We start from the raw sequence: 72,089 nt of genomic DNA on the forward strand, positions 1-72,089 counted from the left end.
CTAGATACCGCTCATTACTTATGCTTCTAAATGGGGTTAGGTGCATTGCCAATGTTATAAGAACCTATAGGGTCACACACAAAGGGCAATTAGATGGATATTAGGTTCATTTGATGAACCTAAAGGATTAGGTCCAAGTGATGAACCAAATTGGATTAAGAGTAATCCAAATTAGATTAATTGAGTTGGACTCAATTTGGTTCATGTGTTAGATGAGTCTAATTTGGACTTAGACTCATTGAGTCAATTTAATTCAATGAAAAGAAATTCATTAAATTAAAATTGACTTGAACTAATGATTAGATTTGATCAACCATGGGAGATAAGTGGTCAAGTTTGACTTGACTTGAGAGAAAGATGAAGGGTCAAGTTTGACTTGACCATTTGCCACCTCATTGGTGAGTTGGCAAAGTGTGGGACAATGATGATGCTCCACATCATCTTGATTGCTTAAGTGGGATGCCACCTCATGGGAGTTACCAAGAGTTGTGACTCTTGGCATTCCATGGAGGTTATTAACCTCATTCATATAGCCGGCCACTTATTTATGAGGTGAGTTTCATTTTTTTTGTGTAACTCTCATCTTCTTCCTCAAGCTCTCTCTTCTCTCCCTCTCCTCCACCTTGGTCGAACCTTTCAAAGGTGCTAGCACACCTTTTGTTTGGTTTCTCCATCTCTTGCTTGTGTGGATACACATAGAGGAGTATCTACTTTGATACTCTCAAGATCCGGCGAACCTTGGACGAGCGGAATTAGTGAAGGGCATCGCATCAAGGGTAAAGCTCCTCTCCTTTGTAGATCTTGTTTATATCTAGGCTAGAAACTTGTACTCGAAGTTTTACGTAAATTTTATTTCTTCGCACTGATCCGATGGCGGGGTTTCGGGGTTTCCGCAACGCAAAAAACGGTTTTTGCGGCCCGAAAAACCCAACACGGCTGTGTGAAGGAACCATTGCGAGAGCCTGCATGGGTCGTGCCATTTGACACGGCCGTGTGATTCAATCTGAGAAGGAGAGGGGAGGGGCCGTGTAGATCTACACGGCCCGTGTGGTGAAATTATGCCAGGCCGTGTCTCCTATACACGGCCAGATCCAGGCCGTGTCCCCCACACACCCTCTTCATCTTAACACCCTTTTCTCTCCAAAAACCCCTTTTTTTTCTTCAACCCTTCTCTCAAACCCTCTCAGATCTAGGTCTAAAATCTTTCCTTCTCCACTTACTTCACCTTGATCTAGATCCTTCTTTTCTCCTAGATCTAAGATCTCCATTTCCTTAACCAAAAATCTTGTTCTTTGAGACCTATTTCCCCAAGATCTAGTATCTCCAACCATAAATAGTACCCACCCCCACTCAAACTAGACATTATGTCCAATCTTTTCAAGAAACTATGCAGGGGAGGTGGTTCAAGTGGAGACAAAGGGAAAGAGCCAAGCAAGGATAAAGGGAAACAACCGGTCAAAGGCAAGGGGAAGAGGACATCACGCGACGAAGGTAATGATAATGAATTCAATATTGTATTTAAAAATGATGATCATATAACTAGATTTGCAATTCTTGTCAATAGAAAGATTGTGTGTACTAGATATATGGACCCCTACTGTTTTAGATATGATGGGAATTAGGGATGATGTAGATTGGATGATAGGGTTCCTAGATTGGAGTGATATGTTGTACTCACATCTACCAACTTATCCTCGCCTTGTTTTGGAGTTTCTGAGTTCGTTAGATGTCCACTTTACTAATGAGGACGATTATGTTGGTAAAATAACTTTTAGATTAATGAATCAAGAATTTCAATGGACATTTAGTGACTTTAACACTTGTTTTGGATTGTCTTCTGGTAGCTCTCGAAGGCTTGATTCTAGGTTTAATTGGAATCATTTTTGGAATTCAATCACCGGATTAGATCACCCTTATGAGCCCTCTAGAGCCAAGGCTTCTCACATGCAAAACCTCGTTTTTAGATATCTACATAGAATCATGAGCAAAACTATTTTTAGTACGGGTGAAAGTGACGGAGTCGTCAAAAAAGTGGAACTCTATTCTCTTTGGGCTATGCTACATAAGGTTGATTTTGATTCCAGTTTTCATTTCTTACAAACCTTAGTGAGAACTGCGAGGGCATCATCAGAATCAATAGTGCTTGGTGGTTTGATTATCCAAGTAGCCATTAACTTCGAACTTGATTTAGAAGGGTTGGAAGTTATTCATGGCAATGATATGATTGACATGGATTCATGTCTTGCCATGAAGATGATCGTTCAGGATGAGAATGGGTTTGCATTTCCTAGGAGGAATGGTTTTCCTCTACCTCTTCCTTGTCCTGAACTAGCGTCTATTCGCAACCCTGCTAATTGGGTAATCACCAATGTCAACCCCGAAAATGTTCCCTCTATATCCGGAGACACAGAGTCATATGTTGAGCCCTCGATGTTTGGACACCCGCAGCCTTCCGGACATCCGGATCCTGCTAGGCATTCTTTTGCCTATGGTACGAGTCCCTCCAGATTTGACTTTTCTGATTTTCGTACTTCTCTAGAATCGCTTCACGAGAAGCATGATGCCCAACGAAGAATGTTGGAAGGTCACTTCGCTTTATCAGATAATTAGTTTAGAGAAGTACAAGAGCACTTTCAGTTCACAAGGAACTTTCAGGGTCAAGTGGCCGAATTTGTCCAGGATTATGATATGAATCAAGCTAGAATGAGAGATTTTATGCAAAGCATGAGTGTCACTAGCCAACAAGTAGATGCTTTGTTTGAGTATCATATAATCCTAAGTGAAACTCCAGGCTTCCCTAGTTTTCCTTTGGTCAGTCACGTCATAGGCACCCTTTTCCTCATCCCCCTCCACCTCCACCTCCACCATATTGATTTTATCGAGACGATGAAAAGTTTGAGTCTAGGGGGGTGTCAAACCTGATTTCTTTTTGCATTCTAGTTTTCAGTTTTTACTTGTTTTCTTGTTTTCTGCATGTTTAGCTTTTGTTTTGCATTCTATTTTGATTGTCTTGCTTGAGTGTTTGTTTTGATAGTCATTTGACTACCTTTCGAAATCTTGTGGCATGCATCTTGAGAGCATCAAACTTCACTTATATGCTTTCTTATCTTCAAGATAAAATGTTAGCACGTTTATTATCTAGATTCATGATGTTGTAAATTATGCTAGTAGTATGCTTAATGTACCTCTTTTCTCTATCTTGGGTAGCATGATATAAGCTAAGTATCATTTGGAGATAAGTTTTAGTCTTGGCTTGACCTTAAGGATCTTATTTTCACTACACTTTGACTTGATGCTTGAATGGTTGATATCATTGAAATAGTCATAATTCTTCTCGTTTGTTTAGTACTTGGTTTTCATGGTGATTTCTCAAACTTCATTTTGGTTATTGGATGAGGCTCAACTCATGTAAGCTCATTTGGAAAAATCAAAATATCCCAACATTTGTGCTAAAAGTACACTTGTGAAATAAGATTTGCACAATGCAAATGCTTATGAAGAAAAATATGAAAAAGAAAAGCAATAAAAAAATGAATAAGGGATATAAAAAACAGTTGTCCTGAGTGGAATCTAGCAAGTCACCCCTTTGAGACCGAGTTGGGTTACTGGGGAAAGGACTGCTTAGCTTCTCTTGAGATTGAGCACGCCTTTGAGACCATGGGTTGATTGAGAAATATAAACCAAGTGTTTGGCAAGTAAGTGTCTATCACTGGTTGTATTAGATAGTAGAACCTATCTTGATCTCAACTTGGAAACCTTCCCAGTTTCTTCATTTGGATCAACGACCTTAAGTTGTTCCCTTCAGGAACTCGACCTCTATGTTGCTCCTCCAGTTGTTTACCTCAACCTACCTGCCAAACATTGATCCTCCAAATCTTGTTTGGACTTTTCATTTAGCCTTGATCGGCTCACCAGGACTTTTCTCTTGATCTTTGGTCCTCCAGACCACTCGATCGCACTACCAAGCGTCGGGTCCTCTCAACCCACTTGGACTTTCACCTAGGGTCCACGATCTGCTATGACTTCTCCTGCCTAGCCTCCAACTAGGTCTTCCCTGGTTGAGTAAACAACCTGTACACTTAGTCAACTTGTTAGATCACAACAAGACTTAACTTGAACCTTTGACAACATCATAACTAAAGTTTGATTCTTGTGCAACCTGCACCAACAATCTCCCCCTTTTTGATGTTTGGTAACCAAGGTTCAAAGTTAAGTTAAAAGTACAGAAATAAATAAGCAAGCATTTTCACTCTCCCCCTGAGTTGAATATCTTCCCTTGAATTTATTATCTCTCCCCCTTTGACAACATCAAAAATAGGGGAAACTCTAAAAAGAAAAGCAAAAGCTAAGTATCTTTAAAAATTTAGAGGAAAAGGTTTTTAAATTTTGAGAAATTATAGGTCAAAAAATATCTAAGAATAAAATGAGAATTTTGAACACTCTATAACGTTTGAAAAGTTGAAGACATTGCATTTGAAAAGTGAAGTCAAATTTTGAAAAAATCTTAAAGCGAAAGATTTGAAGAGTATAAATTTTCTTAAAATATAGCAAAGGTATAGAAAATAATATGAACATTTGAGTGCAAAGTTTAAATTATTAAAATTTTAACAAAATTAATATTTTGAAAATTTGGTAAAGTAAAGCTTTAGCTAGAAAAAAAAAATAGTAAATTCCTAATATGGGTGTGAGCTAATCTCCTATGCCACAACCATGATCTTCATGATGTGTTAAAAACACTTTGGTAATGTTTTAGGTAGATTAATTGAGTATATATTTCTATCTCTAAATCCTTTTAGAAATATTTTAGTTGAGTCATTATAACTTATTAAACATTCAGAAGAAAGAAATTTGACCATAAATCCTGAATCGCATAATTAATTTTATAAGTAATATATTATAATGTTTAAAATGTTCAATGATATATTAGATTGATATATTTAATTTTAATTTAATTTATGTACCAATTACCTTTAGTTTGTATTGTTTCGAAATTAGGCAATATGACTTAAGTATTGTTGTATCTGATTTGCCATTAATGGGTATTTCCTTATCATTAGATGATGATAATTTCTAGATTTATTCACTTTAATACATAAAACTCGGAATGCGGAGCTCTTAATTCTTTCTTTAAGCAACGAGGAGTCATTGACAGTCTACGGAATTCTTCCTCCAATATTGATTTTTCGTTCAAGGCAAGATGGCTGGAATGCTTCGATTTTTCCACATCGGATTCCTCGAAGGATGACTCATCCCATGTCGCATGGAGGGCTTTCTTTCTTCTTGTCGACTTGGGCCTTTCTTCCTTCCGATTTGGGCATTCATTTTTGAAATGCTCCTTCTTGTTACATCCGTAACAAATCATTTCTGATTTGTTTTGCATCTGGTTGAGTGGTGTCTTCTTGGCACTTCTTCTGAATTTCTTCTTCGTCAGCAATCTCCGGACCATGTTGACTAGGTCTTCTTCATTTGTTGAGTCAGAGTCTGACTCGATCTTTGTTCTTGATTTGATTTCATTGCTTGGACTTGCATACAAAGCAACTCCTTTCTCGGCATGGCTCACGTTAGATTGTTCGTGTAATTCCAATTCACAAAATAACTCATCTAACTTAAGAATTGAAAGATCCTTAGAAACTTTGTAAGCATCTACAATTGGTGCCCACAAAGCATTCCATGGAAAGGCATTTAGTGCATACCTTATTATGTCGCGGTTCTCCATATTGTGTCCGATCAAATGGAGGTCGTTAAGAATGTCTTTTATGTTGGTGCAGGAAGCATCCGAATATCGAACCCAAGTTTTGATAATAGTAAAGAGATTCAAAGTTAAGTTGTTTTGTTATCTAATATGTGTGAATGAGGTTTTCAAGAAAGTCCTAACTGTGGTTAGGCAGATGGAAAACCCTAGGGGGTGGTAACCCTAGGTCGTAGGGGGTGGTAACCCTAGGTGGAGGAAAACCCTAAGGGGCGACAACCCTAGGTCCTAGGGGGTTGTAACCCTAGGTGGTGGAAATCCTAAGGGGGTGTAACCTTAGGTCCTAGGGGGTGGTAACCCTTGGTGGTGAAAAATCCTAGGGGTGATAACCCTAGGTCCTAGGGGGTGGTAAGCCTGGGCAGAAAGTCCAGTCAGTTTGCAAGACCGGACTGGCATCAGGTATGTTCTCCTGAGTGGAGTAGGTGAGGATGCATTCCCCGCGGAGGGAACAGTAGGCGTCAATTCAACTTAGGGTTTCCGGTCGAAAATCCGAAGTCAAAACCGGACAGTCTGAAGACTATCAAACTTACTTTTTTAATATATTATCTGTTATGTTCTAACTCTGTTTTGCAAGAGAATAACATTTTGTGCAGGGGTAGAACTAACCGGGATCAGTCGACCGAATGTTTGGATTGGTCGACCGAACCCCCAAGCAGTAGGTCAGATTTCCAACGAGTGGACCGGGCTCGACCAGGGGATCGGTCGACCGGACCTGGTTATCGGTCGACTGAACCAGAGATAGGAGTTGACCAGATCAAAGTGGAGCGAGCGGATCGGGCGGATCGGATGAGGAGGAGATAATCTGATCGGTCGACCGAACGTGGGGATCGGTCAACCGATCCGCCTCGGGTCAAACCTGATCCCAAGCTTTAAGGATCTGGATCAGTCCTGCGGAGCCTATAAAAGGAGCATCGGGAAGCAGCTTCGATATCATCTCTCGAATAGAACATCCTGCGCACTTGTACGCTGCTTTCTTCATCTTGTGTGTTGTCATTATTGTAATTCTTCATTCAACACTTGTATTTTTAAGTTGTAAAAGAGTTACGCGATTATAGTTGTTGCCCAAAGTAAACGCTCAATGAGCATGGGCCTTGGAGTAGGAGTCGCCCTAGGCTCCAAACCAAGTAAATGTTCGTGTCTTTTGTTGTGTCTTGTTTAATTTCCGCTGCTCTTACTCTAATTTTCGAATACAAAACGTGTGAAAGCTACAAGCACTATTCACCCCTCCCCCCTCTAGCGCTTCTCGATCCAACAATTGGTATCAGAGCGGGGTCGCTTCGAACAGGGTAAACCACCTTTCAAGCAAGTTTTTCATAGTATTTTCAATTTTTCGGAGTCGATCGGAATTAGTATAATTGCTATATTCCGATCTATCTTTATCGAATCGATTTTTGCTCAAAGCTAGTGCAACACCACTCGAGTTAGTTTTTTTTATATACATCCCGCACTACTAATCCAAGACCAAGTCTTGGAACCGATTTTTCCTATTTTTGCGTGTGCAAGTTTTCAATGGCCCAACAAGAAGGCTACAGCATGGTCCGCCCACCGCTCTTCACCGGAGAACACTTCGACTACTGGAAGGGCCGAATGGAGTCATACCTGCAGACCTAGTTCGAGATGTGGATGATCGTCAAGACCGGACTCAAACTTCCAACTGACGGCGTCGGCAAACCGATACCTTGCGAGAACTGGGATGTAGCCCTAATCAAGAAGGTAGAAGCAAATGTTAAAGTGACCTGCACCCTCCAGTGTGGCCTGACAAAGGAGGAACTCAACAGAGTAGGACCTTTCTCAAGTGCAAAGGAGTTGTGGAAAAAGCTAATCGAACTATACAAGGGTACATCAGACACAAAGGTAAGCAAGAGAGACCTTATTTTAAATAAACTATATAACATTAAATTGCAGGAAAATGAAATGGCAAGTCAACTGCATGCCCACATACAAGACCTATTGAACGGACTTCACGCAATCGACCAAACGGTGGAGAATAGGGGCATTATAAGGTATGCACTTAACGTCTTTCCTAGGAATACCTTGTGGGCATCCATGGTAGATGCTTACAAGGTATCCAAGGATCTCTCGTCAATAAGGTTAGATGAACTTTTTTCTGCATTTGAACTGCATGAGCAGACTAATGCACGCCCAGCCGAGAATGGTATAGTTTTGGTTGCAAGTACAAGCAAAAGGCGCAGAACCGAATCAGAGTCGAAAGAAGAACCGGATTCTGATGACGACGACGACGAGCTCACAGTCGAACTTGTCAACCTAGTGAGGAAGCTCTAAAGAAAGAAGAAGGGCTTCAACATGAAGGATGTTAGAAAGGTGATCCAGTCCAAGGAGGCCCAACCAAAGGTGAAGTTCGAGGTGACATGCTACGGATGCAACCAAAAGGGGCACATCAAGGCCGACTGTCCGAACCAGAAAGATGCAAAGAAACCAAGAAGGAAGAAGACCCTGAAAGCGACTTGGGACTGATGGATCGAAAGCGCTAGAGGGGGGGTGAATAGCACTCGTGGCTATTTCATTTTTCGAAATCCGTAACTCGTACGTGAAACTAATAGAGTAATAAGCAGCGGAATAAAGACAGTCAAACACAGAGACACAGGGAATTACTTCGTTCGGAGCCTAAGGCGACTCCTACTCGAAGGCCCGCGATCCTTGATCGCTTCCGGTGGGCAACAACTATAATATCATGAATAAGTACAAGGAAATAAGTACAACTGGAATTGAAATAATACCGACAACAAAATAATAACTGAAGCTTTAGGTCGCTATGACACTTTAGAGTCGTTTCTTGCAGAAGGAAAGCTTGTTGAATCGTTGTATTGAAGCTGCACCTCAACCCTTCTTTTATATGACGTTCCGGGCGCCTAGTGGCCAACCAACCAGGATGCTCCACATGGCGAAGTCGCGAGGGATAAAGTTTGTCCCGGGTTCTTCACCTGCAAAATAAGGTTAGTCCGAGCAAGTACCTGCAAGACAGCGTTAGAATCGATAAAACATTGTAAAGAATAATCGACGGTCTTCGGACTGTCTGAGTCTGAAACCCTAGGTCGACCCGACGCCTACTGTTCCCTCTACGGGAAAGCGTCCTCACCTACTCCCTCGGGAGAGATTACGATGCCAGTCCGGTCCTCCAGATCGACTGGATTTACCGCCTAGGGTTACCGCCCCCTAGGACCTAAGGTTACCGCCCCTTAGGGTTTTCCTCCACCTAGGGTTACCGCCCCCTAGGACCTAAGGTTACCGCCCCTTAGGGTTTTCCTCCACCTAAGGTTACCGCCCCCTAGGACCTAAGGTTACCACCCCTTAGGGTTTTTCTCCACCTAGGGTTACCGCCCCCTAGGACCTAAGGTTGCCACCCCTTAGGATTTTCCCTCACCTAGGGTTACCGCCCCCTAGGACCTAAGGTTACCACCCCTTAGGATTTTCCCTTTGCCTAACCGTAGCTAGGACTTTCCTGAAACACTTATTCAACACGTTAGATCACCACAAACTTAACTTTGAATCCTTTGCCATTATCAAAACTAAGGTTCGATCGTCGGATGCTTCCCGCACCAACAGGGACGAGTCTTCTTCGGAAGACTCTGACGATGAAGAACTCGAACAGACGAGTTTCCTCACAATGATGGCCCGGGACCAAATCAACAAATCCAGAAGCAAGGATGAATCGGAAGTTGAGTCCGAGAAAAGCCACGGATCTGTATCCGTTTTTGAAGGGTCAAACCCCTCTGTAAGTACATTTCATTTGTATAATTTAATAAATTACTTAATGTGTAAACTAGCTAAGTCTAATGTTTGGATTAGGTTACTTCTAAAGGAGGTAACAATCCTTAAAGAAGTGACTAACTCCGAATCCTTGACTGACCCAGTTCAGACTGGAACCTCAACTCAAGTCCAAAAGCTTAAGGAAGAGAATTCCAGCCTGAAAAGTCAAGTCAAAGATTTGAAGTTTACATTGGAACGGTTGACACTGGGTTCCAAGAACCTTGACTTGATTCTTGGAAAACAGAAAGTCGTATACAATCGATCCGGACTAGGATTTAGAACTAAAAGAAAATATTGGTCTTATTTATCACTTGTTAACAGACCGAATAGAAAAATAGTCCAAGCATGGGTACCTAAGTCCAATTTGGTCAATCAAGTTGGACTTGGTCAATATTGGGTCCCCAAGGATCAAGTACATTACCTTGATAGACCATATCGAGGCCATGATCTAGGAGGAGCCAATAGGAAAATTATCTTAATAAATAGATAAAATTGCTTGATACCTATTTATTTTCTTTGTAATATGCATGTTTAGATTAGGTTAGATCAAGGACCTAGGCGTAATTTACATTTGTTTAGCTAACCTAGGGGTTTCAAAAGGGAAATTAAATATATATTTTCTTTGAAATGCGCTGTCTAGAAGTGGTGAATGATCTCATACCCAAGAAGACCTAGTGTCTCGTCACAGCCTGGGAGCCAATCTTCAAAATGTATATTTAATTAACCAATTGAAAAACCTAGGTTTAACTCAAATGTAAATTAATCTTTAGAAATAATCTAAATTAAGATAACTATCTCACAAAATGTAACGACCCGCCTCCTACTAGCTAGGCTGCGAGGCCGATCGCTACAGTTATGCTGTGCTGCACTATTAATGCGGAATGAAAACTGGCTAATTTAAAATTTTACTGAACTAAATGCTGTAAAGTTTAACTTAGTGTTCTGGGTGTACCTAGGAGTTATACACATGCTAGGGGAGGTGTTTACAACTGATAATAAACTTCAGATCGATCCACAGACCGATCCACTAATACTAGCACAGTAGGAAACTTCGGATCGTTCAACCGACCGATCCACAAACTACACTGCAATTCTGTACGCTGCTGGATCGGTCTGCCGACCGATCCAGATGGTCCCTGATCGGTCAATGAGACCGATCAGTGGCTTACTGATCGACCGACTGATCAGAGACTCCCTGATCGGTCTGCAGACCGATCAGGGGTTTCTGATTTCGTATCAGGCCCCTGATATCAGCATTGATGCGTGCCTAAGTCATTACACAACACTATAAAAGCTAAGAGAAACATTCTACTAGGTAATGGCTAACATACTAAACATGATTAAGGCATAGAATACTAATTCATGGCATGTAAGCATATGGAAACCAAAACTAACAAGGTTTTAAATTGTTCTCTTGCTAACTAACAGAAACGTAAGATAACGCTTGCTATAAGTACTAATGCATACTGAACACGTTCTAATGCATAATAAAATAAAACTAGATCCCTAGGATCTTTATTCCAGTTCCGTCCACACACATCTTGATCTGCATTGACCTCTATCTGCAGTATAAGGAAAATAGTATCTGTAAGCTAAAAAGCTTAGTAAGAAACCATCTACCTCACTAAAATATGCATACGATGCAAATATGATTTTAAATCATGCTGTTTGAAAGGATATGCTAAGTATATTGAATAAACTAAACATGGCATGGCATATAAGCATACAATCATGGCATATCTAAAGCTGAACATGATATCAATCACATGGTATCAATGAAGAACTAAACTGATACTAAAAACTGAGCTACTGCTAGGACTGTACTGAATTCACGAACTAATTTGTGAAAGGTTGAAAACCATATACATATAGTAAGTGAAAATACTAAACATGCTGCTGATGGGCCCTGGAAACTGTACTTGCTGTGCGCGCATCCCTAACTAGACCCGGGATTGCAAGTTCCGAATCTAGTAGGGTTTACTAGGTTAGCTAAACCTAGGGACGACTATGGGAGCCCAACCCAATGGATATCTAATCCAGTACAGTGCCACTGAAAAGTAAAATACTGAAATAGCTAATACTATTTTGCTGAATCTAGGTTATCTGAACCTAGAACTAGATTGTCTGAACCTAGAGGCGACATAAAAGATGAAATAAAAACTGATAATGCTAATAACATGTTCTATGGCATTTAACTAAATGCCCACTGTATCATAAGGCTGTGCTAAGCATTTTGTCGAGCATTTGGCGCTCTCTAACTCTCCTCTCGATCAGGGAGACCACCCTAGGCACCTTGCAGCGTCTAAACCCCTATCTACAGAGGATACATGTGCTCGGCCCATCTAGAGATGCTCACTAATCCCTACATCTGTGAGAAGAGTTAAAATACACACTATATGCTGACAAAATTCAATAAAACTAATCTAATGCATAAAAGAAAACACGCGAGAGCTACTTATACTACAGGTGAGGGGTTTCTTACCTTGTGTGCTAGATTTCTTACAAATCTAATCGCTAGAAATTCCGGTGAAGATGACTTCTCGATGATTCGCTCGCGTCCACGTGCTCTACTCGCGGAGGGGAACGTCCTTGTGCTGAAATCATCGCCGGAAAGTGACCTTGGGCCCTAGGGAGAGAACCCTAGGTCTCCTTGTGGTTGGCGCCGAGAGAGGGAGGAGAGGGAGAGGTGGCGTCGGTGAGTTAGGGTGAGGAGAAGAAAGTTGCCGAACCAAGTTCTAAAAATAAACCAAACCCAACCTAACTCTTCTATTTATATTAAGTGGATAATTGAACCCAACTCAATTATAAATATATTTGATTCTCCTTTCTCTCAGCACGGCCCTGCTGGGTTCACCGGTTACTAAGGCTAACTAAAGGTTTAAGCCATTTTACTTTTCTAATAATTTTTGCTACTTCCGCTACTCGAAAAATTCCGGAAAATATCTAATAATTCCAGAAAAATCATAGAATATTCCTAAAATAGTTTTGAGAATTTTGGGGCGTTACAAATCGTCAATACAAAAATAGCGTTTGTGTGATTCAAAACAAGGAATGACAAAAGGTACCCTTCAACTTACTGAACGAGAAGACGCTGGAGGTTTGAAGAGAATGAAGATGAAGAATCACAGATGCAGAAGTAGCGAGTTCAAGGTTAGAGACATGACAGCTGACATTTCCTGGGTAGCTCTAGCTCATATGCTACCTTGCCCACTCTTCTCCGATAAGGTATGGTCCTATATATCTGGGACTAAGTTTGCCTTCTTCCCAAAACGCATCACCCTTCATGGGAACTACTGCGAGGAACAACCATCCCAAACTCTAGTGTATCATAGCTTTTCAGCGACAGCTCTATCCTCCCGGATCTCTGTGTGGTATCTCGCCACTAGATCATCAAGTTCTAGCTCTTCATTCACCACTCTCATACTAGCAGTTGGAGATCTACACCTCCGCCCATAGAGAGCATCGTAAGGTGTCATGCCATGTTGTATGCAAATTGCGCTAAGCTCGGATATTTGCACCAACTTCTTGAAGTCTAGGGCACAGAGCATATCTTGATTTACTCGCTCCGTCGACCATCCGAGGATGGAATCTTCTTGAACTTCAACTTAAGGCTGTACACACTCAGTGTGATGTGAATCTGTCTCATAAATGATGGTTCGTGGGACTCCATGTAGTCGGCGATCTCTTGGAGATACAGTTGAGCTAGCTTCTCCATGGAGTAGGATATCTTGATAGCTAAGAAGTGGGCTGATTTAGTCAACTTGTCGACTATTACTCCTCCCACTTCCATTCTAGAATCTATATAGGCTGCAGAACTCCTCCTGGTCGCTGATGTTCCGCCTTGACCGTCTGGCAGGTGAGGCGGATGCTAACATATCTGGCGATGTCTCGCTTCATCCCGGCCACCAAAATGGTTCTTGGTCTTGATACATTTTGGTGGAACTGGATGCATCGCATAGAGAGTCTTGTCCAACTATGGGCTCGAGACCGAAATCTGAGATCTCCTTCTGTAGGGCTGGTGACATGGCTGCTAGAGATAATAAGGTAGCACTAGATTTTCTGCTAAGTGCGTCGGCTACCTTATTGGCTTTCCCTGGATGGTAGAGGATGTCCATATCGTAGTCTTTGACCAGCTCAAGCCATCTGCGCTGTCGCATGTTCAGATCCTTCGAGTGAAGAAGTACTTGACTCGATGATCTGTACACACTCATATAAGTAATGTCTCCAAATTTTGAGAGCGAACACTCTGCTGCAAGCTCAAGGTCATGAGTAGGGTAATTCTTCTCATAATCCTTTAGTTGTCTGGAGACATAGGCGATCACCTTGCCGTTTTGCATCATGCTCCTAGTCCCAACTTAGAGGCATCACTATAGATGTCAAGGCTGGTGTTGTCTGGTAGAGCCAAAATGGGAGCATGGTCAATCTCCTTTTAGCTCGCTGACCGAGTCCTCAACCAGAAATTTCTGTTCTTTAAGAGGCATGGGAGGCTATCTGGAGAAGTCCTCTACAAACTTTCAATATCCTCGCTAATCCCGCTCCCGGCGTTCTTAGGTCTCTTCGATTCTATCTTCGGATCTACCATAATACCATCCTTTTAGATGATGTGACCCGGAAGGACACTGATCTAGCCAAAATTCACATTTCGTGAACTTGGCGTATAGATTCTGATGAAGGGTCTACAATACTAGTTTCAGGTGCTCGAGTGTTCTTCCTGAGTTCTGAGTAGATAAGAATGTCATCGATAGCAATAACAAACTTATCTAAATACTCCCTGAATACTCTGTTCATGAGATCTATGAATGTTCACGCCGAAGGGCATGACTACGAACTCGTAGTGTCTGTTCTGAATGTTGTCTTGGGTATATCCTTCTTTAACCTTTACCGATGATAACTTGATCGAGATATATCTTAGAGAACACTGCTCCCTTCACCGGTCGAGCGGTCATCGATTCCGGAAGGGATACATTCTTGATCGTGACTTGGTTCGGTGATCTGTAGTCTATGCACAGTCGCAAGCTTCCATCCTTCTTCTTCACGAACAATCAGGCTCCCATGGTGAATGACTCGGATGAAACCCTTGTCCAACTGAAGTTGCTCACAAGTTCCTTGATTCTCACTGAGCCATGCGATAAGGCGCTTTGGAGATAGGGTTTGTACCGAATGAGCTCTATCTCAAAGTCAATCTCCCTCTGAGTGCTAAGCACGTAACTCTTGGGAAGGCGGGTAGACACATACGACTAGAACCCTGTTCTTGTCTGGTGTTGACTACGTGTGCTAGGAATCTTGTACATCCTAAATCCAAGCTTCCGTGCTTCAATGAGAGAAACTTCTTGGCCTTTCTCTTTGGTTCCCACTGTATTCAAATTGCACTGCCGCTTCTTTCAGCTCTATGGTAGCACTAAAGTCCATTCGAAGATAACATCATAGTCGGTCATCTCTAGCACTATCATATCACAAAAGAGCTCTCTGTCTGCTAGCTCTGAGCGAGTGCGTGGATGCCATGATCTCTCCTGAAGGTAGTGATCACTGAGTACCTCTGAGGGTATTCCTAATTTTTCGGAGAACATCCTGTCTATATATGAATGGGTTGCCCTGATCGAATAGCAGCACTATCTTTGTAAAATGCTAATCGACTGTGACAGTCGAGGCATTGGCTCGTCCTCTCGGTGAGTGAGTAAATTTCGCGTGGAGGGCTTCTAATGCCGTGATAAGTGGACCTTCTAGAGCCTGCATCTAATATAATGGCTGCATCTTGAATCTGGAAGACCGGTCTTGTTCTTGGCCATGCCCTTCTTGTCCACATTCAAAGCATCCTCGTGTGCCCTTGCGACAAACCCCTGGGTGGAATTTCCCACATGTAGCACACTTTGGATAACTGGGTCGCTTGCTAGATGGTCCTCCTTTTGGGTCACTCCCTGATTTGCGCTTGCTGTTAGAGTTCCCTTTCCAGTTAGAGCTGTGGCCTTGCTGTTTTTGAGTGTGAGAGTTTCCTTGGCCTTTGGACTCTGAGGAGACTTGCTTCTGGTAATGCTCTGTGGTCAAGGCACTACTCACTAACTCCTCTGTGATTTGTGGCCTATGTATGCCACCAACCACGTTCACTGCTATCTCTGGCCTCAGCATCTTGAGCATCAACCGGATTCGTTCCTTCTCTGTGCTGACTAGCTCTAGGCATAGACGAGCCAACCTGTTGAATTTCTTCACGGCTTCCTCAACTAAAAGGTTGCCCTGACGAAACTCAGTGAACTCGTCGTAGTGGCGGTTTGTAACCCGTATGTGAAAGAACTCCTCGAAGAATTCCTTCTCGAAGTCAGCCCATGACATCCGGTTCACTCGGCAGACGGAGGCACACTTCACCTTCTCGTGTTCGGGCCAGCTCCAGTCGTTCTCCAGTGTTTTGAACCAGACTTGTGCATCCCATGGTTCACTAGTGCCCGAGAAGCTCTCTGCCACTGGATCGGATAGGCTTCCTTTCTTGGCTCGAATCTTGGTCTTTGTAGGCTGGACTGGTGGAACCTCTAAGACTCGTCGGGTTGGTTCAAGGTGTTGTGGGGGTGATTAGCCTTTAAGGTGGCTATCTCTGTTCAGCTCGAGCCACTAATCTTGTAAGGTCGGGAGGAAAGCGCCTCTTCTGGGGCTCAGTAGCTAGTGCCCTTCTAGCTGGGCGTCCTCGTGCCATTGCTAAAGACATAGAGGACAGAACATGAATAACTATTACAATCATAATTGTATCACTATCGTTATCATGTTATATACTATCACATACTATCATGCAGCAGTTTATCTATAAACATGATCTATAACAAGGAAACAGAAAGCATAAGTAAAGTAGAGGTATTCTTACTTGGAAGCTGTAGGTTCAATGCTGATGTGTGTGTAGGAAGTATGGAACTTGGCTCTGATACTAAGCTGTAAGGCCGATCGCTACAGTTATGCTATGCTGGACTATTAATGCGGAATGAAAACTGGATAATTTAAAATTTTACTGAACTAAATGCTGTAAAGTTTAACTTAGTGTTCTGGGTGTACCTAGGAGTTGTATACATGCTAGGGGAGGTGTTTACAACTGATAATGAACTTCGGATCGATCCACAGACCGATCCACTAATACTGGCATGGTAGGAAACTTCGGATCGTTCAACCGACAGATCCACAAACTACACTGTAATTCTGTACGTTGCTGGATCGGTCTGCCGACCGATCCAGCTGGTCCCTGATCGGTCAATGAGACCTGATCGATCCACGGATCGATCAGGGAACGAACAGAAAGCTCAGTTCGCAGAAACCAGGTCCCTGATCGGTCTACCGACCGATCAGAGACTCCCTGATCGGTCTACAGACCGATCAGAGGTTTCTGATTTCGTATCAGGCCCCTGATATCAGCACTGCTGCGTGCCTAAGTCATTACACAACACTATAAAAGCTAAGAGAAACATTCTATTAGGTAATGGCTAACATACTAAACATGATTAAGGCATAGAATACTAATTCATGGCATGTAAGCATATGGAAACCAAAACTAACAAGGTTTTAAACTGTTCTCTTGCTAACTAATAGAAACGTAAGATAACGCTTGCTATAAGTACTAATGCATACTGAACACGTTCTAATGCATAATAAAATAAAACTAGATCCCTAGGATCTTTATTCCAGTTCTTTCCACACACATCTTGATCTGCATTGACCTCCAGCCTCCACCGCTAGTCCATTTTCCTTTTACATGTATCTGCAGTATAAGGAAAATAGTATCTGTAAGCTAAAAAGCTTAGTAAGAAACCATCTACCTCACTAAAACATGCATACGATGCAAATATGATTTTAAATCATGATGTTTGAAAGGATATGCTAAGTATACTGAATAAACTAAACATGGCATGGCATATAAGCATACAATCATGGCATATCTAAAGCTGAACATGATATCAATCACATGGTATCAATGAAGAACTAAACTGATACTAAAAACTGAGCTACTACTAGGACTGTACTGAATTCACGAACTAATTTGTGAAAGGTTGAAAACCATATACATATAGTAAGTGAAAATACTAAACATGCTGCTGATGGGCCCTGGCAATTGTACTTGTTGTGCGTGCATCCCTAACTAGACCCGGGATTGCAAGTTCCGAATCTAGTAGGGTTTACTAGGTTAGCTAAACCTAGGGACGACTATGGGAGCCCAACCCAATGGATATCTAATCCAGTACAGTGCCACTGAAAAGTAAAATATTGAAATAGCTATTACTATTTTGCTGAATCTAGGTTATCTGAACCTAGAACTAGGTTGTCTGAACCTAGAGGCGACTGTGGGAGCCCACCCATTTGGACATCTAGTCTCGTAAAAGCTGAAATAAAAACTGATCATGCTAATAACATGTTCTATGGCATTTAACTAAATGCCCACTGTATCATAAGGCTGTGTTAGGCATTTTGTCGAGCATTTGGCGTTCTCTAACTCTCCTCTCGATCAGGGAGACCACCTCTAGGCACCTTGCAGCGTCTATACCCCTATCTACAGAGGATACACGTGCTCGACCCATCTAGAGATGCTCACTAATCCCTACATCTGTGAGAAGAGTTAAAATACACACTATATGCTGACAAAATTCAATAAAACTAATCTAATGCATAAAAGAAAACACGCGAGAGCTACTTATACTGTAGGTGAGGGGTTTCATACCTTGTGTTCTAGATTTCTTACAAATCTAATCGCTAGAAATTCCGGTGATTCGCTCGCGTCCACGTGCTCTACTCGCGGAGGGGAACGTCCTTGTGCTGAAATCGTCACCGGAAAGTGACCTTGGGGCCCTAGAGAGAGAACCCTAGGTCTCCTTGTGGTTGGCGCCGAGAGAGGGAGGAGAGGGAGAGGTGGCGTCGGTGAGTTAGGGTGAGGAGAAGAAAGTTGCCGAACCAAGTTCTAAAAATAAACCAAACCCAACCTAACTCTTCTATTTATATTAAGTGGATAATTGAACCCAACTCAATTATAAATATATTTGATTCTCCTTTCTCTCAGCACGGCCCTGCTGGGTTCACCGGTTACTAAGGCTAACTAAAGGTTTAGCGGACCCGAGAGGTCCCGGGTTCGATTCCCGTCATTTTACTTTTCTAATAATTTTTGCTACTTCCGCTACTCGGAAAATTCCGGAAAAATATCTAATAATTCCAGAAAAATCATAGAATAATTCTAAAATAGTTTTGAGAATTTTCTGGGCATTACACAAAACTACTTAAGGTTCCTTGATTGATAACTTAGAATCGGGTGAGATGAATCTAGGTTGAACTTAGTCCAATTTAACTAAATCCAATTTAATCTAATTACTTTAACAAATTAACTTAATTAATTTAATTAAGTTAATAATTTCTAATTAATCAATTTAATAATTTAATTAACTTAAATCAAATTATTTAACTTAACTAACTAATCGACTTAACTAATAAATTAAAAAATAAACTTAATAAACTAAAAACAAATTAACTTAATAATTTCTAATTAATAAATTTAATAATTTAACAATTAACTAAAATCAAATTATTTAACTTAACTAACTAATCGACTTAACTTAATCAACTTAATAAACTAAAATAAATTAACATAAACCAATCAACTTAATAAACCATCTCACAAACACCCATAGGAATACCATAGTTGATCATCTAGACTGGGTGAGATGGAACATTAAATTAATTTCAGTCAAATTAAACTATCTTCTAAATCCATTAAATTGACCCAAATCAAATACTTTATGTAGGAACATAAAGATTTGGATCAATGGATGCTAGATAATAGATGCTCCAGGCACATGACAGGAGACAAACTGAAATTCACTAAACTGAAACTCAAGAACCTAGGATTTGTCACGTTCGGCAACGATGGAACCCTTAACGTAATCGGAATAGTTAATATCCAATTAAATTCCAATTTTTATATTCGGAAAGTATTATTGGTTGAACAATTTAGTTTCAATTTACTTACTATTAGCTAGTTATATGACTCAGGATACTTAATCACATTTTCAAAAACTGAATGCATAATTAAGAATATTAATAATCCTAAAATCACACTTAAGGGAATTAGGAAAAAGAACATTTATACAATAGACCTACCTACCTCCTCACTAGAGTGTCTATTGACACAACAAGAGAAAACTGAGTTGTGGCATAGGAGACTGGGTTACACTCATACTAGACTCATTTCAAAAATGAGTCAAAATGGTTTAGTTAGAGGCCTGCCTAAATTAAAATTTATTGAAAATTCAACGTGTGATGCTTGTCAACAAGGTAAACAAACCAAGTCAAATTATAAGTTAACCAACCTACACAGAACAACTTCTATACTTGAGCTCCTTCACCTAGACTTGTTTGATTCACGCGGAGCCAAGTCACTAAGCAAAAACCAATATTGCTTAGTAATAATCGATGACTACTCAAGATTTACTTGGGTAAAATTCATAAAAACTAAAGATGAAACCTTTGAAGTTTTTAAAATCTTTTACAAATTAATAGAAAATGGAAAAGACACTCAAATAAAAAGAATTAGAAGTGGCCATGGGGGAGAATTTGAAAATCATAAATTTTTTGAATTTTTTGAAATTAATGGCTATAAACACGAATACTCATGCCCTAGGACCCCCCAACAAAATGGTCTAGTAGAACGGAAAAACATAACCCTACAAGATGTTAGTTAGAGCCCTAGAGTCAATCATTTGATGATTGTATGGACTCATGTATATCATATTCTTGTATATTAATAAAGGCATTTGTTTGGTTATTATACTTATTTATATTAGTGCCAAATAGACTAAGTATAATAGCGTCCTTGAGTAGAAGGTTCATACCTATATCAATCGATTAGTTGAATCGATAGTGAGATGATATAGGGAACACTACTCTAAATCATTCCTAGTCGAGTATTAGCATTCAGGGACAATGTTAATACAATAAGACTAGCATGTAGGTCAGCTCGATGACTTGATCTCACAAGTCATGGATATAGAGATATCAAGTTGACACATGGGTATGCATTAGAGAATATATACTGAATGACCCGCCATGAGAAAGTATCATGGATCGTTATATGAGTGTCATATACTTTCTCATGTGGCTATTAGTATGACTATTGGTCCTTAGACCTGAAGTCACCATGGATCCCTACATAAGGAGTTATGTACTTTAGTTTCGTCAAACGTCACCCGTAACTGGGTGGACTATAAAGGCGATTACTGGGTATATAACGAATTATGTAGAGGGATGTGAGTGATGTAGATGGAATCTATCCTTCCCATATGACGGGAGCGACATCGATATTCTTGATAGAGTGAGACCACTAAGTGCATGGCCATGCCCAAATGAGTCAACATTAGATGTTGAGCTCATTTGATCGAGTGAGTCTACTTGGAGTTCAAGATTTAGATTGATTAAAGGATGAAACGGTCTATGCCTCATATTGATCAATCTAGATGTCTAGGATAGAAGGACACTTGTCATTATTTTGTGAGTAGTCACAATTGGTAGTCACAAGGTGATGTCGGATCTCGACATTCTTGTAACTTGGGTAGTAATGATGTGTTGCTAGATACTGCTCCTAAATGGGTTTAGGGCATTGCCAACGTTACAAGAACCTATAGGGTCACACACTTAGGACAATTAGGTGGAGATTAGGTTCATATGATGAACCAAGAGGATTAGATTCATTTGATGAATCAAATTGGATTAAGAGTAATCCTAATTGGGCTAACTTGAGTTTGACTCAAGTTGATTCATGTGTTAAATGAGTCTAATTTAGATTTTGACTCATTGAATCAATTTAATTTAATGAATTAGATTCATTATATTAAGTTGGCTCGAATCAAATGGTTGGATTAGATCCACCATGGTAGAGATTGAGTCAAGTTTGACTTGACTTGAGAAGGAAGACCAAAGGTCAATTTTGACTTGACCTTTTGCCACCTCATTGGTGAGTTGGCATTAGGTGGACCAATAATGATGTTCCACATCATCATGGGTGCCACCTCATGGAAGTGACAAAGCCACTCTCTTAATGGTTTCATATTAATTGCAATTAATGCAATTAATGTGATTTTATGGTTTCATATTAATTGCAATTAATGCAATTAATGTGAATTTTGAAATGTGGCCGGCCACTTTGTTTTGGGTGAAGAAATTCATTTTTCATTCACTTGTGTGCATCTTCCTCCTTCTCCCTCTCAAGCTCTCCCTCTCCCTCTCCTCCCTTGGCCGAACCACATAGGTGCTAGCACACCTTGGTTTTGGTCATTTCCATCTAGTCCGTGTGGATACTTCGCTTGACGGTCTTGTGATCCGGCATCATTTGGACGAGCGGGAACGCGAAGGGCATCGCATCAAAGGTATAAATGGTTTATCCTTATGTAGATCTACTGTAGATTAAAGTTTTTCAAACTCGTACTCGTATTTTCGTTCGGTTTTACCTTGCACGAGATCCGTGGCTTGGGCGATTCGGGGTTTCCGGCGGTTTTCACCCAAAACCCAATAGTGGTATCGAGTCACGTGCAAGGGAGTTTATTTTATTTTATGAAAATAAAACCTTCTGTGATTTTCTGTAAAATTAGTTTTTATGATTTTATGGGTAATTTTTCCGTAGAAGCGAAGCACAAGTGTCTCGGCACTTGTAGGCTTCGGAAGATCTTTCAAAACCGGCTTCGTTTTGCCCCAAATCATTTTGGGACAGCGAGCTTGGGTGCCATTAGATCGCAAAGGAGCAACTCACGATGGTTAGATCGTGGGTAGGGGTACTGCCCCTAACCCCGCAAGGGGATTTGCTCCGCGATTGCACTCAAAATCGCTAAAAACTAACCCGCCGGGAAGATTTTTCCGAAACGGCAATGTCTCAACCCAAATCGTTTTGGGACAGCGGGTTTAGGCGATGTTGGATCGCAAAGGAACCCTCGCGCAAGGGGATCCGTTCCGCGATTGCGCCCGAAACCGCTAAACGGGACCGCCGGGAAATTTTATTCGTAAAATTGTAAAAATTAATTTTAAAATTATAGAAAATTATGAAAATATATAATTTTGAATTATATATATTAATTTGTGATAGTCATGGCCCAAAGCCCAATATGATTAGTTGTGTTGTAATTCATAATACGGCCTGCGTGCCGTTATGTTGTATTATATTCGCGACCTGCGTGTCGTGCCTTCTCATATTTTCTTGTTGTAAATTAGATTTAGACTCGAATGTAACTCGAGTTTCAAATTGTAATGTACAAATTGGAGCGGTGGAGGGTCCACACGAGACGGAGTTCCGAGGCGGGCACGAGCAACACAAGGTGGTCAAAGGGAGGCGCTTGGAGAAGTTGTTGACCCTAGGTTGACCATTCGATCTTCTCATTGGCTTGAGAAGATCGTAGTAGGGCCATGACTAAATCACAAATAGATTAATTAATTAATTATTATGTATCTGATGCATGTTTAATAGTTAATTAATTAATTAGTGCCTTAACGATTAGATTAGATCTAAGTCGTGCACATGATGCACCCTTGCGATTAGATTAGATCTAAGTCATGCACAAGATGCATCCTTCTCGATTAGATTAGATCTAGATCGAACCAACTCTAAATGCCTAACCGTGCCGTGATACCTATCACTACCTCGATCACATGTATTGTTGAATCTGCCAAAGCAGAGCAATACATATTATCTTGGTAGGGTACGGAGGGACAATCTTGGTCCCGCCTATCAACGCATGGGTGAATACAAACTCAATTAGATTGAGTATTCCTAGTTACTCGGTTGGATCGAGTCAACTATAGGCATTATTCTAACGGTTGGAAAAGATAGGTCAAAATCACATCTATATTAACTCTCAGCCAAAGCTAACTCGAGTTTTAATATAAATGCGGATATTGATTCTATAAACAAGAGTTGCATAGAGATGTAATTGGTAATCGTTACCTACCGATCATACTAAGCCTTGGGCGTATTAGCCAAAGCTAACTCAAGGGTTAGTATGATGTGGATCTTATCCCACAAGAATTATAGAATTCAGTGGGAGCATCATTTAATTAAAGGCCTAATTAAATGATTTTAAAAGAATATGATATTTATTTCTGCAAATTTTCTGTTGTAGATAACCATGACGTCAAATACGAACATTTTCTCTCTGCGATCTGTCCTTAAGAAGGACAAGCTCAATGGAGCAAATTTCACGGACTGGCAGGAATCGAGAATAGTTCTCACCCAAGAACGTAAACTGTATGTTAGCCCCGCCAGCTGACCGAGATGCTTACAAGAAGCATCGAGATGACGCATTAGATGTGTCTTGTCTTATGCTCGCAACCATGAACTTTGAGCTTCGAAGCAACATAAGTTTATGAGCGCTTACGATATGGTTGAACATCTTTGTCACCTATATCAAGGACAAGCAAGGCAATGGAAGAGGAACTCAAAGAATACGGAAGATCTTAAGAAGAAGAGAAATAAGATTTCTAGTATAAATGTTATAGAAGTCAACCTCTATTTCTTCATCGTGGGTATTAGATACGGGATGTGCATTTGTACTAATGTACAAGCGATGAGGAATAGCAGAGCATGAAGGGTGAGATAGACCTACGAGTAGGCAATGGAGCACGAGTTGTTGCTATTCTGTAGGAACTTATCATCTATCTCTGCCCTCTGGGCTAGTACTAGAATTAGACGATTGTTGTTATGTGCCTGCCTTGAACATAATATCAGTTTCTTGTTTGGACAAGAGAGGATACTCGTTTATAATAAAGAACAAATGTTGTTCCGTCTTTTTAAACGATATGTTCTATTGTAGTGCACCTCTGATAAACGGACTCTACATTCTAGACCTAGAGAGCCCTGTCTATAACATAAATACCAAGAGGATCAAGTCGAATGACTTGAACCAAACTTACCTCTGGCACTGTCGCTTAGGTCATATAAATGACAAGCGCTTATCCCAGCTCCATAAGGATGGTTTGCTGGACTCATTTGATTTTGAATCATATGAGATATGCGAGTCATGCCTACGAGGCAAGATGACCAAGACTCCCTTTAGTGGGCACGCGAGAGAGCGCTGATTTGTTAGGACTCATACATAGTGATGTATGTGGCCCTTTCAATGTCGCTGCTAAAGGCGGTTATAGATACTTCATCACATTTTTATGTGTACTTGATGACACATAAGTCTCCTTTGAAAAGTTCAAAGAATTCAAGAATGAATTAACCAACTTGGCAAGAGTATTAAGGTACTTGATCAGATCGAGGTGGTGAATACTTAAGCCATGAGTTTCGTGACTACTTAGCTGAGTGTGGGATTTTATCTTAACTCACTCCTCCCGGAACACCACAGTGGAATGGTGTATCCGAAAGGAGGAATCGTACCTTATTAGATATGGTATAATCTATGATGAGTCACAGATCTTCCGACATATCTATGGGGATATGCTCTAGACACGGCAGCTTTCATACTCAACCGAGTTCCATCAAAGGCGTGATAAAGACACCATATAGGATATGGACCGGGAGAGATGCCAGGTGTCTTTATGAGGATTTGGGGTTGTGAGGCTTACGTCGACGTCAAGTCTCGGACAAATTAGGACCCAAATCGACAAGTGCTATTTCATCGGATATCCCAAGGAAACTAAGGATATTACTTCTACAACAAGGTAGTTGTGGCAAAGACTGGGTCTTTCTAGAAAGGGACTTTGTTTCTAGAAAGACTAGTGGGGTTCGATCTTGAAGAAGTTCAAGATGCGAACAATAGCACTAATGCCACGATGGAAATTGAACTAGAACCACAAAGTGTTGTGGATGATGTTGTTCTACAAGGAGTTGAGGAACAACAACCGGTTCATGTAGACATACCTCTTCGCAGGTCTGATAGGGTACGTAGATACTCATTTCTCTTGTCTGACCATGATGACATTGTGCTCATAGAGGATGAGCCTACCACCTATCAAGAAGCTGTGATGAGACCAGATTCTGAGAAATGGCTAGAAGCCATGAGATCCGAGATAGAATCCATGTACACCAACCAAGTATGGACTTTGGTTGATCCACATGAAGGGGTAAAACCCATTGGGTGCAAGTGGGTCTTTAAGAGAAAGACTGACATGGATGGACTTATCTATAAGGGTCGCTTGGTAGCTAAAGGTTTCAAGCAGATTCATGGTATTGACTATGATGAAACCTTTTCTCCAGTAGCGATGTTTAAGTCCATTCGGATCATGCTTGCTATTGCAGCCTACCATGACTATGAGATATGGCAGATGGATGTCAAAACCGCGTTTCTGAATGGAAACCTACTCGAGGATGTGTACATGACACAACCTGAGGGTTTTGTAGATCCACAGCATACTAGTAGAGTATGCAAGCTGCATAGGTCCACTTATGGACTAAAGCAAGCTTCTCGGAGCTGGAATCTTCGATTCGATGATGCGATCAAACAGTTTGGTTTCATCAAGAACGAAGATGAGCCTTGTGTCTACAAGAAGGTTGTAGGGGACATAGTTGTCTTCCTCATATTGTATGTGGATGACATACTACTCATTGGGAAGGACATCCCTATGCTTCAGTCTGTCAAGACATGGCTAAGGAGTTGCTTCTCAATGAAGGACTTAGGTGAGGCATCTCGCATTCTTGGGATACAGATCTATAGAGATAGATCTAAGAGATTGCTTGGCCTAAGTCGGAGTACATATATTAACAAGGTACTCCTTCGGTTTGCCATGCAGAACTCCAAGAAGGGATTTCGAAGACTCACGGTCCCTCTTCTAGAGAGGAGAGAGACCGCATGGATCAGATCCCTTATGCCTCGGCCATAGGATCGATCATATACGCCATCTGTGTACTCGACTGATGTCTCGTATGCTTGATACCAGTCAGATCCGGTGAAAGTCATTGGATAGCGGTCAAGAATATTCTTAAGTACTTACGAAGGACTAAAGAATATTTCTTGATATATGGAGGTAATGATGAGCTAACCGTAAAGGGTTACAAGACCGATCGGGATGATTACCGATCACGCGGTTCGTATTTTGCATTAATGGTGGTCTTGTCAGCTGGAAGAGTTGAGGATTGATAGAGTGTGATTCTACAAAGTATATTCTGGAGAACGAGGCTTGGATCCGCAAGTTCATCATCGAACTTGGGGTGGTTCCTAACATCGCTAATGAGCTCTATTGTGACAACAATGGAGCTATAGCACAGGCGAAGGTCGCTCACACCAGCGGACCAAGCACATACTACGGCTCTTCCATCTCATTCGAGATTATCGATAGAGGAGATGTGAAGATTTGAAGAGTACCTACAGAGGCTAACATCCCTTGACCAAGGCTTTGGCACAGAGGAAGCATGATGGTCACACTAGGTCTTTAGGCCTTAGAGCTTATACTGATTGGCACTAGTGCTAGTGGGAGATTGTTAGTTAGAGCCCTAGAGCCAATCATTTGCTGATTGTATGGACTCATGTATATCATATTCTTGTATATTAATAATGGCATTTGTTTGGTTATTATACTTATTTATATTAGTGCCAAATAGACTAAGTATAATAGCGTCCTTGAGTAGAAGGTTCATACCTATATCAATCGATTAGTTGAATCGATAGTGAGATGATATAGGGAACACTACTCTAAATCATTCCTAGTCGAGTATTAGCATTCAGGGACAATGTTAATACAATAAGACTAGCATGTAGGTCAGCTCGATGACTTGATCTCACAAGTCATGGATATAGAGATATCAAGTTGACACATGGGTATGCATTAGAGAATGTATACTGAATGACCTGCCATGAGAAAGTATCATGGATCGTTATATGAGTGTCATATACTTTCTCATGTGGCTATTAGTATGACTATTAGTCCTTAGACCTGAAGTCACCATGGATCCCTACATAAGGAGTTATGTACTTTAGTTTGAAATCAGCCGTCGCACGTGACGGTAGAAAGGGTGATTCTGGGTATATAACGAATTATGTAGAGGGATGTGAGTGATGTAGATGGGATCTATCCCTCCCATATGACAGGAGCGACATCGGTATTCTTGATAGAGTGAGACCACTAAGTGCATGGCCATGCCCAAATGAGTCAACATTAGATGTTGAGCTCATTTGATCGAGTGAGTCTACTTGGAGTTCAAGATTTAGATTGATTAGAGGATGACACGGTCTATGCCTCATATTGATCAATCTAGATGTCTAGGATAGAAGGACACTTGTCATTATTTTGTGAGTAGTCACAATTGGTAGTCACAAGGTGATGTCGGATCTCGACATTCTTGTAACTTGGGTAGTAATGATGTGTTGCTAGATACCGCTCATTACTTATGCTCCTAAATGGGTTTAGGCCATTGCCAACGTTACAAGAACCTATAGGGTCACACACTTAGGACAATTAGGTGGAGATTAGGTTCATATGATGAACCAAGAGGATTAGATTCATTTGATGAATCAAATTGGATTAAGAGTAATCCTAATTGGGCTAACTTGAGTTCGACTCAAGTTGATTCATGTGTTAAATGAGTCTAATTTAGATTTTGACTCATTGAATCAATTTAATTTAATGAATTAGATTCATTATATTAAGTTGGCTCGAATCAAATGGTTGGATTAGATCCACCATGGTAGAGATTGAGTCAAGTTTGACTTGACTTGAGAAGGAAGACCAAAGGTCAATTTTGACTTGACCTTTTGCCACCTCATCGGTGAGTTGGCATTAGGTGGACCAATAATGATGTTCCACATCATCATGGGTGCCACCTCATGGAAGTGACAAAGCCACTCTCTTAATGGTTTCATATTAATTGCAATTAATGTGATTTTATGGTTTCATATTAATTGCAATTAATGCAATTAATGTGAATTTTGAAATGTGGCCGGCCACTTTGTTTTGGGTGAAGAAATTCATTTTTCATTCACTTGTGTGCATCTTCCTCCTTCTCCCTCTCAAGCTCTCCCTCTCCCTCTCCTCCCTTGGCCGAACCACATAGGTGCTAGCACACCTTGGTTTTTGGTCATTTCCATCTAGTGTGTCCGTGTGGATACTTCTAGAGGACCGGCGCTTGACGGTCTTGAGATCCGGCATCATTTGGACGAGCGGGAACGCGAAGGGCATCGCATCAAAGGTATAAATGGTTTATCCTTATGTAGATCTACTGTAGATTAAAGTTTTCAAACTTGTACTCGTATTTTCGTTCGGTTTTACCTTGCACGAGATCCGTGGCTTGGGCGATTCGGGGTTTCCGCGACGCGAAAAGCGGTTTTCGCGGCCCGAATAACCCAACACAAGAAGCCGCTAGGACCATGTTGAATGAATATAAACTATCTAACCAATTCTGGGCTGAAGCAATTAATACAGCCTGTTATATACAAAATAGAATTTTACTTAATAAATATCAAAATAAAACACCTTATGAAATATATTATAATAAAATTCCTAACTTAAACTATTTAAAAGTATTTGGATGTAAAGTATTTATTTTAAACACCAAAGACTATTTAGAAAAATTTACATCAAAAATAACCCCAGGAATATTTTTAGGGTACTCAACAACTAGTAGGGCATATAGGGTTTACAACAAAAATATCCTAAAAGTTGAAGAAACTACAAATGTAATTTTTGATGAAGAAAATAACTTGCCTAATGTAGTAAATAAAAATATCAATATAGAAAATATTAACACATGAAGTTTAGAAGATGATGAAGAAATTTCACTTGAACCTAGTGAATACAAGAACCAGTTACTTACCCAACTATAAGACCAATAAGAACAAATAGTAATCACCCATCTGACCAAATTTTGGGAGATCCAACTCTAGGAGTCAGAACTGGGTCATCCTATAGGAACCTAAGCCAAATAGCCCTGATTTCCAAAATTGAACCCAAAACTATAGACGAAGTCGTACCCGACCCAGACTGGACACTAGTAATGCAAGAGGAATTAACCCAATTTGAAAGAAATCAGGTCTGGGAATTAGTACCTAAACCCATTAACAAGACCATAATTGATACTAAATGGATTTTTAGGAAAAAGTTAAATGATTAGGATGAAATAGTTAGAAACAAAGTAAGGTTAGTAGCTAAAGGGTTCAACCAAGTAGAAGGGTTAGACTATGATGAGACCTATGCCCCTGTAGCCAGACTTGAATCCATTAGGATGATGCTGGCCTATGCAGCACATAAAGGATTCAAGCTTTATCAAATGGATGTAAAATCCGTCTTTTTAAACGGATTTATCAAAGAAGAGGTATATGTAGGTCAACCCCCAGGATTTGAGGACTTAGAATATCCAAATCATGTTTTTAGGCTAAAAAAGGCCCTATATGGACTAAAACAAGCACCTAAGGCTTGGTATGAACGTCTATCCAATTATCTAATATCTAAAGGGTTCAACCAAGGTCAAATAGATCCAACCCTATTTGTAAAAATCCTAGAAAATGATATTTTTATAGCCCAAATATATGTAGACGATATAATTTTTGGCTCAACTAATTCCAAATTTTTAAAAGAATTTACCAAATTAATGGAAAATGAATTTGAAATTAGTTTAGTAGGAGAACTTAACTTTTTCCTAGGTCTACAAATTAAACAAACCAAAGATGGAATTTATATTTTTCAAACTAAATACGCTAAGGAATTAATTAGAAAATTTGGAATGGATAATTAAAAAATTATTAATACACCAATGGATACCAATATTAAAATTGATTCAGACTTAGAAGGAAAATCAATAGACTTAAAATACTATCGAAGTGCGATAGGAAGTCTATTATACCTAACTGCAAGTCGACCGAACATTCTTTTTACAATAGGTATGTGTGCAAGATATCAATCTTGTGCAAAAGAGTCACACTTAACATACGTTAAAAGAATACTTAGGTACATTAAAGGAACCCTAAATGTAGGATTATGGTACCCTAGATCTTGTACTCTTGATCTAACCGGCTATTCTGACTCAGACTATGTCGGGTGCAAGCTAGATAGAAAAAGCACAAGTGGTAGCTATCAATTTCTAGGTCAGTGCCTAGTAAGTTGGTCAAGTAGAACACTGTGTTGCTTTATCTACCACTGAAGCTAAATATATAGCCCTAGGTGAATGTGCATCTCAATTATTATGAATGATGCATACCCTAAAAGACTATCAACTAAAATATCAGAAAACAAAAATTTCAATTGATAATATAAGTTCAATTAATCTAACCAAAAACTCAATTTACCACTCAAGGACTAAACATATAGAAGTAAAACACAACTTTGTAAGGGATCACATAGCTAAGGGTGATATTGTATTTAACTATGTTGAGTCAAAATCAAACCTAGCTGACCTATTCACAAAGCCCCTACCTGAACTTGAGTTCAGTTCACTCTGAAGACAAATAGGGATGTGCTTAGTATAATAGAACTTATTTTCTGCTTACTATATTTTCTCAACTTGTTTTTAAAATTGGTTTTAAAATCCTAGGGAAATTTTTTTTCAAAATTCTAACTTTTTGTTAGTTTTTTCAAAAATCTGATTTAGCCGAGGATTTTACCTCTTAGAAATCATGTACCCCTAGTTTCAGCCAGAGCATCTCACAAGCACCCTAAGGTTAACTTGCTTGTGTTTGAAAATACTTAGAATGGTGTGAGATGCATAGGGTACTACCTGGACTTCAGAATGCTTATGTCTGTGCATCGACATAAGTCTGGGCTATAAATACCTAACTTACATTAATCAAGTTAAGTTATCCAGACTTAGACAAATATAACTGGATTACTAACTTAACTTGACTAACCAAGTGAAAATTGTTGCCCTCTAGGTAAACAGCTAGTAGCTAATGGTTAGACATGTGACCAAGAAAATTATGTATTGAGTTTTATTTGGTTACTCATGCTTGGATTATAGGACTTTTTGAATGTTTTTTGTGTGAGGGTGGCCTTAGCTAAAATTATTTAAATCAAGCTAAATTTGAATCAACTTGTAACCCTAAAAGAGTTCTTTTATAGAAGTTTTTTTTTAACATTTTACACTTTAAAGTTTTATCATCTATTTTTACAAACTTTTTAGCTAAGTTACTTTTCAAATCAAAATTTTCCCTTAGCTAAATCTATTTCTAAAATTAAGTTTTTGAGATTCTGAGTTCACTTGGCTAAAAAATCTTACAAGAAAATTTCCTCTAAAAAGCTAAGTGTTCTTGCAAAAAGCTTTTCAAATTTAACTAAGTATTTTTCAAAAGCTTTTTAAATTTGACTAAGTATTTTTCAAAAGCTTTTTAAATTTGACTAAGTATTTTTCAAAAGCTTTTCAAATTTATCAAAGTTTCAAAATTTACTTTAAAAGAAAATGTTTTTTTTTAATTATAATAAAAATTTTAATTTCACTTACCTAAAAGTGTTACAAGGAAATTTATTCTAAAAAGCTAAGTGTTTATCAAAGTATTCTTAGCTAATTCTTAGCTAAGTGTTTATCAAGCTAATTCTCTATTTAAACATTCTAAAAAGATCTCTCAAAAAGAAGTTATTCTTAGCTAAGGCCATTGATCTCTTTCTTTATTTTCTTGCTTGTTTTGATATATGGCAAAGGGGGAGAATATAAGAAAATTCAAAAGTATTCAAAAGTATAAGAAAATTCAAAATAAATTTTTAAGAGGAGCTTCTATTAAGGGGGAGTTTTTCTTTCAAAGTTTATACTTGTCTTTGAAAATCCTTTATAGCATTGTTTTACTTAACTTTAAATTTTCATTGTCATAATCAAAACGGGGGAGATTGTTGGTGCGGGAAGCATCCGACGATCGAACCCAAGTTTTGATAATGGAAAAGGGATTCAAAGTTAAGTTGTTTTGTTATCTAACATATGTGAATGAGGTTTTCAGGAAAGTCATAACTACGGTTAGGCAGGTGGAAAACCCTAGGGGGTGGTAACCCTAGGTCCTAGGGGGTGGTAACCCTAGGTGGAGGAAAACCCTAGGTCCTAGGGGGTGGTAACCCTAGGTGGTGGAAATCCTAAGGGGGGTAACCTTAGGTCCTACGGGGTGGTAACCCTAGGTGGCGAAAAACCATAGGGAGCGGTAACCCTAGGTCCTAGGGGGTGGTAACCCTAGGCAGAAAGTCTAGTCGGTCTGGAGGAACGGACTGGCATCAGGTATGCTCTCCTGAGTGGAGTAGGTGAGGACGCGTTCCCCGCAGAGGGAATAGTAGGCGTCGGTTCGACCTAGGGTTTCCGGTCGAAAATTCGAAGTCAGAATCGGACAATTCAAAGACTGTCAAACTTACTTTTCTAATATATTATCTGTTATGTTATAACTCTATTTTGCAGGAGACTAACATTTTGTGCAAGGGTAGAATTGACCAGGATCAGTCGACCGAACGTTTGGATCGGTCGACCGAACCCCCAAGCAGTAAGTCAAATTTCTAGCGAGTGGACCGGGCTCGACCAGGGGATCGGTCGACCTGACCTGGTTATCGGTCGACTGAACCGGAGACAAGAATTGACCAAATAGAAGCGGAGTGAGCGGATTGGGCAGATCGGATGAGGAGGAGATCATCTGATCGGTCGATCGAACGTGGGGATCGATCGACCGATCTACCTCGGGTCAAACCTTACCTGAGCTTTAAGGATCTGGATCAGTCCTGCGGAGCCTATAAAAGGAGCCTCGGGAAGTAGCTTCGACATCATCTCTCGAACAGAACATCCTGTGCACTTGTACGATGTTCTGAACGCTCAAACGACACTCTGCTGCTCTGACAACTGATGACTAACTTTCCTCATCTTGTGTGTTGTCAGTATTGTAATTCTTCATTCAGCACTTGTATTTTTAAGCTATAAAAGATTTACATGATTATAGCTATTGTCCAAAGTAAACGCTCAACGAACGTGGGCCTTGGAGTAGGAGTCCCTCTAGGCTCCGAACCAAGTAAATCTTAGTGTCTTTTGTTGTGTCTTGTTTAAGTTCCGCTGCTCTTACTCTAATTTCCGAATATGAAATGTGTGAAAGCCACGAGCGCTATTCACTCCCCTCCCCCCCCCCCCCCTTCTAGCGCTTCTCGATCCAACACTTTAGTCGAGCGTGTAGTTGCGAAGCCGTTTCTCTAGGAAGCATTTTAATGTTAAATAAATTGTTTAATAAAAGGTCTCTTTTATTGACCTTTGACTCGTTGGTCCCCTCGTGTAGCTTTACCAGACAGTCCCACGGTTCTTTATCGTTGTCGTATGGGCTGACTCGGTTCAACTCCTCCATTGTGAGCCCGCACTGAATGGTGTTGATCACCTTGTAGTTTAGTTGTGCCTTCTTGATCATTCCATCTTTTGTTGGAGGTGTGTAGCCTTTCATTATTGTAAACCACAGTTCAATATCAGACTTAAGGTCGGACGATGTTGTCCATCTTGTTCTTCCAATAGCTGAAGTTGTCCCCTTTGAATAGAGAAGGTCGGACGGTGTTGTATCCTTCTTAGTAGGAATTTGACATCATTGACTACAAGGAAAAAAAATAACAAAACAAATTTTCAAGACTTTCGTCTTGGGATTAGTAGTGATGGAAAAGAAATAAGAAAAAGAAAGAGAATTTTAAAATAAAAAGAAAGAAAAAGTTTTAAAAGTGCTATGAAAAACAGTTAAGTATTTTCAGAGCTACGAGGCTATGATACCAATTGTTAGATCGAATGGGTGCGATGGAGAGGGGTGAATATCGCGCTTTTAAAACTCTTCTTTTACTTGTTAAAAATAAAGTCGTGCAGCGGAAAAATAAAGACCAGTTCGGTTACTTGGTTCGGAGCCTAGGTCAACTCCTACTCCAAAGCCCGCGATTCTTGACCGCACCGATGGGCAATCCACTAAGATCCTTCTTTCTGAAAACCTCGGAAAGAAGCAATGCGTACAATATGCAAGATAGTAACACCCTACTATCTTGTAAGAGTTTAAGTACAATGCAAGTATAAATAAATGTACCGACAATAATAAAAGATGAAGCTTGGTTGGCACTTCTGGATGGAGCAGCTTGCAAGTTGTATAGCAGTAGCATGATCAGCAGAAGCTTGCATAGTGATTAATTTCAAACCAAACAGCATTATACAGTCTCTAGCCTCGAGCTCTCTTTTATAAGAATCGTCAATGTTCGATCGATCGATCCCTGGGTTCGGTCGACCAAACCATTTCCCTTCCTTCCTGGCTGAGATCCGATACTGATTCGATCTTCGGCAATTAATGACCATTAAGGGTTCGGTCGATCGATCTCTGTGTTCGGTCGACCGAACAGGCTCCTTCCCTGTTCATCAAGATTTGTCGAGATTTACATTTACTGTGCCTTTAATATTGATCGTTCGATCAATCGATCCTCTAGTTCGGTCGACCGATCAGTGTAGTTTCCTTCGTTACTGATTGTTGCTGATTGAATTGATCTATGCTGAGTCAACCTGATTCAGTCGACCGATCCCTACGTTCGGTCGACCAATCAGGTCATAATCTGCAAAACAGTGTTTGACGAAGTATCCCTGCAACACAAAGGTTAGCACAGTAATATATAATGCATGAGTAATATTAAACAGTAGAACCTGTCTTGATCTCAACTTGGAAACCTTCCCAGTTTCTTCAGTTGGATCAGCGACCTTAGGTTGTTCCCTTCAAGAACTTGACCTCTCTGTCGCTCCTCCAGTTGTTTACCTCAACCTATCTATCAAACATTGATCCTCCAAATCTTGTTTAGACTTTTCACTTAGCCTTGATCGGCTCACCAGAACTTTTCTCTTGATCTTCGGTCCTCCAGACCGCTCGATCGCACCGCCAAGCGTCGGGTCCTCTCGCCCCACTTGGAATTTCACTTGGGTTCCACGATCTGCTAAGACTTCTCCTGCCTAGCCTCCAACTAGGTCTTCCCCGGTTGAGTAAACAGCCTGCACACTTAGTCAACTTGTTAGTTCACAACAAGACTTAACTTGAACCTTTGACAACATCAAAACTAAGATTTGATTCTGGTGCAACATGGACCAACAATTAGGACTGAAGGATGTCCACATATCTCCACAATGGCATGATATTGTCTACTTTGGACTTAGGCCTCATGGCTTTTCTCTTGGGCTCTCCCTAAAGGACCTCATACTAATGGAGATATCCTACATCCTTTTTAAACCCATGATGTTTACCAAATCTTTCCAATGTGGGACTTTGATTGAACCCCAACAATCCTCCTCTCAAACGAAAGACCACAATTACTCTCATGGTCCGGACCTCCCCACGAGCATTCGGTCACCCTGACAAACTCTGGGTCTCCCCACAAGTATCCACATCCGAACACCTTGACCTACTTCGGGCCTCCCCGCGAGCATTCGATCACCTTGACCTGCTTCGAGCATCCAGTCACCCAACTGACCTACTCCAGGCTTCCCCGCAAGCATCTGGTCATCCTGACCTGCTCCGGACCTCCCCACAAGCATCCAATCATCCTGACCTACTTGCCTCCCCACAAGTATCCGATCACTCATGACCAGCCCCGGGCCTACCCTCAACTTCGTTTTAAGGCTGCCCCATATGGCATCTGGTCTGGACCATGGCTCTGATACCACTTGTTTGGACCGAAGGATATCCACATATCTCTACAATGACATGATATTGTCCACTTTGGGTCTAGACCCTCATGGCTTTGCTCTTAGGCTCTCCCTAAAAGGTCTCATACCAATGGAGATATCCTACATCCTTTTTAAACCTATGATATTTATCAAATCTTTCCAATGTGATACTTTGATTGAACCCTAATAGATATAAAGTGAAAAACATTAGGAGGAAGCAACCCTAGGTAATGAGAAGTCTTGGAGGAGTGAACTCCAAGCATGTGTGATCGAACGTGCGATCTACTAGACCAGCGAATCTTGAATACTGCTAACACTCTTTATTTTATTATTTTATATCTATTGTGCTAACTTAGTGTTACATAAAAGTTTTAGTTGATAAGGTTGATCAGACACTAAGTAAGACCAGAAAAAGTCCAAATAGATCTAAAAGACCAAATGTTTGGAAGGTAAGGTCACGTAAACAACTGGAGGAGAGAGATCCAGTGAGGACGAGTCCCAATGGAACTATAAGCGTTGGTCCAACTTAGATCCATTTTAGAAATCTAAGTTGATACCAAGACTAGATCCTAGTCAAATCGGATAGGATCTAATTCATATTTTTTAAGCGTCAACTCTGTTTGTAGGTATTTTTTGTTATTTTGAACTAACATATTTTATAGTAGTTAGAAGCTTTGGATGAACAATGCTAGAGGTGCCTCAGTTGAATAGAGGATACCTTGGATAAACAATATAGGAGGCACCTCAGCTAATTGGAGGCACCTCAGATGAGTCACTAAAGGCGCCCTGGATGGATGGATGGAGGAGTCTCCACGCAAATAAACTTCACAAATGAAGTTTCAGCTATTGGAGTGCCCTGGATTGATTAGGGGTGCCTCGGATGGGACTGGAGGCACCCTCGGAGGATTGGAGGTGTCCTCAGACTGATAAACATCAATGAACTCAGATCAAATCAGCTCAAATGGAGGCGCCTTGGGTCATTAGAGGCGTCTCCAATGCAGTATAAAAGAGGGGTTTGGCCAGCTTTTTCTACATCAACTTTCTACAAGCCTTCTAGCTCTTTCTATTGCATCGTCTCACTGCTATCTCTTTTCTATGACTCTACTACATCTAATTACTAGAGACACACCGACATCGAGCTTCGTTCTTCAACTATATTTTCGTATATGTAAAATTGGTGTTTTTAATTAAGTTAATTTTCTATTGTTATAAGAAAGTGTAGCTTACACTTTCTTCAATTTGTAATCGAAGTTTGATTTTTAGTAGATTTCCTAATTGATATGGTCCAATGAATCATGGGCTTTGAAGTAGGAGTCGTCGAAGGCTTCGAACAAAATAAAACCAACTAGTGTACTTATTTTTCACTGTGCTTGATTATTTAATATTTCCACAACATACTTAGTTTTTCGATAAATTTTTAAAATTGAAAAGAAATTTTTTAAAGCAAGATTCACCATTCTCTCTTGTTCTTTTCGATCCTACATAATACTTGGACTTTTCTCTTACCAACTTCCCATTGAACTTTTGATCACCAAGTATCCGATCTACTTTAATTCACTTGAACTTTTCTCTTGCCAATATCTCGTTAAACTTTCGATCACCAAGTATCTAGTCAATTGTGACCCACTTCGACTTCTCGTCTTCGTGCTAACTTCTTGTTGGTTTTTCGATTACCAGGTGTCCAATCAACTATGACTCACTTGGAATTTTCTCGCCTCATTTCGACGTCGCATTGGACTTCCGACACCGTCGAGTTTTCAGTCAATCTCGACATACTTGACTTTTTGTACCAATTCTCTATTGGACTTCTGACATCATCCATTATTCAGTCAATCTTGACTTACTTTACATCTTACGTACTAACATATTGATCAAATATCGAAACTCAAACTCAAAAAATCTGAACTTAATCAACTTGATCAACTTTAACCTGAGATCGATTGCACCATCGAAAATATCTTCCACCTTAATTTTTTATCTCAAAAATACTTTATTTTTAAAGTTATTATAAGAAATTTTAATTAAATTATTTTACATTGTAGTAATTTTAGTATAATAATTTTGGTCAAAACTATAATATGTATAACGATTTTAACTATAAATACTATACGTTATAATAGTTATGTTCAAAATTATTATACATATAATAATTTTGACCGATTAAATTCGAATAATTTTAATTAAGTTTGAGTAATTCTAATCAAGTTAGAAAAAATATTTTAATATAATAAAATTTTATGTGTAATAAATTTAAGTAAATTGAAATCGCTTTATTTAAAGATATTTTTAAAATGAAAAGTATAATAAAGTATATTTTTTTTTACTTATACGGATCGCTCGGTAATGGACTAGGATTGTCCCGTATATTGAGGGAAAAAATTCTTTTAAAATTTAAAATTAAAGTTAAAAATTTAATAGTTTCATCGACTTCATCTATTTAATCCCTAATCTAAATTTAAATTTTTTAATATTTATATATATTTTTTATTTTTTTATTTTTTAGAACTGATCGATTAATTCGTCTAATTTACCAATGTCGAATTGGATTAAGAATTTCATAATCCATTGAGATGGCTGATTGGTTTGCCCCATCGTACAATAGATTTTTAAAGAATTGACACGTCATAGATTTTTAAAGAATTGACACATCCGATCATAAATTGATCTTTGACGTTTGACACTCTTATACACTGCTATATATATAATCTGGAGTTACCTTTAATGACACGTAGAATTTTGATATAGTCAAGATAAATATTTTTTTATATGTTAGTCATTATTTTTAAGATTAGTAGTCATCTGTGATTTATTTTCTCCTTGATTGATAAAAACATTAGGAATGAATATATTCATCTTTTACCACTATGACATTTTCTTTGGTGAGAGGTGATTGGTTAAGTTGTCTTTTGTCATGTTGATTTATTTAATTTCATTGAAAGAAAGGAACATAGGTTTGTTGGAGAAAATTTATATGCAGTTCTTAATTATAAATAAAATTTTATATATAATTTTTATTATATAAAAACCAATAATTTCTACTTTCTAACTTAAACATAATATATATTAATTTATCTAATTATCAATGTACTTTTTAAATATGTCTAAAAATAAATTTTCTTAAATTCAACATATTAAATTAGAATCTATTATATTTTTTATTAAATTGAACATGATTCTTTTTCTACCTGAATTGAATGAAAAATATACTTGATAGATTGTCTTTAGTGCTTAATTAAATGAAAAATATACTAGATTACTTTTAAATAGTGTTTGATTAAAAATATAGTAGATTCTCTTTAAATGGTACTAAAATTAGGAGAAATTATATTAAATAAGAAAAAATATGCTCAATTTTCTATTCTAACCAAACATACTGAATATCAATTTATCTAATTATCTCTCATATTTTTTAGATATAAAAAATTTTAAAATAAGTATAATTCCTCTTGAATTTATATTTTATATCAAATTGAACACTATTTTTTTTCTACATCAGTTGGATGAAAAATATACTAGATTCTTTTTTAATTATGTCAAATTTAGAAGAAATTATATTAAGCAGAAATATAATTATACCCAATTTGATAAAAAAAATATAGTCGATTCTTAAAGTACTAAATTAAAGAGAGATTATACTTATTTTTAGATTTTTTATAATTAAAAAATATGAGTGACAATTAAGTAATGATGTTTGTACGAGGAAATTGAAGCAAATAAAATTTTAAATATACGGAGTAGAAATAAAAATTTTTAAGGATGGAGACAATATATAAAGTTGAAGTTGTATTTAGGGATTATTTTTCTAATTTACTCGGATTTTTTTTTACTTTCGAGTTTCTCGTATTTTATTTTTACTAAAATATTTTCTATCTTGGTATTATGATTTGGTCGCACACATAGATTTTCTTTATTTAACTATATTTTAGTTATTTTCATAATTAAAAGGCACATCATTTTTAGAGTAAATTTTATTCTGAAAGTACTTTTTACTTTGTTAGAAAATTAGAGCATCCACAGTGGAAGCTCTTTCCGAGCTTCCACTGTGACGTGGACTTGGCGAAAAACCTCCCTCCCATAGTGGAGGGAGGTTTTTTGATTAAAACGAAGAAGCGGCTCTGTCGCTGCGGAGCCGCTTTTTCATCTTTTCATTTTTTTTAGAATTTTTTTAATAATTAAAAAAAATCAAAAAACCTGGTAATTAAAGTCTGCTTCTCATTTCAGTGAGAACAACCGTTGTATGCCGTTGAGCAACGGCTAATTTTTAGCCGTTGTTCAATGGTTATAATTTAATTTTTTAATATATAAAAAATCTATAAATATGAGATCTATTTCATTCATTCCATTCATTTCATTACTATCTTTGCTCTCAACTCAATTCTTCCTTTCATTCCCTATTTGTATTCGAGATGGATGAAAATCTCAATACTTCCTTTACGAATCCTTTGAATTCTTCAAATACGGAAGGAAATACATCTTCTCAAAATACTCGCATTCCTCCAAATATCCAATATCCTCATTTTTTCTCTCAACCACAATATCCTCCAAATTTTCAAAATATTTCATATGTTCCACAATATTCTCCAAATTTTCCAAATTCCCAAAGTTCTCAAATTTTTTTACAGCCGTGGAATCCAAGTAACACCGCCTCAGCTCCATTTGGTATGTATCCATCCCAAGACTGGTCAGCAATGGGTAGCCAACTTGGGATGCCTTATCCTTACGGGGTTTCTCCTACTCAACCACCTGTCATACTTTCGAATGAATCTAGAAGGGCGACTATTGATCCTGTTAGGATGTATACTAAAAGTCTATCTTTTGGTATAAACATTTATCTAGAAATAAGAATCACATTGGTCAAATGTCTACATTTATGATAAATGTAGTTGTTCAATTAATTTATATTGTAGATAACATGGTGTGTGGTGTCACACACAGAGGATCATGTTATCAGTACCTTATAAATTATAAACAGTAGCTCACGACCAAGATGGAAAGGAACAATCATTGGAAGGTCGCAGTGTAATTAGGTATTAATTTATCTTAACTATATAATTACACTAGTACACTTAGAGTGTATTGAGTAGGACCATTAGAGGTCGTTTCTTTTATACTGACTTTATAAAGAAACAAAGACCTCAGTTATTATGGAAGTGTGTGCTCTTAATCATAATATAATAACAAACACATATATTTGATATTTATTTCTTTAATTTATCAATGGGTGAGATTTAGTTTGATAAATCAATAAGCCCGATAAGTTGGGAAATGATATCACTTATAGTGTGTGTTGTTGATTATAGAAAGAAACTGTGTCCTAGTAATTTAGGTTGAGAATGTCCCCAAGAGGAGCTCATAAGGATTGTCATGTTAAACCCTGCAGGTGGACTTAGTCCGACATGACGATAAGGTTGAGTGGTACTACTCTTGGACTAAAATATTAATTAAATGAATTGTCAGTAACTCACTTAATTAGTGGACATTCGACATCTTAAACACAGGGAGACTAACACACTCAAAATAAGAAGGAGCCCAAAATGTAATTTGAGATTGGTGCGGTAGTTCAATAATAGTTCTCTAGTGGAATGAATTATTATTGATAAAATTAAGTTGTGTGTTCGGGGCGAACACAGGATGCTTAATTTTATCGGGAAGCCAAAACCAATTCCTCCTCTCGGTCCCTATCGTAGCCTCTTGTATATAGAAATTTATACCTCTCACATACTCACCTTCTTACCCATCTAATGGGGCCGGCCAAGCTAGCTTGGAACCCAAGCTAGGGCCGGCCAAGACCAAGTGGATGAGCCAAGTTGGTGGCCGGCCAAAGCTTGGGTCCCAAGCTTAGGTGGCCGGCCACTAAAATATTAAAAAGGATTTTTATTAAAATTATTTCTTATGTGGATATCATGAAGAGAGTTTAAAATTAAAAATTTCCTTTTATAGCTTTCTACAAAAGATTAAGAGAAGAGATTATTTGTAGATTAAAAGGATGGTTTTAATTTTTGGTAAAAACTTTCCTTATTTGTAAATCATCTACATGTTTAAAAGAGAGTTTAAAATTTGAAATCTTTCCTTATTTGTTGATTAAAAGGTGGATTTTAAATTTTAAGAAAACTTTCCTTTTTAACCATGTTCATGATTTAAAAGAGAGTTTAAAAATTAAATATTCTCTTTTATAAGTTTCTACAAAAGATTAAGAAAAGATTTGATATCTTTCCTTATTTGTAGATTAAAAGAGATTTTAATTTTTAGAGATAACTTTCTTTTTATCCACATGTTTAAAAGAAAGATTTTAATTTATTAAATTTCCTTTTTATAAACTAATCATGAAGGGATAAAATTATTGGAGAAATTTTTATAAATTTCCGGAAACAAATTAGGAAGTTTTAATTCTTGTTTAATTAAAACTCTCCTTGATTTGGGGAAAAAAGTGGTCGGCCATGTTATAATGAAAAGAAAAATTATTTTTAATTAAATAAATTTTTCCTTTTCATGACAAAAGAATTAAGGAAGTTTTTATTTAAATTTCCTTATTTGCCAAGATTAAGGATTATAAAAGAGGGAGTAGAGGAGGCTTTATGGTAAACGACTCTATTTTATTTTCTCCCTCTTTTCTTCCTTGGTGTGGCCGGCCCTTCTCCTTTTCTCTTCCTCTTGTGTGGCCGAAATCCTTTATCTCTTGGAGCTTGGAGGAGGTGGTCGGATCTAGCTTGAGGAAGAAGGAGAGAAAGCTTGCATCCCTTGGAGCATAATTGGTGAAAAAAAGTTCTTCATCCTTTAGAAGATATGCTTGGCCGAAACTTGAAGGAAGGAAGAAGAAGGTGCCTTGGTGGTTCTCATCTCGGAAGATCGTTGCCCACACAACGTCCGGGATTAGAAGAGGAATACGGTAGAAGACCTAGAGGTTTTTGTTTGCAAAAGAAAAGGTATACTAGTATTTAATTTCCGCATCATGCTAGTTTTATTTCTTTGTAAAAATACCAAATACAAGAGGCATGCGATTCTAGTATTTCGAATTAGTTTTCGATGTTGTGTTCTTTTGTTTTTCTTTTCTTTGTGATTTGATTGTTCCTTTTGGTTGACCTAAAGTTATTTAAGGAAATTAAATATTAGCTTTCCTTAAAAGGCTTTGTCTAGGCGGTGGTGGTTGTTCCCATATCCAAGAAGGTCATGTGCCTCGCCATGCAGTCCTGGAAGCCAATTTTGGAAATTAATATTTAATGGAATTAATAACCTAGGTGATTTGGATCGAACGTGTTAAGTTCCGCAGGAGATCCAAGTCTAAACCTAAATGAACAAATAAATTAAACTTAGGATCAAACGTGTTAAGTTCCGCAGGCGATCCAAGTTTAATTTAAAAGAACACATGGTAGCTAGGAAAAGGTTCAGACCTTTGTACAAAATTTTTGTACAGTGGAACCATTAGGTTTTCTGAGTAGCAACCAACAGATCCATCTATCAGCGACAAAGAATCTCTAACGCCATCATCTGTTCCAGCAACTCAGGTGCCACCACACTCATCACAAGAAGAGCGTGAAGTTGAGCTGGAGGAAAATGAATCGAAAAGAAGATTTTGGTCTCCCGATGAAGATGTGGTCCTTGCGAAGTCATGGGCAACTATAAGCACTGATGCAATCATTGGTAATGACCAGAAGGATCAAGCTTTTTGGAAACGTATTGCTGATTACTACAACAAACATCGTCCCACTGGATCTATGATGAGAAGTTATCAGCGTCTGAAATCATATTATTACAGGTTTGCACCGATGGTAAATGAATTTTCTGCAACTTATAATAATTTTTATACTCATCGGCAAAGCGGTTGGAGTGACGAGAATGTGTTGGAAAATGCACTGAATATGTGGAAAGCCAACAACAATAACAAGGATTTTAAGTATATGCATGTATGGAGGGTTCTCAAAGACTACGAGAAATATATTGCACAATCAGTTGCTCATTACTCTAACAAGAAGGCAAGGACATCCGAGTCAGGAGGAAACACTTCAACATCAAATCCAGATACAAGTGTTGATTCAGATGACTCTGAAGTCCGCATTCGTCCGATAGGGCAAAAGGCAGCGAAGAGGAAGGGTAAATCTAAAGCCAGAGAGGGCGACACAATGGAACATAACATCGACAAAAAATGACAAGATATTAAAGAATATCAAATGCAAAAAATGGCTCTGCGGAAAGCCGAGATCTTTCATAAGGATTATGAAATTCTTATGAATGATACGAGTGAGATGACATCAGGACAACTTTATTTACATGAGAAATGGTGGAAAAAATTAAACAGAGACATGGCCTGGTGTAGATGAGTTTACGTTTATTTTTATATATTATTATAATGTATGTCTTTTCATTTGATGCACTGTAATATTTATGTTTTTTTAAATTATTAATGTTATTTCATGTTAGCAAGTGGTAAATTTAAATTTTATAAAAATTTAATGGTGTATAATGTAAAATATGAAGGATAAATGAGAATTATATATAATGAAAAGTGTGGGACCCATGAAGGAGTTGTTGAGAGATTTTTTGATAGTGAAAAGAGGTGTAAGATTTTTAACTTTTGATGTGACGCAGATGTGACAACGAAAGAGTTCACAGTAGATTTTAACCACTGTGGATGCTCTTATTATGCAAATCTAAAATTTGCCATTATGCTTATAAACCAGTCATAATTATCGGATCGGATCAGACAAATTTTGCATTGTTTTCTAAAAAAAATCTTGCATTATAATTTTAAATTTTAAAAAGAATCTGAACAATTCAATCTCAAGGAAGGAAAGTAAGTTTGTTTTCCTCCTAAATGTACTTTATTTTTAAAGTTATTATAAGAAATTTTAATTAAATTATTTTACGTTGTCGTAATTTTAGTATAATAATTTTGCTCAAAACTATAATATGTATAACAATTTTAACTATAAATACTGTACGTCATAATTGTTTGATCATAATTATTATACATATAATAATTTTGACCGATTAAATTAGAATAATTTAAATTAACTTTGAGTAATTCTTAGAAAAATTATTTTAATATAATAAGATTTTGTGTAATAAATTTAATTAAATTGAAACACTTTTATTTAAAGATATTTTTAAAATGAAAAGTATAATAATTTTTTTTATATAATTTTTTTTAGCATAGGAGATCCTTTTTCAAAAAAATAAATCCCCAATAAAATAATATCATTATCTCCTTGTTAATTTACATATAATTAGAGCTGTTTATTTGAGGTGGTCCATCCAAGTGACCCATCTTACCAAATAATTTAAGTAAATTAGATTAATATTTTATCAACATATTTAAAACAACTCCAGGTGGGTTGACCCGTTTGGGTCGTGACCTACGCAGGTCGACCTATGATGGGCTTGGTTATCTCACAAGTTGAGAAAAAAAACTTTTAGAATTTAAAACTAAAATCGAAAACTCAATCGATTCGTAGACTTCACAGCCACATCCATGATCTATATACTGCACACCCTTGGGTGTCAGGCGTAGACGCCCCTCACAACCACATTAGTTAGGGTGCCTAATAGTGATCCTAACTCCCTGACCTATGAGGGACGCTCATGCCTACCATCTATAGGATGTGCAAGCTATTACAATCTTATATGTCATACTTATTATGTCACACACTACCAGGGACGGATCCAGGAATTAAAAGTGGACTGGGCTGATTCTGAGTTGATTGAGTTTGCCAAGGATATTATAAAAGGGGTCTGAGTTTACTTTACACGAGCACATTATCATCCTAGCATTTCCTATATTTTATTAAATTTTAAACAAAATTATATACGAATTTATAAATAGAACGGTAAACAATTTATAAATAAATTAAAATTATATTTGATATATTATTTGAGGTAGATTAATAATATATTTAAAATGAGATAGATAAAAATTCTATTTGAAATTAATTTTATCTGGTTAATTTTAAAATAAATATATAAATAATTTTTTAATCCAACTAGAAATATAATATTTTTATCTTAAAATTAACTATGGATTTTTAATAGACGGAAATTTTTTTATATATATATTTTAATTTTCTTATAGGGAAAGAATTATTGATAGGGTGAATTAATATGTGTCTAAAATATTTATGTAATTAAATTTATTAGTTATTGTTATGTACGGTAGAAAGATCTTCTTCTTATGTGAGATGACCAAAGTTGACTTTGAGATAGAGGTGTGAAATTCAAATTTTTCAATGATTTTGTCAAAGGGCTGGGCTACAGCACAGCCCAGCCCTTACATAAATCCGTCACTGCACACTACACTATGTGAACATCTAATTTTTAATTTCGTTTTAATTTTTTTATGTTTAATTTTATAACTCAATTCTAAAATTCTAAAGATAAAATCTGATTGACATAACCAATGCTAAAAAATTTTTAAAAAAAATATGTATATATATAATTTTTCGGAGGACTCTTGGGTTGATCTGTTTAACTCACCTTGGATCGAGTTGAGGATTTCCTAATCTTGCTCTGTCTTATGAATTTTTGATGGGTCAAATCTCATCACGGATCGACTCATTTGATAGCATATATAATCTTGAATTCGCTTTGTCATATTCTCACAGATATAATTAAGTTGGTACTTGCATGAGAGAATTACTTCGTTGAGTTGGCTTTGCCCTGACAGCTGATTTATTTAATTTCACAGAAAGAAAGGACCACTACAAAGCATTGAAAGGGATGCCCACTTTTGTTGTCCTTCAGTGACAACATTTTTTTCTTTTTTTTGTCTTGTGATAGTCACATCCACTTAGACTTTTTCTACCTAATTAGTGTTTATTATTTATTTTTTCAAAAAAAAAATGAAAGGAAATAATTGTATCCCTTCATTACTTTCTTTTGATTTGGCAATGTATGGTACAAAGACTTTGCATCTTTTCAAGGTCAATAAGGCAGTGGTAGGGATCAAAGTATTAATTCTACGTCTCCTTGCATAAATGAAAAGATTTTTTGGACTTGTTCAAACAAAACAAACTACAGTGGGGATCAAAGAATTAATTCCATGTGTCTTTGTTCGACAAGTTTAAGTGATTGGAACATAATACAAGTGGCTAATTAGTTAAGTTAGAGCGGATTATTTGTCTATAGAGCATTGAAACGTCAAAGTGCTTAGAGAATTTAGAAGGAAAAAATTTAAGGTAGAAGAACATAATTGAGTGGCCAAACATAACCATTGATCAATGTCTAATAATCGTAAAAATATTCAATCTACAACCTTCATTTGTCGAGACCGAGACCCGAAAGGCTTCTTCAATTTTATATATTTGAACACATAGTCTTGGTTATGAAAATTTTCTTACAAAACTCCTAAGCCGAGGACCTTCAGCAATTTAAAGAAGAAAATAGGTATAGAAGAAAGTCATTTCTTTAGCATATAATGGATGTCATTGATAACATAACAATGCTTTCTCGAAGTTCATTCAATTCAATGTGTTCTCGTCTCAAGAAGAGTTTAGTCATATATTTTTCTAAAAATAATAATAAAATGAATCAACAAATTTTCTAAAAAAAATGTAGGAAAATTGTAAAGATGCAACAATGCCTCCTGAACTTTTCAAAAACCTGTTGAAACTCTTCCGAATGCACGCAAGGAGGGACGACAGCTAAAGCACACGAAGCGACAAAGATAATGTGTGTCAGGTGCATTATGCCTGCCTTTTCAAACAAACCCCATTTTCATTCATCTGCCTGTGAACTTTCATGCCGTTCAGAAACGTTATGGTTCCTGATTCTCATGTTCATTTGAGACTTGAAGACATGAAGACCTGTAGTGTAACAATTGGATTTCCTTCAATCCACAAACATGATGTGAAGACCTCCCTCTTCATGCTAATGTTCTCCAATGGTTGAAGTCTATTTTTTCAAGAGGGGGTTTCTTTTGTTAGCTTGAACAAAAGGACAATATAAAAATTATACAAAATTTTATAATATCTCATGGGCCATGATTTACTCGAGCACACTAACCATGCCAAAGGTATGTTTTTAAGAACTTGATTCAAGTTACCAACATGACATGGCAATTTTCTTGTAATATATTTCACCTAAAAGAAACTTTTGTTAAATCTAGAGATAAAAAGGTTCCATTGAAAAAACTGCAACTGTGAGCATTTTTTTCTTCTTCTTACAACATACTTGGCATTTCATTTGATTGGGTCTCAACAGTCTATATGCTGCGAAAAAAGTACCTAATTTGCATGCCACATTCTATATATTTACTTGCACTCACCATAAGATTCTAAGGGACAATATTGAACAAGAAAATCTGAAAATTTTACCAATCTGAAAATTTTACCAGAAAATCCAACTTGCATTCACCACAAGAAGGTTGTATGATTCAACTTAAAGGTCAAGCTCAGAGCACCTTTAAGGTAACCAAGTAATACACAGCCCAGGTTGAGGGAGGTGTTAATAAAAAATGGTGTCGCTGGCATTTCACTGTGACATTTCATTCGAACAGAGACTGCACCTTGACTGCATTCGTTTGAGGATCTATGTGAATATGATAACACCTCAATCTTCAATGTCATCATTGGCCTCTCCTGCATATGATGATCAAGAAGAAAGAATGTGGATGTCATTTCATAACTCAATTAGTTCAGTAAAAATGCATGTTGGTCATTTCCCAACTTAAAAGGATACATAAAAAGGATGCATGAAGAATTAGACATTGCATGGTAGTTATTCCAGCAGACACGAACCTATTGATATCCTACTTACCATGCATGGTCTTGATGAAACTGCAAAGGTCCGATATCATCTCTCTCTGCATCTCTATAGCTGGAAACTGTTGATTATAAGCAAAGAATGAGAGATGGTGACAGTCAGGATCATTTTTTGGCTTAGCAATCTGTAGGATTTTAATGTATGTATCTCTGGCATGGCGAGGAAGAGTACTTTGAGCAGCTACTTTTAATCCTCTTTCCCAGGCTGCATTCAGAACCTGAAGAAAAATTTCATGAGTCAGCATGCATGGATTTATCTTGCAAAAATAAAAAAATGTAGCACCGAGTACATGATTTTAACAATCTCATGGACCTGCCAGCTTAATGCTTCAGGATCAGCAAATGCTCCTTCATTTATCTGAACACAAGCCTGCGGTTGGGAAGATGTAAATTTCATAGTTACTGAGTGTTTCTTAAGCATGTCAAAAACTGCGGCGTAGCCATCTTGATTTGTAGGATTGTGAAACCCAGCTGTGAGTTCAGCAGCATGACTACTTGTCCGATACCACCAGTAAATTGCAGGAATCTACAGAATGGAGAATATAAAGCTACTTGAAAAGATGGTTCCGGGTATTAATCATAATTTTTAAACTCTACATAGCATCAATTTTTTTGACCATGTGTGGAAGCATGGAATATTCTGCACAACTTTATAGGCATCCAATAATTTAACAGGCAGCTCAAAAAGAAAAATGTAGAATGTAGTTTGAGAATTAATACTAAAGTTTAGCAGGATAAGTTATTATACAGATAACTAAGTGTAACAAATGTCAAACAGTTGGCTTTCAAGTTTAAAAGGCAAATACCTTAACGACAATTTCTATTCCTTCAAATGCCAGGTTTGTAAGGGATAATATCTGATCTGCATGGTCTATGAGTGTTTGTGCATACCAATGAAGAAAAAAACGTCCATAGTAGCTGTCGTAATCTCCCTTGTCACAGAAGAATCTAGTTTCATCTGGCCTTGAATTGTAATGCCCAGCATTATCAGGTCCTCTTGCCCAAACCAAGTGTCCACGTGCTTTTGCTGCAAGTCGAAGATTCTTCTGCATATATTTGTCATAGCACTGTACACGATGGAGGTCAACAAGTTTATTTGAAAATCACACATCAAAGAGTCTGTGTATCTTGACTCACAAGAATAAAAAACTATAACGCTCACATCACCATAACAGCTTGATTTCAATATTATAAGACGCATGACGAAGGGGAAAAAATTCTCAAAATGACGAATAGGCCACTGGGGAAGGGGGAATCAGTCAGAAGAAGAGAGACAATGAAAAGGGGATGGAACTCAGTTAATAGTGGAATCAGAAACTACAATCTTTTTATCCTCGTGCCTCTACTTTTGCTTAGCACATATTTGTCGCAATGTAAGTGCTCTGATCAAAATCCAATAGAAACACTGCTAAGTCACTTCTGAATAAAGAATCAAGCTACAAAAATCTTGGATTTTGCATTTATCATTTTCTTTTCTACTAAACAGGATACGATTTTGCTGGTCCCTCAGAAAATGAAAGCATTTGTATAAAACTTTTTCAAGGCAATTATCAATCCCCTTATGTGTTATCTTCTATCTAGCAGTAAGTTGAATTATTAATTTATAGTAATTGCAAAAACAGGAAGGAATTTATGTGTTTCTTATTATAATTACCTAGACATATTAAGCATGAACTTATGTTGTTGACAAACCAAGAAAAGATACCTGAAACTCACCGATGCCAGGATATCTCCAACCCATTCTTTCTGGAAATGAAGGGTATTTCAATTCCCCTGAAGCACCAAGTCCAATTTCAACAGCAGAAATAAATCTACTCTCAATCAAGTCACTGAATTCTGTTCGAAAACTTCTCATAAAATCATAACAGACCTGAAGACATAAACAGTAAAACATGATCAACTTTATGTCAAACATGAATGGTGAATAATGAAATGACAAAAAAAAAAGATGCATGATAGCAAATTTAATGACAGATATGACACTCCAGGTTTTAAAGGAAAAAAAGTAGGGTTTTGAAAGGAACTCCAGTGATAAGTTTTTCCTATTTTTGGAATTTCCAAATTATACAACAAAAGAATTGTTTAATGACAAAATTTATAAAATGCTAATGTTGTCAGCATACCTCAACCCCAGTTCTTCCTCTCAGCACACGTGCTTTATCTATTCCCCAGGAAAGACATTCAGTGCTTCTCCTACCTTCACGATCTGTGAAAAAAATATCTTGATTATCCTTTCCAATCTCCAGGACCCACTTGGGTAGGGAGATTGAAATATCACCAGAACTGTTCCCTCCAGATTCATGAAATGCCATTACCACCTTCACAGATTTTCAGAACCAAAAAGGTGATCAGATCCTTAAGTCTCTATGAATATCTAAAAGACTGCAATAAGCAAGCACAGAAGTGGAACTTTTTCTACATGCATCTCATAGCTCTTACCTGAAGCTTCAGTTTGAACTCTCGAATAATATTAAAGAGATCTCTGTAACCAGACCAATCATACTTGCCTGGATTCCATCCTTCCACCACTCCCCACCAACAATGTACAATCACCCCATCGACATTTAATGACTCCAGATGCCTTAATTCTTGTCGCACAGCTACTGGATTGACCAGTTGACAATAAGTGTTCATCATGCCACTCTAAAACAGGGAGGAAAAAGGAAAAAAAATAATTTCAAGTTGAATCCAGAAATTAACACCTACACCAAGGGAAATACTTGAAACTAAGCAATTATAGAAAGAAAGAGAGGCCAAAATTTTAGCTAAATCCAGATGAAAAGGAAGTACATTAATCCCTATGTACTTGTGATTAGGTTTGTTATTAATAGCTACCAACTCAAATGATCAAAGTATTTTATAAATTCAAGTGTAACTCTAGTTTGAGCAACATCATATTTTTTCTTCAGCTGAAAGAGTATAAAGCAAAGCATTTATGGAATGTTTATAGAAGGCACAGGTGTTGCTTATATTCAATTTTTTTTAAGCTCATACTTAGTTGCTGGAACTTTTAGCTAGGCAATTTGGTTCCGGTAGAATTGGAGCGAAAAAAAAAGGTAAAATCATCACCTTAACAGCCCCTCCAGGGCGTCCCCACACTCTCTGGAAGGAGGTAAATTTGTCCTAGCGCAGCGGACCTTTACATGGGAAAGGTCAAGCACCCTTGACACCCGTTGGAAATTGACCCCAAGACCTATTGAAGCAATCACCCAAACAGTGCCAACCCGTAATATTGACAGATAATATAGTTGCCATTATGATTTTCATTATGATTTTTGTATGCATGTCCTTAGTCCTTAACATCTTAATAAAAGACCAAGATATTGAATTTCTTGGTGTATGGATTCAATTGTAGTAAGTTGACAAGTCCAATAATTAATTTTAAAAAAAAAACTATTTCTTATACTTGATCCCTTTTTGCCTACTGATTTTATTATTAAACCCGAAATGAAGAAATTGAGAATAATGAAGAGTTAAATTTCATAGCCAGGTTAAGCATTTCTCTGTTTGGTTCCCTTAAATTTTCATGCTTTATGATAATGCTGCAAATTTAGATCAAGGGAAAAGAAAGATTAGAGCATTGAAGCCAACATGTAAGAGATGAATAAATGTCAGTAGACATAGCAATTTAAGCCATAGCCACTAGGACCTCTACTCAACAAATTAACATCTACCTCAACTAGTTATTTTTAATAACTAATAAATCGAGCACTCAACAGAATTTTGCACTGGATTTTGATGCTATTAACTTTTGAGAAGAAAGAGTTTGTAGCACTCCAAGACAGTGTTAAAAAAAGCAAAAGAATTATTAGCAAGTCCACATTGCATGATATTTCATTCAAGAGAAAATTGTAAGCAATTACAAATTATTTTGACTTACCGAGAGCAAAGCATAAATAGACACATAAGAAGTTCCAGCACATTCAGCATTATCATGTGCATGTTCTCGATTCAGCTGTCAAAAATTGCAATGAAGAATATTGATAATGTAGAACAAAGTTTAAAGCAGAATGACTAAATTAGGCACAAAGCACAGAACAATCATCAGACACACATGGCTGATGCAAGGATAGACACATAATAAGCTTAACCCATCACTTCTGAATCAAAACAAGAACAATATAAGTATGTCATCAGAGAAGAAATAAATTTTTAAGAATGCTGATATATCTTGTGGATCTTTCAAAAAAGTAATATATGGCAGGATAGTTGTCTCAATTTGATGCTCTTTAGTTTTATATTAGTGCTATTCTTGAGGAATCTACTTTAGATACTCTTCTACCATTTCTGTAATTTGTATTGCACCATGCTTCTAAAATAAAACAGTTAGTATCTCGCATTTTTTATGACATCGGAAAAGACTTGCAAAGGTCAATCCTACTATCTTCTGATCTTAAGCAACAATGTAACAAGCAGGAAATTGATCAATAACTAAGCATGCATAAAAACAATGTGTCAATTATGCATCCACACAAGGCACAAAATCTGAAATTATAACCTTTTAATTTAAATGATTTCTTTTGTAGATTAGGAAAAATAATATAATAAATTTATTTGAATTTGCATAGATTTCTTGCAACTAACAATTTTCAACAAATTAGCTACATACAGATATAGATAAGAACAGCAAGAAAGTAACAATTGGCAAATTGATCAATAACTACACAAACCCAAACTGATGTGTTATTTATGCATCCATGCAATGCCCATTATTGGGAATTGTATAGTTAAGTATTAAATGTCCTTTGTCTTAAGAACTATTCTTTGTGAAAAAAAACACATTCAAATTATATATATATATATATATATATATATATATAATCTCAATAAACAAACGTTACCAATTTCATAATATGAATAACCAATGAGAAACTAGAAATCAACATACCTGGTCAGGTTCGAAACTCTCACGTGAGTTAACGGGGCTTGTACTAGCACATTTATCATTCTTTATGTTTCTTTCTGCAACAACAGAACCAAAGGATGCCGGTGATAATGTCTCATCAATCCTAAGAAGGGCAGCCTGAGTGTCTAATGATGCTTTAACAGAGTAATTCTTCAGGGAAGTGGGAGATAAAGGACTTTCATCGGATCTAATTGGAATTGGTGTCTGCAGTGGTGGTCATAAATATAGATAAGGCGAATGTTTGTATGTTAGTAATTAAAAGCGTATGATCATGCCTTGTAAAATTGACTCATTTTTAACAAATGCTGTGAAAAGATTGATGAGGAATTAAGTTGATTGCTACACTAGTACAGGAGTTAATTCATAGACAAAAATAAAGCTTTGACAGGCTAAAATTAAGAATCCAAGTTAACATCATGACAAAAATACACCAACTACAATTCTCTCATTTCTCAATGTTAACAGCAGAGGATGAGCAAGGGTCTTAGCAAAGTTTGCTTACACGAAGATCTCTATTTTACTAGCCCCCTCCCTGTTCAATGTGGCATTGCATCAGAGATCTGCAACTAAAAGGGGACCAGCTCTGAGACATAATACTAGAGAATCTACTCCTGGTCTATTTATTATAAGAGAAAGCCAGTATAAGCCTTTGGCAACGAGAATTAAGAACAGAATTCAACATTCAAGCATGTCCAGCAAAAGACAGTCAACGCCGATTTCGAACAGATTAAAATAATTGAAGCTTCTTAACTTCACTCTACTTTTTCCAAAAATGGGACTGAAACCAAAATCTGTTTTTTTTAAGCTTAAAAACAACTATCCTGGTTCCTAAGATTCAAGGACCTGGTTTAGATACGATTATAGGCGGAGAAGGAGCAGATTACAAATTGAACTGGTGGAACGTCGGCTGGGATGGAGGAGGCAAGGGCGGGGGATTGTCGGTACGTGGTTCCATCGGGCTGGACGATCCACCCGGCCTCGCGTGCGAGGGCGGCGAGCACGTCGTTCATGTCCGCTCTCGCCGGGAGGAGAAAGTTCCCATACTGGCGAAGGCCAGTGAGCATCCGGCTCGTGATCGCTCGCCGGTGCCGCTCCCGAAGCTTCGTCCGCTCCTTCTCCCTCTCCCGCTCCTTCCTCCCCTTCGTTGCGACGGCGCCTCCGCCACCGCCAGAGACGGAGGCGGCGAATCCACGGAGGCGGCGCTGCGGCGGAGGAACGGGGAAGTCGTGGTCGCCTGCCGGCGACGGCGACTGTTGCTGATCGAGGTCCTGCTTCATCTCCATCACACCATAAAAGGCAAAAACCCCTCCTTAGGTATCCCCGGACCCTTACTATTTAAGTCAATCAATGGGCAAGAATAATAATTGGATACAAAGATTAGATTTTAGAGGGTCATTTCCTCCCCCTTCACGATTTTAAATTCCCAATATATATAAATTAATTGCATTGTACTTTTACAAATACCTTATTTTATATATTTATCGTATTTAGTTTTTAATTTTATAAATAAACCAATTATTATAAAATTTAAAATCTTTCATAAAATAATTAAAAAGATTTTAAACATTTGTCCTTAATAAAAAAATCAATTGCTTGAAAAGAAATGTAAAACTTTTTGTTTCCGTCCTATGGCATCTATTTTGATACCAAACTACGGTATTATTAGCTTAGGTTACCATATTACTTCAATAGGTATTGAGATCAGTTCGTTATTTTAACGAATATAAAATATTTTATTAAATATTTGATTATTCTAGATTATTGTGCTAGGATAAATATCCCATGATTTATCTCTTTTAAAAAATAAAAAGTCGTTCTATGAGGACCCCGTTAAGATAACAAATTTTTTTTTTATATGATTAAGTTGTTATTATTATTTGAGTTACCAATAACATTATAAATTATTCTATTGAATTATACAAAAGTAATTTTAGAAATTTTTTTAGCGATGTTAGTTATGTATTTTTTCCAAATCACATAAGTGTTTTGGTAATTATTCAATTTGCATAACCTCCCCTGGTTAAATTTTCATTTTACCTTTCACAAAAATCACCAAAATCTCATGTGCGTCCAAAGGGTTCAATGGTTGTCTGAGGCATGTCAATGAACCACTCGTACGTTTTCCCATAAAAATTCCAACGCCTCCTCATGCTTGCTTCATCGGTGAAATCGGAAATCCTACTTGCCATCAATGAAAATGACATAAAAGGTAACTTTTACTTCCCCGGCCCACCTTTATTTAGTGTTCTCCAGCGCCTTCATCAGTCGAGCTTAGGCCTTGTCGACGAAACCTTGAACGACAGCTCTCAATGCTTGACCAGCGACCGCATGATCTCCTATTGGTACAAGGCTTCTTGTTTGTGCTAGAAGTATTAGTTAATCAAACTTAAGTTTTGATATTAGCAAAGGTTCAAAGTTAATGATTATTATGATTTAACGAGTTTAGCTAAGTGTGTAGGAAAATCTTAGTTGAGGCTAAGTAAAGATGTCCTGGTCGAGTATATTGGACCAAGAAGTCCTATTCGAGTGAACTGGACAGAAGCTTTGGCAGATCGAGGACATCAGGTAGAAGCCCTTGTTAGTATTAGCCTTAGTACCAATTATGAGATGATTGTAAATGACTCATTTTGTATCATATATCATTATTAATAAAAGGTAAAGTTGCTTATTATATTTATTTCAGTTCAGTGCCGATTGAATAAGTATAATAATGTCCTTGGGTAGTACGTTCTTATCTACAACATATCAATTGGTTGAATTAATAGTGAGATATTGTATATATACATAGAACACTATTCTTAACTATTCCTAGTAGAACATTAATATACAAGGACAATATTAATGTGCTGAGATTAGCATGTAAGTCAACGGATGATTTAATCTCACAAGTCATAGATATGAGATATCAGGTTGACACATGGATATATATTAGAGAATATATACTGAATGACCCTCCATGAGAATATTTCATGTATCGTTATATGAGTATCATAAATATTCTCATGTGACTATTGGTATGAATAGTCCTTAGACCTGAAGTCGTTACAGTTCCTTACATAACGAATTATGTACTTTGGTATCGGCAAACGTCACCTGTAACAAGGTGGACAATAAAGTTGATCACTGGGCATGCAATGAATTATGCGGAGGGATGTGAGTCATCTAGATGGGATCTATCCCTTCCATATGACGGAAGTGATATCTATAGGCTCCTTGATTAGTAGAACATAAGAAAGCATGACTATGCGCAAATGAATCAATATGAGATATTGAGCTTATTTGATTGAGTGTGTCTACTTAAAGATCAAGAAACACAAATGTTGATAAGAGGATGACACGATCTATGCCTCATTTATCAATCTAGATATCAAGGATAAAGGGACAAAGTCATACAAAATAATAGTCACGGACAGGTTAGGTCGGATCTTGACTTTCTCGTCACTTGGGTAGCAATGATGTCTTGCTAGATGTCACTCATTGCTTATGTATCTAAATGTTGATTTGGGTACCTTGCCAACTTTACGAGAACCTATTGGGTCACACACAAAGAACAAGTAGGATTAAGTCTTATCCGAATTGGACTTATTGAGTTAGACTCAATTGAATCTAATTATTGGATTAAGTCCAATTCAAACTAGACTCAAGGAGTCAATTTGAATTAATGAAATAGTGATTCATTGAATTTGAATTGTATGAGATTAATTGAGTAATACTCGATTGAATTAGACTTGAGTTAGACTCAAGTGAATTAGATTTGAGTTAGACTCAAGTGAGGAGACTTGAGTTAGACTCAAGTGAGGCTTAATAGAGAAATTCATTGAATTTCGAATTCAATGAATCATTTAATTTAATTTTTGAAATTTAATTTAAAATAAGAGGTTTTCAAATGTGGTCCTTAATGGAGAGTGAATGATCATTAAGGCTCATTAATGGAATTAATGCACATTAAGTGTTTTCATTGGATGAAAATACTTAAGCCATTTTCCTCTCATTTTTTGTAAGTTCTTCATTGTCTCCTTCCTCTCCTCTCCTCTTGGCCGAAACCTTCTCTAGGTTGCTAGCACAACCTTAGGTGGCTTCATCTCCACTTTGTGAGTTTGTGAGACAAACGAACACTTGTTCGTATGGATACCGAAAGAGGCACGGACGCTTGATCGTGCTGAGATCCGAGGTGTCGGGAGATCGTGTGCACGCACCAAAGGTATACTATTATGTTAGAAAACTTAGTATATGAAGTAATTTTTATTTTCCTACGCATGGATCTTCTGGAGGAACTAGTGTTTTTCTGCTACGCATTTGCGTGTTTAGCGCATCTAGTTCCTTACAGCCCTGGGGTCACATACACCAAGCAAAAGTCTAGGTGGGTTGAAGATCGGACATCTAGCGGGAAGTCCCGAAGGTCAAGATTAGATGTTGACCAAAAGTCTATACAGGTTAGGAGAACTGGATATTTGGCAACTGTTGGGATGTATACTATAAGCCTAGCTTTTGTATGAACATCTGTTTTTGAGATATTTTGAAATGAAAATCACTTTGGTCAAATGTCTAGATTTTATATTTATATATATGTCAATGCAGTCGTCCATTTAATTTGTATTGTAGATAATATGGTGTGTGGTGCCACACAGAAGATCATGTTATTAGGTTCCTTATAAATTATAAATAGTAGCTCATAACCAAGATAGATAGGGACAAACCATTGGAACGGTTGTAGTATAATTTGGTATTAGTTTATCTTGACTATAAAATTACACTAGTACACTATGTGTGTATTGAGTAGGACCATTTGAGGTTGTTCGATTTATACTGATTGCATAAAAGAACAAAACCTCTATTATTATGGATGTGTGTACTCTTAATTCTGATATAATAACAAATACATATACTTAGTATTTATTTATTTAACTTATCAATGAGTGAGATTTATTAGTTAAATCAATAGGCCTGATAAGTTGGGAGATAATACCATTTATATGGTGTGTTGTTGATTATAAAAGGAAACTATGTCCTATTTATTTAGGTTGATGATGTCCCCTTGAGGAGCTCATAAGGATTATCATGTAAACCCTACAGGTGAACTTAGTCCGGCATGATAATAAAGTTGAGTGGTACTACTCTTGAAATCATATGTTAATTAATTGAGTTGTCAGTAACTCATTTAATTAACGGACATATGATATCTAAAACACAGGGAGATTAACATACTCATGATAAGTAGGAGCCCATATTGTAATATGAGATTGGTGCGGTAGTTCAATAATGACCCTTTAGTGGTATGAGTTATTATTGATGAACTTGAGTTGGGTGTTCTATTACGATTCCGCAAGGGCACGGATTCGTCGTCAGTAATAAAATTATCGATCCCACAGGGACTGGTTATAATCACTGGCAGTTGTTCAGTTAGGTTTAGCTAAGTTACCAATGACTTCGAATAATCTAAAGAGAGAGGTTGGGAAAAAGAATCGAGAGCTGGAAAGTCGAAGTATTCACTTGGTTACGAGGTATTCTAGGAGGTCGGTTTCGTTGTGGTGGTATTGATGTGTCGCAATTTATCCTATACTCGTTGTCCTTTACCATGCAGTTGCTGGAAACTAAAGCGGCTACACTTAAACACCAAGAGGAATAAGATTCCTAACAACAAATATAGCTTTTCGCGGTGCGCAAATATGCTATCCGCGGCGTGCATTGCGTTCTGTACAATGATAAGTTGTTGAAAGTCTGAAGATATCAACGGCGTGCAATAAATGCTGCAATTGACATATTCACAGCGTGCAATTCATGCTGTTGTTAGTGGTATCAATGGCGTGCAATAAACTTTGCAATTGAAGTATTCGCGGCGTGCAATGCATGCTGTTGTTAGTGTTATCAATTTACAATTAAAGTAATCGCGGCGTGCAATGCATGCTGTTGTTAGGATTATCAACGACATGTAATGCACGCCACAATAGATAATATTCACGGCATGCAATGCATGCTGTCGTTAGAGTTATCAATAACATGCAATAATACACACCGTTATCATTTTTTTTGTGTGGCATAAACACAAAACGCAGAAACAGAATGTGCAAAAACACAAAATGTAGACACACAAAATGCAAAAACAAACACAACTTACATAAACATAAAATGCACCACACTTAACATAACATAGCAAGAGTTCACTTAGTAACATGATTTGAATCCAACAAAAATGTATGACTTTCAAATAAGTAGAATCTATCTCACTCACACAAAACTACAAGTTTAGAGAGTCATGCTACTGTGCTTCCTATTGCATCGTCGAGATAAAACATTTCATCATTTGGTCGTATCAAGTCTACCTTCTTCACCAAAACTTTATCAACCCAAACCTTCCAACAAGATCCTCCAAGAGGAATGTGATGCACTTTTGCTTTTGGATCTGTGGATGCAACTCGACCTTCTGCAACAACTCCCTCACCACACCAATGAAGTAACTTACATTTATGATTATCATGGACAACTTCACTATTCACATTCTTCAACTTTGCCGGCATATAGTTAAACAATATAAAATTATTAATATGACATGATGCTTAAACAATGAACTTTTGGTTTAAAAGGCATACAATTTGAATATAATTACCTGAAAATTTTTTGCACCATTGATATCAATATCATTGCCAATATCATTTCTAATACCGCTACTAATGCCACCACTAGCAACCTAATTTGACACACAAAATTATGTCAAGTAATGTCATCATGTAATTAAATCCAATAATTTAACTATACATACTTAACTTATTTTATCTAATGATGGTTAATTTACTAACCTGTTCTTCATCATTTCGTTGCCTCATACTTTGGAGAAACATGGACCTCATTTCTTGCATTTCTTGTTGAAAGTTATTCATCATACTTTGAAGTTGTTTAATAGTTTCATTTTGTTGAATGCAAGCTCCAGTTTTTGATGGTGTAATTCCAAATCCCAACCCACGCACTCTACCTCGAGCTTCCTTGCCAAATACAATGCTAATTGCGTCATCAGCAATGCTAGTCGTATTTAAAGATTCAGGTGGGCATTCTTCTATTTTTCTCTATCAAATAGAACAAACAGATAATTTTTTAGTAAATAACAAATTTTTCTAACCTTTTACAAAATTCGAAGAGATAGTTTTATTACCATTTTCTCTCCAACAGCTTCACTACTAGGTTGCCCATTTTTTTTCTTGTGAGCCTCAATCCAAACTTTTGATCTTGTAATTGGTGTATCTGCAAGACTTTTTTTTCCCTTAAGTATGGAATACATAGAATATATAAAAAATCATTAGAAAAGAAATTTAAAAGATGTATCATTGCTTAAATAAGAAAACTTTAAAACAAACTATCCATAAAATTGTATAAATAATAATATTTACCATCATGTTGGCCAAACGGGCATAACCTTACGTGGACCTTTTGGTAAAAGACTTCTCAATGCTACTGAAAGCAATTGTTGCATAAGAACATGACAATCATGAGATTTCAACCTAATAAGCTTACGTTCTTCTAAAGAAACACAGTTACCAATATTTGAGCTATAACCATCAGGTAACTTTATTTTCTTCAACCTAGAACAAAATACATCCATTTCTTTTTTAGACAATGTGTAAGGTGCGGCCGGTAACTGATATATGTTTTCTCCTTTTTCTTGAGGATGTAATTCTTTTCTAATATTTAAGTGCCTCAAATCTTTGCGAGCGTTAACACCATCTTTTGATTTTTTTTCTTTAAGTTTAACATTGTACTTATGATATTCTCGCAAACATTCTTTTCAACATGCATAACATCTAAGTTATGACGTAGCAGGAGCCCCTACAAGTTTAACCATCAACACATTTCATATATTAGTTCAAGATTCAAAACAAATTGTGCATAAAATATAAAAAATTTATAAAAGATAATTAATAGAGTGCAAAATAACTTACACTCCAATATGGCAAATTGAAAAATATTGACTTCTTCTTCCACATTTGAACTGGTTTTTGAACTTTTTTTTAACCATCACGCTGCTTCCTCTTTTTCTTGGTGTTATTGACATCCTTACCCATTTTCTTTTTACCCCAATCATTTTCAATGTCTTTCACTACATTAAGAATTTCTAATCCATTCAGAGGCCTCGGTTTTCCTTTTGTCTCTTTATTCCCATCAAACCACTTCTTTTTCTGACGGAATGGATGATTAGGAGCAAGAAATCTCCTATGCCCTAAATATGCAAACTTTCTACTATACTTAAGCCACATAGAAGATATGCCTTCACCACATATTGGGCAACCAAATTTCCCTTTTGTGGCACATCCAGCTAAGTTTCCATAAGCTGGAAAATCATTGATTGTCCACATCAAAATAGCCTTCATATTGAACACTGACTTGCTAAATGCATCATACGTCTCCACACCAATGTCCCATAACTCCTTTAAATCCTCCACTAGGGGTTCCAAGTATATATCTATATCATTTCCTAGTTGCTTCGGGCCTGGAATCAATAATGTCAACATAAGATTTTCCTTCGCCATGCACATCAACGGAGGAAGGTTGTAATTGACCAAAATAACTGGCCAACAACTATATCTAGAACTAAGATCACCAAAAGGGTTGAATCCATCTGTTGCAAGACCAAGCCGGAGATTTCTAGGATCTGATGCAAAAGCTGGTCACTTATGATTTATTGTATCCCAAGCTATTGAATCAACTGGATGACGCATCATATGATCATGACTTTTATGGTTGGAGTGCCAAATCAAGTCTTCAGCTTTTTGTTCTGATTTAAACATCCTTTTCAATCTTGGTATTACAGGAAAATACCGTAGCACATTTTCAGGAACTCCTTTACAAACTTTGGTGGTGACTTTGTCTACCTTTCCATCTTGAAGAACCACACTTTGGACATGAGTCCAAATCTTTAAGCTCCTTTCTAAATAGACAACAGTCATTTGGGCATGCATGAATCTTCTCATATCCTAAATCAAATGGTTTTAACAACTTTCTCATTGAGTAAACATCCTTTGGAAGTGTGTTTTTTTCTGGAAGCATGTTACCTAAGATCTTAAGGAGCTCATTGAAACTATTGTCAGTGTGACCATTTGTAGACTTATAATTGTATAATGTAACGATTGCTGATAACTTCGTGTAAATTGTATAACCAGGGAAGAGAGAAGTTTCTGCATCTACTAATAAATCAGCAAATTCATAATCTCTTGCCTCAGACATAGTGTGGCCAACCCTTTCATCAGAGGCAAAGGCATCTTTATATAAGTTATATGCCTCTCTAGTTTCATCCTCCTCTTCCTGAACTCCTCTTGAACTTCTTTGACCTTGAAAATTTGGAGTATAAGTTTCACCATGGAAGACCTAAATTGTGTAAGAAGGATTGAATCCGTTAATAATTAAGTGATCATACACTTGGTCAAATTTCATATACTTCTTATTTTTGCAATGTTTGCAAGGACATAAGATTACTTCACGTGTTTTGGCATAGTTCCTAGCTTGTGTAAGAAATTTTTGAACCCCTTCTTCATACTCGGGTATAAGCCTTGAAGGAAGATGGATCCATTCCTTATCCATGTTGTAAAAAATGGTCCTTGATGCTAATAAAATAATCTGAAAAAAATAAATAAAAGGAAATTATCCTATTTTTATAAATAATTTTAGTGTTATAATATTTAATCCATCAAATTTTAGGAAAAGATAGACTTATAAAAAAAAATGATATACAATAGAACAAAAAAATTATATCTGAGTATTATCAACTTACATATATTACTCAACTCAAAAACATAAATAAAAGTATCAGCAACCTAGTAAATAAATTTTATACTAAATCAACCAATTGTGTTCAACTTCCAAAGGTTGTAAATCAAAGTATAAATTCACATCCAATATCTTAATTATGTTTATGAATACATAAAAAAGATAACATAACACCTATTTTTCATGAACATTGAAAAAATAACATATGGATGTTTGAAATCAATCTCAAAACAATAACTATACAAATATTTAAAATCTAAAAATGATCACCACTGAGCACAATAGACAAATTTGTATGAATAATAGACCTTTTAGAATCAAATCCAAGAGAATTAACAACATAATCGTTGGCTGGTTAATAGACAAATCCAAGAGAATCAAATCCAAGAGAATTAACAACATGATCGTTGTATGAATAATAGACCTTTTAGAATCTAAAGTAATTAATAGACAAATCCAAGAGAATTAACACCATCGAGCACAATAGAGTTTAAAAAAGATATTGGATGAATAAAGAATGTGTATGAATAAAAAATTTGATTACATCTTTTAGAATCAAATCAAGTAAAAGCTAAAATGAACTAAAATAGTAGTTACATTTTCAAAGTTACAAAGTAACAAAAAACAAAATATGAAAAAAAAGAATAAGCTTAAGTCTGCTTAGTAACATTATGAGCATTAAAAAGTTTAGAAGTCCTATGAGAGTGAGCTTCATGTGCCACAATGTCTACCACAAAATTGCCTTCTCTAAATATATGAGAAATGTAGCAAAGATGAGTATCAAGCAGCATGCAAATCTATACTTGAATAAATTCATGAACCACAAATCTTAAGCCAAGATTGGGATGAAGCAATGAGTTTGTATAGCCTAAACACATATTGAATAAATCTAAATGGTATTGTTATGAATTGACATTGTTTTTGTAACTAGCCGGTTAAAATGGAGCTAGTCCAATCTGGTAAAAATCTGGATTGGACCAGTTCTACATTAATGAAAATCGGACCAATTCAAACCAGTAGTTACATGCCTAGTAAGGGAAATTAAAATTGAATGGCAAACAATGGACTCCAAGGCTAATGTTTCTTCTCTAACTCCCTCTTATGGCTCATCAACCTCTTTCTTTGAAGTATCCATATCTGGAAACAATAAATGACTTGTTTTCTTTGAAGCTTATAAAAAATGTTCATATTTTCTATAGAGTTCAAAAATATTGAGGCTTCATAGGGCCTCCAGCTATGGAGTGTTATTATTTCAAGAAACCCTAAAAGGAAAATAAGAACGAAAGAATTCTGAAACAGGGGGTTTACATGAGATGAGAAGCGCAGTATAAATCTGAAACCATGACACAAATCTCCTTACTAGAAAAAGGAAAATAAGAACAAAGAATGCTTCAGATGTAGAGAAATCTACCGCCGCTGGAGAGAACAACAAGAAATCTGTTGTCGCTGAAGGAGAGAACAAGAGCGTGAGAAATCTGTTACTGCTGGAGGGGAGAACAGAGACGAGCGCAAGAAATCTATTGTCGCTGAAGGAGAGAACAAGAGCGGCAGAAACCTGTTGCTGCTGAAGGAGAGAACAAGCACGAGAATTCTTCGCTGCTGAAGGGGAGAAAAAAGGCGTGCGCGAAGAGAAAAAGAATCGGCACTATTGCTAAAGAAGAGAAAAGAGGATGGCGCGAGAGATTTGGGGATTTTAGGGATTTGCCGCTTTGTTATATTAATATATTTGTAATCTTTAAGGAACAACAACGTGATTTGAGCGCTGTAAATATTACATTTTATTATAAATAAAATTTTTTATTGTAACACTATTAACAACGTGCAATGTATGCTGTAAATATTTAATTTTAACAGCATACATATAGTTTGTTGTTGAAATAACTATTTACGGCATGCATTTTTTGCATGTCGTTATTTGTATAAGTTGTAATAATATTAACATCACACATCGATGAGTGCGCCGTAAATACTAACATTGGTGGCGTGCTTTAAATGTGTGTCGTTGATGCTAAGCCGTGAAAAGCTATATTTGTTGTAGTGTAGGGCGCCTCAGCGAATCTAAAGGAAACGACTCTAATTGGTAGGTTAAGAATAGCGGTTAAGAGATGAGTGCGGTCCCTCGTTTCCTTGAGGAGAATTTGCCTCTCCCTTCAGGGAAGTGCCCTAAACGTCCTAGAACGGGTTACCCCTGTCACTAGGGCCCCTTGGGTGTACAATCTAGAAACAATTTCTATGCGGGGTCGACAAGTTCTACACAATCAAGCGATAAGCAGTTGAAACAAGACATGAAAGATCATCCAACGTGAATAGACAAACTGCGAGTTTTACATTAAACCAACCCTCAAGTACTCCCTACTCCTAGAACAGAGGATCTACTCCATAAGTATCAGAGAAACGCTCGAAGACATAATGTAAATAAACATACAATCTTCAGATAGAGCGAGGAAGAGAGAGTATGCTTATTCCGATGACGACGAGTGGCCTCCGAATTCGATTCTCTGCTTCTGGAGTTGATGTGGTGGTGGAAGATCATGGGACGGGGCTCTGAGACAGCGTAGAATGACTCCAAAATGAATTCTCCCCTAACGGCTCGCTTCCCTTCGTAAAAGGGTTAAAAACCCTTTATATACACTAGGGTTGGCCGCGGCGACACGTCCGTGCCAAGATGGCACGACCTTGTTCTTCTCTCCCTCTGGCGGGGTTGCACGACCGTGCAAGGATGCACGACCGTGTGGTCTCTCGCTCCTGTTCCCTGAGGCACGGGCGTGCAAGGATGCACGGTCGGGCATTCCTTCATCTCGGCTTGGGGGTGGCACGGCCGTGCAATGATGCACGGTCGTGTGTTGCTCTGCCTCTGCCATGGCTGTACGGCCATGCAAGGGTGCACGACTACGTACTGCTTCACCTTTGCCATGGCCGCACGGCCGTGCAAGGGTGCACGACCGTGCACTGCTCCCTCCTGTGTGGTCACACGGTCGTGTGCATGGCCATGTTCTTCGGCTTGTTTCGGTGCGTAGATAATCATCATTTTTGCTCTGAAAGTCGTCCCTGTCAACACAAAATCAAACAAAGAGCAAATATCCGAACAAAAGAATATATATAATGAATACAAGACAAAAGAGGCAGTCATGCAACTAATATATAAGCATAACGTCCGTGAATGCGCGCTATAATATGCGTAAATAATCATAATATTTGCGCACATCACACCCCCAGACTTGAACCTTTGCTTGTCCTCAAGCAAAATGCTACAAACTATGTTCATAAACTCCTGCAGTGATTCATAATCCTTAGTGCATTCGCCTGACTCTATCAACTAGTTTCATTGATAAGCATGACTGTGGAGTACCCTAAGTATGGTCTAAGCATAAGTCCTTTGTGCTCAGTGCAGTAAGTAACTCAAACTCTTCAAGTCTCAATTCTCTGTCCTAGTTAATGTTAGTTAGAGCCCTAGAGCCAATCATATGTTGATTGTTGTATGGACTCGATGTATCATATTCCTATATACTAATAAAGGTATTTCTTTATGGTTATTATACTTACTTGTATTGGTGTCAAATAACTAAGTATAATAGCATCCTTGAGTAGAAGGTTCTTATCAATATCAATCGATTGGTTGAATTGATAGTGAGATGATATAGAGAACACTACTCTTAATCATTCCTAGTCAAGTATTAACATTCAGGGACAATGTTAATGCGATGAGACTAGCATGTAGGTCAACTCGTTGATTTGATCTCACAAGTCATGGATATAGAGATATCAAGTTGACACATGAGTATGCATTGGAGAATGTATACTGAATGACCCACCATGAGAAAATATTATGGATTGTTATATGAGTGTCATATACTTTCTCATATGACTATTAGTATGACTATCAGTCCTTAGACCTGAAGTCACCATAGTTCCCTACATAAGGAGTTGCATACTTTGGCTTCGTCAAACGTCACCCGTAACTGGGTGGACTATAAAGGCGATTACTGGGTATGTAACAAATTATGCGGAGGGATGTGAGTGATGTAGATGAGATCTTTCCCTCCTATATAACGGGAGTGACATCATGATTCTTGATAGAGTGAGACCACTAAGTGCATGGCCATGCCCAAATGAGTCAATATGAGATATTGAGCTCATTTGATTAGAATGAGTCTACTTGGGGTTCAAGATATAGATTGATTAGAGGATGATATGGTCTATGCCTCAATTGATCAATCTAGATGTCAAGGATAGAAGGACATTGTCACATATTGTGAGAGTCACAATTAGTAGTCACAATGGTGATGTTGGATCTCAACATTCTTGTAACTTGGGTAGTAATGATGTGTTGCTAGATACTACTCATTGCTTATGTTTCTAAATGGGGTTAGGAGCAGTGCCAACGTTACAAGAACCTATAGGGTAACACACAAAAGGCAGTTAGATGGAGATTATGTTCATATGATGGACCAAGAGGATAAGGTTCATGTGATGGACCAAATTAGATTTAGAGTAATCCAAATTAGATTAATTGAGTAAGACTCAATTGAGTTAGACTCAAGTGAGGTTAGACTTGAGTTAGACTCAAGTGAGGCTTAATGATGATATTCATTGAATTTTGAATTCAATGATAAATGGTGACATTCATTGAATTATGAATTCAATTTGAATATTAGATTCAAATTTCAATTCTAATTATGAAGAGAAGAGGAGTTTCAAAATGGTCATTTAATGAAGAATGAATATTCATTAAGACTCATTAATGAGTCTCATTAATGGAGTTAATGAGCATTAAGTATTTTCATTAGATAAAATTACTTAAGCTAATTTTACTCTTATTTTTCATAATGTATCATCATTATTCTTCCTCTCTTCTAGTTCTCTCCCTATCCTCCATTGCCGAGCCACCCAAGAGTGCTAGCACACTCTAAGTGGTTTTTCTCCACCTATTGTCCGTGTGGATACGTGTAGAGGAGTGCTCACTTGACACTCTACGAGATTCGGCAACCTTTTGGACGAGCAGGATAAACAAAGGGCTTCGCTACAAAGGTATAACCTCTATCATGTAGATCTAGTTTAGATCTAGGGGAAAACTATATATATGTAAAAATTTTATCTTCGCATGGATCCTGTGGCGAAGTTCGAGGCTTTCCGCAACGCAAAAAAATAATTTTTGTGGCTCGAATTTCTAACAGTGGTATCAAAGCCACGTGCGAAGCATATACATAGTTTTATTTGCATTTTTATATAAATTTGAAAATCTGTAAATTTTTGTAGATTTACTATATTTTAACATTTTTTATGAGTATATTTCTCTTGGGAACGAAACAACAAGTGTATAGACACTTGGAGGTTTTCGGCCACTAAGAAAAATTTTCGCAACGAGTTGGTCTCGGCCAAATCGGTGATCTAGGTGATTTTAGGTGCTGTAAGGTCTATGTAACACTCACAAAATTAATTTTGTGAGTAGGGGTGCTGCCCCTAACCCCGCAAGGGGAATTGTTACTTGACCTCGGCCGAAAAATCAACAAGCGAGATCGCCGCAAAGTTGCGGCTCATAAAGGTTTGTTAGAATGGTAGTAAATTTATGAAAAATGTATATTTTGAATATGTGTGTGATGTGTTCATGTTTATGGCCCAAAAGACCCAATATGATTGGAAACTGTATGTTGTAATTCATAATACGGCCTGCGAGCTGTCGTTTGGTTGTGCGTGTTGTATTTTATTACACGACATGTGTGTCGTGCCCTCCTTCTTTTAATATTCCTGTTGTAAAATATTTTTAGACTCGAATGTAACTCAAGTTTCACTTTTGTAATGTACATTGAAGATGTAATTACAAGAAGGAAGCCGACAACACAAGGTGGTCAAAAGAAGACCTTAGAGAAGGTGATATCTCTAGGTTGAACATTTGATCTTTTCATTGGCTTGAGAGGATCATAGTAGGGTCATAACCATGTCACATTATCTTTGTATATTGATATATTCTTTGTATGTATATGATGCATGCTAATTGTAGGGTAATTAGTTCCTTAATGTGTATTTGATACATATACATGATTAGATTAGATCTTAATCAAGTCAACTCAAAAGGCCTACCATGTTTTGATACCCATCACTACCTCGATCATTTGTTGTTGTTGAATCTGCCAAAGCAGAGCAACGCATATTATCTAGGTAGGGTGCAGAGGGACAATCTTGGTCTCGCCTATCAAAACTTGGGTGAGTACAAACTCAATTAGATTGAGTATAACTAGTTAACTCAATTGGATCGAGCATAACTATAGGCTTTTTCCCATGGTTGGAAGATAGGATAAAAATCACATTTATACTAAATCTTGGGCGATTTAGCCAAAGCTAACTCAAGTTTTAATATAAATGAGAATTTTGATCCTATAAACAAGAGTTGCATAGAGATGTAATTGATAATTAGTTATCTACCGATCATACTAAGTCTTGGGCGATTTAGCCAAAGCTAACTCAAGGCATAGTATGATGTGGATCTTGTCCCGCATGAATTATAGCTCCTTAGTATGAATCTAGTAGTGTGGTTTGACCACATCCATGACTTGATTCTACAAAAGTCTTATAATTCAGTGGGAGCATCATTTAATTAAAGGCCTAATTAAATGATAAAATGGAATATGATATTTACTTTCTGCATTATTTTCTATTGTAGATTGTCATGTAGACAAAAACTAACACTTTCTCCCTGCGTTCTGTCCTTGATAAGGACAATCTCAATGGAGCTAATTTCCTGGACTGATACAGGAATCTGAGAATTATTCTCACACAAGAAAAAAAACTGTACATCCTAGAGCAGCCCATTCCGAAGGCACCTCCTGCCACTGTCACGTGAGCTGACCGAGATGCTTATAAGAAGCATCAAGATGACGCATTAGATGTGTCATGCCTTATGCTCACAACCATGAACTCTGAGCTTCAGAAGCAACACGAGTTGATGACTGCTTATGATATGGTTGAACATCTTCGTCAACTATATCAAGGAGGGCATGAGAGATTCGAGATCTCTAAGGCACTATTTCAGTGCAAAATGCAAGATGGGACTCCTGTAGGCCCATATGTACTCAAGATGATTGGGTGCATAGAGAACCTACAGAGGTTGGGATTCCCACTTGGCCAAGAGCTGGCCACTGATTTGATCTTGCAATCCTTGCCAGAGTGTTATAGTCAATTTGTCATGAATTACAACATGAACAAAATTGATAAGCCACTACCTGAGCTACTTAGCATGTTGAGAACTGCTGAGCTTAACCTTAAGAAGGTAAAGCCCAACTCCATTTTGATGGTGCAAAAGGGAAAAGGCAAGGGCAAGCCTAAAAGTAAGAGAAAGTCCCAAGACAAGGGCAAAGGCAAGACACTGAAACCTAAAGGAGGGGTTGCCAAGGATACTACCTACTACAAAGTATACCTGGAAGATCTTAAGAAGAAGAGAAATGAGGTTTCTACTTCAGGTATATATGTTATAGAAGTCAATATCTCTATTTCTTCATCGTGGGTATTAGATACCGGATGTGCTTCTCACATTTGTACTTGTGTACAGGCGCTGAGAAATAGCAGGGCATTGGCGAAGGGCGAGGTGGACCTACGAGTAGGCAATGGAGCATGGGTTGCTGCTGTTGTTGTACAACTTACTTTCTATCTCTGCCCTCAGGGCTTGTACTAGAATTAGATGAATGTTATTATGTTCCTACTCTCACCAAGAACATCATTTCAGTTTCTTGTTTAGACAAGAAAGATTTTTCTTTTATAATAAAGAACAAATGTTGTTCCGTTTATTTAAAAGATATGTTCTATTGTAGTGCACCTCTGATGAACAGACTCTATATTCTAGACTTAGAGAACCCCATCTATAACATAAGTACCAAAATGTTCAAGTCAAATGAAATGAACCGAACCTATCTCTGGCATTGTCGCTTAGGCCATATAAACGAGAATCGCTTATCCCAGCTCCATAAAGATGGTTTGCTGGACTCATTTGATTTTGAATCATATGAGACATGCGAGTCATGCCTACTGGGCAAGATGACCAAGACTCCCTTTAGTGGACACAGCGAAAGAGCGACTGACTTGTTAGGACTTATACATAGTGATGTATGTGGCCCTTTCAATGTCGTCGCCAGAGGTGGTTATAGATACTTCATTACGTTTACTGATAACTTCAGTAGATATGGTTGTGTATCTGATGACACATAAGTCACAATCCTTTGAAAAGTTCAAAGAATTCAAGAATGAAGTACAAAACCAACTAGGCAAGAGTATTAAGATACTTTAATCAGATCGAGGTGGTGAATACCTTAGCCATGAGTTTCGTGACTATCTAGCTGAGTGTGGGATTCTATCCGAACTCACTCCTCCTGGAACACCACAGTGGAATGGTGTATCTGAAAGGAGGAATCGTACCCTATTAGATATGGTACGATCTATGATGAGTCACACAGATCTTCCTATATCTCTTTGGGACTATGCTCTAAACACAGCAACCTTCATACTTAACCGTGTTCCATCCAAGGCTGTAATAAAGATACCATATAGGATATGGACTGGGAGAGATGCCCAAATATCTTTTATGAGGATTTGGGGTTGTGAGGCTTACGTTTGACGTCAAGTCTCGGACAAACCGGGACCTAAATCCGATAAGTG

General features: G+C 37.5%; 2 protein-coding genes across 5 annotated transcripts; one reads left to right on the top strand and one right to left on the bottom strand.

The window, feature by feature from the left end:
• The first annotated feature begins 7,366 nt into the window (after window positions 1-7,366).
• On the top strand, window positions 7,367-44,185 carry LOC121986721 (glutathione S-transferase T2-like). Its single transcript, XM_042540666.1, has 3 exons — window positions 7,367-7,462; window positions 7,880-8,017; window positions 43,478-44,185. Exons 1-3 carry the CDS (start codon window positions 7,367-7,369, stop codon window positions 44,183-44,185), a joined length of 942 nt encoding a protein of 313 aa, XP_042396600.1.
• Window positions 44,186-47,506: 3,321 nt separating this feature from the next.
• On the bottom strand, window positions 47,507-55,044 carry LOC121984515 (beta-amylase 8-like). Of its 4 annotated transcripts, XR_006112936.1 has the most exons (11): window positions 54,581-55,042; window positions 53,679-53,900; window positions 52,671-52,745; window positions 51,230-51,433; window positions 50,914-51,108; window positions 50,496-50,660; window positions 49,597-49,857; window positions 49,104-49,316; window positions 48,786-49,008; window positions 48,361-48,607; window positions 47,507-47,921 (listed from the first exon to the last, which is right to left on the bottom strand). XR_006112936.1 is itself a non-coding variant. In XM_042537470.1 (10 exons), exons 1-10 carry the CDS (start codon window positions 54,977-54,979, stop codon window positions 48,579-48,581), a joined length of 1,965 nt encoding a protein of 654 aa, XP_042393404.1. In that variant the 5' UTR covers window positions 54,980-55,044; the 3' UTR covers window positions 48,338-48,578. The 4 variants fall into 4 exon arrangements, 3 of the variants coding, with proteins under 3 accessions (XP_042393404.1, XP_042393403.1, XP_042393405.1); XM_042537470.1 differs by lacking the exon at window positions 47,507-47,921 and having other exon boundaries at window positions 48,338-48,607; window positions 49,597-49,836; window positions 54,581-55,044; XM_042537469.1 differs by lacking the exon at window positions 47,507-47,921 and having other exon boundaries at window positions 48,338-48,607.
• Window positions 55,045-72,089: the final 17,045 nt, after the last annotated feature.

Source organism: Zingiber officinale, chromosome 5B (assembly GCF_018446385.1).
Source record: "Zingiber officinale cultivar Zhangliang chromosome 5B, Zo_v1.1, whole genome shotgun sequence".
Lineage (NCBI taxonomy): Eukaryota > Viridiplantae > Streptophyta > Magnoliopsida > Zingiberales > Zingiberaceae > Zingiber > Zingiber officinale.

What these genes read in the sequence shown, in the direction of transcription:
- LOC121986721 (XM_042540666.1), top strand. Translation starts at nt 7,367, where the DNA reads ATGTGGATGATCGTCAAGACCGGACTCAAACTTCCAACTGACGGCGTC. An exon ending in ATGTAGCCCTAATCAAGAAG is followed by an intron (nt 7,463 to 7,879) that starts GTAGAAGCAAAT and finishes CTGCATGAGCAG; the next exon opens with ACTAATGCACGCCCAGCCGA. An exon ending in CAGTCGAACTTGTCAACCTA is followed by an intron (nt 8,018 to 43,477) that starts GTGAGGAAGCTC and finishes TTTTCTGAGTAG; the next exon opens with CAACCAACAGATCCATCTAT.
- LOC121984515 (XM_042537469.1), bottom strand. Translation starts at nt 54,979, where the DNA reads ATGGAGATGAAGCAGGACCTCGATCAGCAACAGTCGCCGTCGCCGGCA. An exon ending in ACGTTCCACCAGTTCAATTT is followed by an intron (nt 53,901 to 54,580) that starts GTAATCTGCTCC and finishes CCACCACTGCAG; the next exon opens with ACACCAATTCCAATTAGATC. An exon ending in AGAGTTTCGAACCTGACCAG is followed by an intron (nt 52,746 to 53,678) that starts GTATGTTGATTT and finishes AATTTTTGACAG; the next exon opens with CTGAATCGAGAACATGCACA.